Genomic DNA, 72,089 nt, shown 5'->3' with positions numbered 1-72,089 from the left:
AAAGAATACAATGCTTTATCATACATATTTTTGATCCTACCCTGGAGACCTAAATAAGAAAGTTATTTTAAAAGGTGTAAAATTACATTCTTAAAGACTGAATCTGTCTACAGAGGAAATAAAGCATTATCTGTCATAGTCCAGGCTAGATTTAACTTCTACATCCTTTAAGCTTCATCTCTCTGCTGATGCTGAAAATCAAAGGGCCTGTTCAGGCAGATTTTTCTTCAGCAAGGACACTTAAGGATAAGCAATACCTATGAAAAATTTTTAGCGACACAAACCAGATTGTAATCTACTTCCTATTTTAAGACTGACTGACAAATTTCCAATTAGAGAAACTTTCTCACTAGCAAGGATTTGTTCTTATGCCTCCTGCCTTTCAAACTGGTGAACTGTTATTTGTGATGACGATTAAGCACTTGCTTAAACTTGTGAATGGAATAGATATAATTTTGAAGGTCACTGAAAAGAAATAACCTGTAGAACTACATCTGAAAATGTGTACCGTCTATTTGCAATTATACCAAGAAAACAAAAAGAATGTATCTGTAAGAAAATCGGCAAGTAATGTCCCAGTTCTGCTTATTTTACTATAATTACCTGACTGATCATCTTGACATCAATTTACCAATTACATTTACAACTGATCACTCTTGAAATATTTGCTGCTCTCTAGTGGCTTCCATAGAAACAATAAAGCACGTTTCTACACTGAAAAAATCTGAAAACAAAGATTTAATTTAAATGCTTGATGAAAGGGACTGTCTTGATATTCTGTGTTTTCTGTAGCAAACTCTGTTTAAAGAGTTCCCTGCTCCCATTCTGGAGTTTGGTACGATGGTTCATACAACTGCTTGTGGGGCTGCATGGTGAAAAATATCAAGTAACTGATCTGTGATAAAAATAACCCTTTTTCTTAGGATATTAAGTGTTAAGATAACCCTAAGAAAAAGGGTTATTTTTAACACAGATAATTTCCCTGATCTGCTTAACCATGTAGGTTCACAAACAGTTGTACCATCCCCACCAAGGACCACGCATGACCATAGAGGTACAAGCTGAGCAAACTTCGTAAACTGCCTTTGCAACTGAGTGAAAAAAACTGTGCATGCACGGTCCAGATTCCTGATTTCTTAAACAGTTCTGTGGACCGACTATGCACAATCAGCTCTTGCTTTGGCAATAACCAGAACACTAGCAAAACTAATCAGAACGCCTGCAAAACAAATTTATACACTAGGCATACGCTCATTATGTTTTAAATTAAATCTTTCAAAAATGCTGTTAAAATCAGTCAGACATTCTGCTAACATCTTTCTTTTTTTCCCCAACCTCATTCTTACATTTACAGGCCTCAGTCAGGTTGGTCCTCCACAGTTGTTTTCACCTGTCATCTCAATATTTCTAGCTAGATGCCAGTTTTTGCTGCATGTTTATTTATTTATGCCAAAACCTGCCTTTCACACTACCCCTTAAACCCAGAAAACCCAGCTCAAATTAATCAGTATTCAACTTAAAACCCAACCTCAAGACATGTTTTTACTTTGATGGTTACAGTAAACTGCCAGCTAACAGTGGAGAGGAAGATTGCACACAGGGAATTTTGATACCATAAACACTGTTTACTTCCAGCTTCAGGAAGTCTACTAAGTATGCAAATAACTAGGCTTGTTGCTCTGTGTTGTTTCTTATTTCTTCCATTAAATTAGTTTGCTACAGCTACTGCAATATACTAAATGAAATAAATCTCTGTGCATTGTATTATGAAATTTTATTATTACAGAAATTATTATGAAATTTTATTATTACAGAAAGCTGGGTATTGCTCTCTCTTTTCTGTTTGATACTGTGGTTGTATTAAGTAATAGCCATGTGCCAGGAGCAAAGTTGCCTAATTAAATTTATACTCATGGTAGCGCTGTGCACAATTCATGTTGTTTTTTTTTTTTAAATCTATACTGATTTTAACTAAATTTAGAAGCAAAGTTGTTCTTTCCATAAAGCTGTTAGTCAGATATAGTAAATTTTACTTTTATCTGCCTTACTTTTGGAAAGGAATTGAAAGACCAAAGCCAGCTCTCTTACTTCAGTCCTCACTCCATATCCCAAGGGAAAAATTCAGTCATCTGTAAAACAGGAAAGGAAATGTAATAGACCAAACTCTATCAGATCAACTAAGCTTCACCATAATAAACTAATCTGATTCTATATTATACTGTACAAGGAAGAAAATCACCAATCCCTGAATTGTATAAGCAGAAACTTAGTTTAGTCCTGATTTCTAATATATTTTCTGTGCATGTACATACACACACTGGAAAAGGGATGCTCCTCATCCTGTGAATGTATGCCATTTTTGCATACTTTCAGGGAAATCTATAGACATGCAGAGTCTAACATGTTAGCAAGTTAAAACTCTGAATGTTAATAGATCAAACAATTCTTTCAGCACTGCTATGTTAATGATTAACAATGGAAGCATTACCTATGTACACTGGCCCAGAAAACATTGGCCCAGAAGAGAAGGTAACCCTTTATGGCTTGTTACGTGAATAATACCTTGATAAATAGCTTGTTAGGAGATTCTTTGGAATTCCTTAGTATGCCAGGGATGTACAGGGTCAATAGACATGAAAGCTCCTGTAACTTTTCCAAAAGAACTTATGTTATGTTCTACTCAGCAATAGGTTGCAACATAGTTTACAGATAATAAACTTTATTATTGCAGTAGTAGCTCACACAGTGTTAAAGAACAATTCACGGACAGTCACAAAGCAGATTCATTTTGTAGTTAGAAAGACTATTCAATTTGTGCATGATGTCATACATTCATGAGGACAAAAGGCAAGAAAATAGACATACAAAATACTAAGCAGAATTAATTAGCTCTGTGTCATAGTATAGGCTCTGTTGTCAAATACTATGCGAGTCTCCTTTCATTTGCAAGTTCAAGTTATGACAGAAGGAAAAATTATGGGATAGTTTTACAAGACACGGGCTTAGCAGGACTTATATTAATGCCTCACTGATACAACAGCTCAAACCGATCTTTTTTTATCCGTCTTCCAATATTTTATATTGTGAGCTTCCTTCTTTTAGCACCAATATGACAAAGGTGCTGTAAAACCTCTGACGAGGGGACTTGAACAACTGAAAGATGTGGCTAAGGAAACAAGGGAAAGAGGAAACAAGAGTATGGGTGTAGGAGGAAAAAAAGTTTAAAAATCATTATGTATGTTATAACTCTCAGGAGAAAGATATAAAGAGAACACATTGATACAAAGAACAAGTACACCAATAGTATCAGCAGAGTAGCAGGATGTACATGAGAAAGACAATCTAATGGGAAAAGAGCTGCCATAGAATCAGAAAGTCTTGATTCTAGTTCCAAATTACCTACTGTGGTTCTAAAAAATCCCGAAGAGGTTACTTAATTACTACATTTTCTTTCTGTAAAATCAGAAAGAATGCTTATCTGGTAGGCAACACAGGAATATAAAACTCTGTAAGTAATCTTCAGACCTATTAAGTTTCATGCACTGAAAATGAGCTTTACGCAATTGCTTCCAAATACATCTTCTCATACAGCCAGCCCTCCATGCATTTGCTGAGCAGTGCTCCAGCTTCCCTCTTCTTCCCTCATCTCACTGGAAGACAGATACCTCTCAGTCCCAGTCCCAGCATGAAAGCCTCCAGCCGACAGTCCCAGCACTTTCTCACAACATCTGAATTGAGGCACCTGTGCTATGTCAGCTATGGCATGAGGACATGACGTTGTTCATTTGATTCGAAATCCCTAGGTTGATGGAAGCATCTTTGGAACCAAATATTTGGCTAGATCTGTAACACCAGGGAAAAGTCAAATCTCTGACTTGGCCTATTTGACAGGGTTTAAACAAATGAGTGAACAAGTTTGGCTTGCTGAAAAGTGTTGTCTCTTACTTTTCCTGAGGCTTTTTTCCTATTATTTGCTAGTGATGTCTTGCTCTGTTACAACCTCCTGCATTTTTTTACTGGAAAAACAAGACTGAAATAGAAAAAAATATATAATTGGAAAAAATCCCCCAAATTAAATGTTATACAGAAAGTAAGCAACTGTAGAGAGAACTATGTTGTCAAATAGCCAACAGAGTAGAAAATTCAAACAGATGTAGCCAAAGCAACGGCAGAAGAATGCAAACACTAAGTAATTATATAGCTAGAAGAGGAGAACAAAAGATATATTGTTAATACAAATGATGCAGTGGGAAGAATTATAAACAAAGTCACCCACTAAAAGAAACATCAAAATAAGTACTGAGTGAATGAAAAAAAAAATTTAAAAAAGCCCCCACACCTGGAAATGTAAACAAAAGGAGTACTGAGAGGAGAAAATGTCACCAGAAAGATGAGAGAGATGCCAAATAGAAAAGATTAACAATGGAAAAAAGTCATTGAGGGCAATAGAATATTTTCCAGCTTGCTCTGGAGGTTGGATTTAGAATAGGGAAGATGAAGGTGGGGTATTTATACTACATAAAGTTAAACCTTTCGTTTAAGAAGATAAATTGGAAAAGTAATCTCCTTACTTTTTTTATATAGTTGATAGACAAATAAGATCTTCCTCTAAATTGCTTCAGGAGCTACTAACTTCTTTCTACAAGTTAAACAGGGAATCCAGAGGGTTACAAGAGCCAAATTAACAGTCCTTGGATGGAGGGCATCCAGTCCTGTCCTCCCTTTCCAGTTTCTTTTTCTTCCACATCTTTCTTGTGTTGCCTCTGGAGTTTATCTGATTGATCTCAAGGTCAGGCAACTAAACTCACTAACCTGGCAAAAGTGTACACCTTTGGAAGGTGGGCAAGGATAATTTTTTGCTGTTTTATCAGGTTGAACAACCTGCAGTCAGATGAGTTCCAGAGGTGGCTCAAGGTAAGCGGTGGGACCACGTAGCCGAGAGCAGAGAGGGTTACAGGAGAAGGGTGGAGCGAAGAGAGAAGTCCTTTTTGGCAACATCAAGTTTTTAATTTAATTTAAGACATCTCCTGAAGTCATAGGGAGCCAGTTTTGTAATTTAACCACCTTAGTTAAATACCTTAACTTTGATGGTGAGAACTGTGCTGCTGCCATCATTTAAGTATATAGGAGAGGGGCTATTAGCATTCTTCAGCACTTTTCAGACTTCTGTCTTCAGATTCTCATATCTTTTCTATTCATGTTAACCAAATCATGCCCCCAAAAGTTTGAGTAAAGTAAAATTAGTAATATGACCTCGATTCCCAGGCTCTCCTTTCCTATTTTGCTCCACAGCACTGCTTTTTTATTATAGTACTTGAAGTATTATATGCTTTCAAGAGGAAGCTACTATCACATTTGCACACTTGTATCTTTTATTGCAAATCTCATTATTCCTGTTGGTTTTATTTTTAATCTCAAAACCTTACATTATGCAAATAGATCAGAATCTGCATTTTCAAATTTTCGTTTCTCAGTGGTGTTAGCCATTTTCTTGTTTATAGAGGCTTTGGTTATATATTAAAAATTTCCCTGCTTCTTTAATATACCTTATATATACTTTGATATATATAGTCAGAAAGGCTTTGTATGGTATTCAGACTAAATTTAGCCAATTTAATACTAAATGTTTTTCTGTTTCTACTATCCTGTCTGCTTACACCTGTTAAATAAAGTTTGAGCAAAAGGTGAAACAAGGATTCTACTGCCTATAGGTACAGATGTACAAACAAGCTACTACAGGGCATGCTAGGGTGTGAACCTGCAGCACATCACATGCTCTGCAGAAGCTGTCTGCAACCTGTTCTTTCTCTAGTTTATTATGTGCTGTTACTACACAAAAGCAGACTTTATGATACTTTGTTAGCCAAGAGGAGCTTGTGTACAATATATACATATTCAGGGTAGGTGACCATGCCGGGCCCTTCTTTCTTAATATACAAAATTATTTCCTTCTGGGAGTTACAACTTCTAAATATCTTTACAAAGCAGATGCATGTCATATTTCAAACACATATGCACATGGCAATAGACTATACATGTGAAGAAACTGTTGTAGATCTCAGAAATATCATCAGGCAGAGTAAAATACATCTTAGGCAATTCTTCCGAAAGAAAAAAATCCTTGGAACTAGCTTTCTGTTTAGGAAGATTTTTATACTCTGGTATCTCTGAAAATCTAAACATTCACCACATACTTAATTTTAAGCTTGGGAGTGGTCATATTAAAGTCAATGAGAGTAAATAATGCACGCAACAGTTATGCAGGAACAAACTCCTTGCACAACTAGGGATTTTCCTTGCTTTTATAACATATATATTTGATGATTGACTTATAACTTTAGTAAAAGCAATTTATTTATCCTGTGAAAAAGCATGACACTCTCTCTATAGACAGTCTCTCCCTACATACAACAGTGTATGTGCATGCATACAGATGTGTGCACAGAAATACAAACTGTTACTGTACACTGACTTGTGTTGATTGAGCAAAAGGTAAAATGATGATTCATTAGCTCATTAAATCTTTTCCAAATACGTATCATCTTCTCCGTATTCTAGTGAATATATGAATATTGTAGGTTATAAAAGAAATAAATGCCAGAGGTGATGAGATAGATAGGTGTGTTACATAAAACTGACAGCTAAGTGAGAGAGCTGTGTGTCATCTGCAGCATCTGCCCAGTTCAACATACTGAGCAACAGGGTGAAAAATGGAAAGCTGCTAAGGCATGAATAATACATCAGCAAAATTACCTTCCCATTGGATTGTTTTTTTCTAAATGCAATGATTCATAATGGGCAGTCTGACTTGGACACAATGTGTAAACTCTTGAAGAAAGCTGTCAATGATAAATACCTGAAACTAAGGTAATACCTGAGATAAATATGTTGTAGACTGAGAAGGAAATCCATTTTAGATGGATGTATAAGAGATGTAGCCTTCATCTTCTTTGGCTTCTCTGAAGTATAAGTTGCCCCAAATTAAACTCATCTACAAAAAATCTGTCCTGTATTATTGTGCTCATCACATCTAAATGGAAAACATACAACCAATTTGAAACATAATTTTATAGGTCTGATGTTAAAACAACAAATCATGACACAGCATACCAGAAAATATACTTTCAGAAAGTAAAAATCAGGGCTGATACAACAGAGGTTTTTAATATATTAAAAATTTTAAAAAGTAAAGCTTGAATTTTCAATGACAAATGCTAGGCTTCAGAGTGCATTCTAATTTGTTACAAGCCTGAGTCTACAATGTTTTTTTGGTTCTAGTCTGAAACTAGTCTGAAACTGGTTCTAGTCTGAAACTTCTGTTCTGTGGGGTTTTAAGGCATCCTAAGGTAGCCTCTGGGCTCATTTCTAAAAGGAGGGATTATATGTGATGGACATAAACAACTGTTTATGTATGATCTTCTCTGTAAATGTAAGAAGTAATAACCTGGGATTCCCAGCTGACCTCTGAGACGTGTTGAAATCAAATACCTAAAGAGTAGGTGTTAACTCTGAAGACTGTGATTTTTTTAGTTTCTGCAAAATTATTTTTCCAGATAAAAATTGCTGTTTGAGATTGCTTTGTGACTATATACTCCTTGTTTTTGTTTAAAACTTCGTTACAGACTTTTGCAATCAAAAGCTAAACTTCTGCTTTAATTAAGGTGTGGGAAGCTTTGCCTATTAAGGCAATTATTTATATACTTAACATATAATTTATATATATAACTATCTGTTCATTCTAACTATACTCTGCGAAAGTGTTAATTTTTAAATTTTAATGTATTATTTTAATGTAACTTTCTCTGTTGTTATTTCTTCATTATTCTCAATCCAGGAAGCCACTTGCAAAACCCTACTAAGTGTAATTCCATACCAGTTTAAGAAGTTTACCTTCCTGAAATACCAATTCTATAAAAAGCCTTCTAATAATAAAATTTTTGAAGTATTTTGCCTACCTGTGCTGCATGTTGATAATTTTGTTAGACCTATACTGAACTATGGTAATATATTATTACACTTTTCTAACTCTTACCCTGACACTTCTTGTGTAGCCTTGGGTACCTCCCTTCACCTTCCATTTTCCTACCTGTGGACTGGGAGTAATAATAGCACAGACTAGTCTCACAAACAGCACAGTCTCTGTCAGCTGTGCAGAGGGTTTTTGCTTGCATGCAGGTCATCAAGGCAGCATCTGTAATCCATTCTTACCTTTGGCTTGCATTTTGAGGCATGATGGATTTTTCTACAGAAATGTTTTATATTAAATACAAAACTGAACTCTTTGTTCAGAATCGTCAACCGTCTAAAGTTTCTAGGAATGTGAATTCTACTCAGGAAAAACACAAACAAAAATCTTCTTCTGAGATGATACATGTAATGTTGGGGCATTAAAAGGAGTGCCCTCCTGACCCTCAGCTTACATCCTAAGGCAGTAGATAGGGTTACTTCGTATCATTCCCTTACCTTGTATAACTGGTCATAAAATAAAACGTTTTAAAATTCCTGCAACTCTACTTATTTCCATGAACGCTTGCAGCCCTGGTTTCCATAGGCCATATATATACACTATACATATATATACATATATATACACACTATAAATTTAGTAGAGAAATATTTCTTTACATTCACTGCCTTTCTTACTATGGCATCCCCCTATTTTCTTCTTGACTGAATGGAGTCTCCTCAATTCTGTTAACCACTGCAAAGAGGCAATTTTCCATTTCCTGAGCCTCTTTTTATACAGGTTAAAATCCTTCTTCCTTGAAAAAAGATATTTTTATGCTGTATTGGTTTATTTGCTATCATGTAATCATTAATTACACATCCAGAGTTAGTGTTTAAACAACAGATTTTAGAGATAGATAATTAACTGTTCAAAGCAGTTCATGATGTTACAGAAAAAGAGATAAATCCTTAGGTTTTCCTGCTATTGGATTTTTTAGTAACTACTATTCCTTTAATAGAGCTCTTTTTGAAGAATTGAATATAAGATTAATCAAAATATGGGAAGTTGCTAGCTTAAGAGGCTCATCTTTACCTTCTGATTCAGGCAAACCAAATTTGGTTTCCCCCTTTTTTTTGTGGCCCATTTTACAGAAAACTAATGATCTGAGGCATGTTTCCACATCACAGTTACAGCCTATACCAGAGACCAGAGACACCATTGTACTTCTTAAACAGGAATGATGGTGAGCTACATTGCATGTGGAAAAGGGAAGGAGTAGAAAGAAAAGGAAGTGGTTTTGGCTAAAGCAGTTAAGCTGAAAAGTAAGCCTATGTTTACACTTAGCCTGAAAGTATGAATCTTCACTTCCCAAGCTTACCAATGCCACACTCCGTGTGTTTAATTTTGCCTGTAGATGTAGAAAACGAGAAGGGATTTCCTTCGCATACAAAAAAGTAATGGCAAAGTGGGACATTTGGGTATATGTCTATTTGCCACTGTCTCACTATGCTACTTCGACATGCTGAAAAAGAGCTAGAAATGAGTACACCTGAAATCAAACTCACCGCTGCAGAGCTGGGAGGTCTGGTACAGGGTGAAGCCACATGGGCAGCTCCCTGGCCGGGGGTGGCAGGGCCCCAGCTCCTTCAGAAATGGTGTTTCCAAGCTGTTGTAAACGTTTAGGAACTAAGCAACTATAATAGCAGCTGAAACACAGAAAGGGGTGTTATCCCCACTAACGTAAGAAGGAATGTGTGTGTGAGGAAAGTGTAAAACAGATCGTGCTGTCAGGTCAACTCGGGCCAGAAGCCTGCCCACCTCCTGCAGCTCCCTCACCTATTGGCAACAAATGCAGAAAAATACTCTCTGGGTTCTTAAGCAGTTTCATTGCCTTTGATATAGCTTAATACTTGTGGATAACACCAGTAATTTAAAACATTAAAATAACATCACTACCTCTCTGTGAAACTATCAGTGTGCCTAAAACTATTTATGTGTGTAAAATTATATAGCAACACAGAAACGCGTACTTTATGGCTAATGCAGTATAAATTTGATGCTTGGGAAATGCATCATTATGTTTTTAAACACATACCAAACATTTTTTCTTTTTTGCTATTGTGCTCAGGACGCTAAATATTTAACTTTATTGAACCAATGGCATTCATCTAAATGAAATGAAAGATCGTATCACATGCCCAAGCTGACAGTTACATTGGGCTATTTATTTTAATCGTCTAGTTAACTCCAGTCAAATTTCAGTGATCCAAAGCAGGTGAAATTCTAAGTGCAGTTTGTGATAACATCTTTGTGATCAGAACAGTGTATGCTTTTCTAACTCCTTCTCTTACAGAATTTCCATGTATTTCCAATGGTGAAAAGTTAAGACTTGATTTTCTATATCTCAGAGGAAGCAAAATACCTCTCTGTGTTTCAAAGACAGAAAAACTGTGAAGAATTTAGGTAAGAAAAAGGCTTAGATGTAGGAAGAAGACTCTGAAGTTCTTTTATTAAAATTCTTCTTCAGATGTAATACTAAATTTACATAAATTTAGTAGGAACATAAATATCGGTGAAAAAGTGGCAATGTTAAAACGTGAAATAGCAAAAACAACATAATTTTTTCTTTGAGGCTCCCCCTCTTTATACAAAGTTGCCCAACTGAAGCCATTACATAAAATGGCAATTAAGGCTTATGGGCATTATTGAAGGAATCATTTGCATTATCCTGTTCTTGTTCTTTGGTGTCCCCATTGCTGCTCAGAACCTGTCAGGTCCCTGAGTGCATTAATAACCCTTAATGACCCCGATTAGCTCCACCTGAGGTCACCACTCCACAGACCCTGCCTATGGGTCCTGGAGTCCATATAACCTCAGGCCTGGATATGCAGCCCCTACCTGAGCTCTCTTTTTGGAGTGCTGGTTTTGAGTTCTGCCACAGCCATGCTCGTGCTTGGCCGTGTACCTTGTTGATACAGGCCCTGATCTGTGCACTGACTTCCTGGCTTGACCCCAGTCCTGACTGACCACTGAGGTCCTGCTTGGTGATCACTGGGCTGTATCTGATGCTGGGTACTCTCAATGGACCCGATCCTGACCCTGACATACAGATTGACTTCCTGGCTTGACCCTTGGACCAGCCCTGTCTGCATCACAACAAATGGGAGCCCTGAGTGAACCCATAGTGAAAGAAAATCCTCAATTTTCATGTTACTTTACTCATCACAGAGCAAAGTAAGGTGCGTAATGTAAAATGGCTGTTTTTTTAGTGTAATATTCAATGCAAGTCTTGAGGTAGAATGGATATTTAAGGAAACACGTGGGTAGAACCCTTCAACTCATGAGCTCTTCTTCCTAGAAGTGCTTACGAGAAGTTCTTCAGCAAAAATCAGTTTCTTCTGATTCTGATCTTTTTAAAAGTAGGATTAATCAATTAGCGTAATGCTATTTGATGTGACAAATGTAAGAGGATTAAGCCAAGCCTTGTTCATAGACAGACTCTAAAAGCATACAGAGACTAAACGTTGCAATAGAGAAAAAGGGGATTTGGGATCAAATCTCTTTGATTCTATTTTCTGCTTTACTCTTAACACTTCTTTTTTCTTAAGAAAATCGCAAAAGCTTTGCCTTTATCACTGACGTATTTAAGACTGCAAAAACTATTCCCAATTTTATCACAATGAAGTCAGAACCTTTTGAGGGCACCTTAAAACTACCAAGAGCCTAGAAATCAATACTGTCACCTGGGATGAGATGTGAGCTACTCAAGTTCAAGAGTCAGGGTCTAGCTCAACATGCTTATTGGTGGTTTTGTTGGGGGGAAAAAAAAAAAGTCATTTTCAGCATAGGCTTTTCACAAACTGCCATGAGGTAATTCTATTCTGTCAAAAATTCTCAGCCTGCCTAATTTATGCAATGTTTGAGATAATGTGGGCTTGGGTTCCCAAAGAGTAAGAAAAGAACCAGCTAGATCACCCTAAAATGAATAGGACTTGGATGCTTAATATACTGTTGTGGTTTTTTGTCAACCTTTCTGTCTTAATGACCTAAACCTTAAATTACGGTTCACAACTGAAACAAAGAACAAAGTTCCTCACCAGTTATTTCAGTGACTTTAAGAGTATTAAAATTAGGCCTAACTTTTTTAAATGGAAGAGCCACACGGTGGCAGGAGAGAACAAGGCATGTAAAATGCTCTGCTAAATGCTTCCTTAAGTTTTAACTACACAATGCTCCCTTCTACAGTGTAGCTGAAGGTTCACAGCTATATTTTTAAATCTAACGGACACAAACATAATTCATTAGTTACAATGTTTAAAAAAAATGTCCATGACTTCTGAGTTTCTGATACTACTCACCAAGTTCAACAGGGAATTATACAGTGAATGTTAATATTACAATAACTGTTGAAGTTATGTAGTACAGTTAAGATACGGAATCTGCAACATGTTTTTAGATTGTCTACACTGCCACATCTTATCATAGCATGAGGTGTCAATGACTACAATGATCTTCACACAGCTATTTCCCTATTGTCACTTTTATGGTGACACTACCAGGTTAATGACAGGCCATAAATGGTGCTTCAAATTCATAATTCTCTGAAAATTAAATATTTAGCCCTTAATTTTTTATGTAATGCGCTACATCATGAACAGGTCTGCTATACAAAAACGAAAAGTCAGATTTTTCACTTTAATATCTACTAAGAGCAGTCCAAACTACTAATCCTCTGATTTAAGACCATCTGAACATAGACTTCACTTTATGGATATCCATAATTACAATACACTAATGTTTCTAGATGTCTCATTACAGTTAGCACTGTTTTTTTTAGTTAATAGCCAATGGAAATAGTGATGCACTTAGTTGTACACACTGTTAGTACTTACACAATTGCAGTCAAAACTGGAGTGTAACCAGTTACCTTTGCAATCAAGATGCTGTTCAGGTAGCTGATTTCTATTAAAGTAAGAATAAGCGGATTTTGCAGTTGTAGGAGATGTGTAATCTTCCTAACTTAAGAGTTGTGATCGTTTAACCTGTGCTGGAAGACTTTATAGCATCCTTTCCATTAATTCCATCACTTCAATCACTGACTTCAAACTTTCTATAAAAATAATTTTCTTCTAATTTGAACCTTTTTTTCAACTTAAATGAATCTAGTTTAAAATGTTGAATCCTTACGAAGAACCACCAGCATGACTTTTAAAGTAATTGGTTTAAGGGGAAAGAAGACATGAAGGAATCAAATAGCATATGATTCTATTATCTCCATACCTATCAGTGCAAGAATTTTCTTAGTACTGTAAACAGTGTTGTAAAGTTTCTGAAATCCTAGTGGCCATTATCATAGCCCTGGTCACACCCAACTCAATGCTAACAGGAGCAGCATAAGCTACTCACCCTCTCGGAGGACAGGGTTATGTCTCTGTAAACTGTGTTTTATTTGATTTTTTTTTCTTTAACCTATTAAGAACCAGTGGAGATCTAGCTGAGGAGTTTTCTAATAAAGAACCATTTTAGCGGTTAACTGATCTGGCAAGAAAGTATTTACAAAAACCTGAAACTGCCTTGCAACAGAGTAGTTCTCATTTCCCTCTCTGTTCTCTTTGCATACTCAGCTTTCACAGCTGAACTTCTCAATTTCATTCTAAGGCCATGTTTTTCTTAATAATCTTAATTGACTTATTTCTCACTTGCTTTTCCATTCCAATCAACTGTAAGTTTTTCCTTACTCTTCCCTTTTCCCTACACATGCAGAAAAGGGAGTAATACAAGAGTTGTAGGATATAAAACCAGAGAAAAACTTCACAATTGTTAATATTTGCTAATTCTTTATCTTCCAAAATATTTATTATAGATCAGACTTTTGGTTAAATGTGAAAGAATTTGCATGCCTATGTAGTCTCCATGCCATCTGGTAGATTCCAGGTTCTGTTACTCCTTTCACCCAAGTCCTGCATGCAAATCTTTTAGTCCTGTTAATAGTAATCCTAAGGGTTCCATAACTGCAGTCTTAACTGTCTTTAAAATGTCTCTTAACTTTTGCTCTACTTCTGCCTAGACAATGTTCTGCTGATTTTGTTAAAGAAAATAATAAATTGTCTTTAGTATAATGCAGTTGCCCTGTTTCTGCCTGCAAACAAGGGTCTCTCTGATTTTCCTTGTGTTACCTCTTAAATTACAAGTTGCCTCTAAATATCCACAAAGCTCCACTGTTTCAATCCAGACCTCTGTAATAACTATTTTACCATCATGCTTACAGAAAACTTGATGTCAGCAGGCAACAAAAGGTGTGAGATCGATACTTTTTCTTTGTGTTCTTTTTTTTCGTTCTTGTATATTGGCTATGTATGAACTAAAAATACTGCAGGCTCTCCTTCAATCCTGTTACTACAGCATAAATTCACTTTATGCAGCATGATCCTACTGCAGTAAATGCAATAAATTCCTGACGTATACCCATGGAATGTTCACAGCAAGTTTCAGGCTGGGTAAGACTTTAATGTTAGAGATTAATGTTAGAAGATTATTAATTGTTAGAAGATTATTACTTTTTACAAACATGAGAAATTCAAACCACCCGGTCACCTCCTAGTACTCAGTGTTCTAAGCAGTGTTGCATTGATTCCACATAATGTTCCCTGTACTTCAGTGTAATCTGAGGTGATTTGACTCAGGTGACTGAAGCGGCCCTCTCTTAGCTCAGCCTTCTTCCTGGCTGTGTCATGAGAAATAGCTGGATGCTGAAACCACAGAGACAGACTTCATAAACAAGGACAGAAGAGTTAGGAAGTAAGAAAAATAAGAGGAACTCAAATGAGACGAAACCTCATTTTTCTCAGAGGGGTCCGACTGTCTCAAGGGTTCCTAGTAAGACTGCTCACACCTCCAAGTCACTGCTTTGAATTAGCTTGAACAACCAAGGAAAGTCTTTGCTTTCTATCAATCTTCCAAGATAATCTTGATTACATATCCAAGATGGATATGTAGTGTAGTCAACAAGAAGTATGAAGTAACACTATCATAAGATGCAGCATTTTGGACCACATCTATGCTAGGTCTTAGATTTGGCTGGGATTCAGTGCTTTAGGAGACAAGAATATCCACTGCCCATTGGCTGAATGGGCCTACTGGAATCTCTGTAGTTTTGTGATAGAGCACGTTAGCCTAGACAAAGTGGTAAATCTTGCTACATTGATAAGCCTGATGTATACCTGTTAAAAGAAGAAGCAGTCAACCATGTCATCAGCTTATATGTCTACATTGACTCTTATGGACCCAGTTATATCACAGCTGTGTTGCCAAAAATATTAAATCAGTGGGTTTTTTATCTGTACATACTAATGTTTGCAAGAATTAACTCTATTTGCTCTGTAGAAAAGTGGAATTAGTTAAGGTTGCTGTTTTAGCATCTTTTACCACTCCTCAAACAGCCTTCAAAAGAAACATAGTTCTTCAAGACGACAGACTACTGGAGACAGCCATCCAAGGCCATTAATATGAACATAAGAGGATGGTTCTAGCTCCTTGATGGACTGCATGTATTACAAGTACTTCAGTATTGCAGTTGTCAGTAAAAAGCAGTGGAGAAAATGTGAGAACTGAATATTGAGACAGAAAATTAATGCTATCTGCTGTCAAAGCACAGAATTAGAATATAGTTAATGTGCTGCTTTTTGGTCTGTAGACCATAAGAAAAATTCTCATTGTTTAGTTAACTTAGTTTAGGTCTCTATACTAAGTACTGTAATTTCAGTGGAAGAGCAGCACCTGGTAGTAAATGATTCTGAATCCTCAGAGTAACAGCTTTCAATTCAAAACTGCCTTAACTAATAATTTCATTATTCCCTAGAACGTATTTACTGATCTGTGGATGTTACTAGTTTGCTCTTTAAGATTCCTGGATGCTGGGCAGGATGCAGCCTGAGCAGCAAAGTTCACTTGTCTGTGAATGACAGGATAAAAAGAAAAGAAAAAAGGCCTGACTCACTATTCCTTACCCATTGATTTATAAAAAACAACCAAAAACCAAACACCGCTGCAGCAGGCAGTATTGCACAGACTATATCTGGCCACTGATCCCTTTACAGTCTGTCCCAGGTTAGGTATAGCTGAGCATAAGGCAATTAACACGCAGTCAGTGCTCCCAAAAGGCTTGAATAGCAAATGGCACAAAAAAAACCCAAACCTGCTTCATGTGTGAGATAGATGGTGCACACAGAGAGATGGTTAGGGGTTTAATCTAATTCCTAATAAGATGGTGGATTATAGCTAGGTATAAGGCACAGAAAGGAAAATTTCAGTCAGGTAGCTTGTACTAAAGTTTTGTCTGAGTCTTTTCCCAACCTGTAAGCTGTGAAATGCTTGGTTCCTTGTGGCCTAGAACTCTAGCTCAGTTGCAATGCTCATGTGCTTATTTTCTCCTCATCTGTTCTGTGTTGTTGTTGAATAGCGAGTGACTCTTATCTCAAGAACATACTGGGAAATACAGCTTCACTTTCTTATGCAGTAGATTAGATAGATAAAGTTGCTGCTTTTATTGTGAGATAATGCCACATTGCTGTATTGAATATACTAATAGCAATTAAAGAGCCATTAGTGGGGTGAAAAAAGAGTGGTAGGTGGATGGCATAAAGTCTAAGGGGTTTCATCTGCCGCTTCCTCTTTGCTGCAGACAAGGTCTTGATAAAGTTTTATTTACTTTAATTTCAGTGAAGAAGCCCTATTGATGGAAAGCCCCCTGTGGTGTGGACTTTTCTGATATTGAGAAGAAAAAAATGACTTTTTCATAACAAGCAGGAATAACAAATACATACGCAAAGTTTAGAGAAATATTCTTCTATTAACAGGTAAGGATTTTACTTCCCCATGTTTATTTCAGTTTACAAGCTCAATTAATACAACTCAAATATCCTTGGTTGTTACACAATCAGATTTTAAAAATTAAGTTCTAGTTAGTATTTGTAATTTCTTTGTAGATGTGAGTAACATACCTATTTAGCAGCTGTCCAGAACAATGTACAGGAAATTACAGTATGTTTCTCAGTCATCGGTACTTATCCTGATCGTATTACAAATCATTGACTTGAAAATAAGCAAGACTAAGCATAAAAAATGTTAGGCACAATTGAAATAAAAAAAAAAACTTCAAAAGCAAACACTTGACGCCATGCAGTTTTTCCACAGTGAGTTTGCACACATTCACAAAACTAAAATAGGTTCCTTACAAGCGCTAAATTTATTGGTTTCTTATGGCAAAATCCATTCTATTCTATGAGAGAAGAAAAAATAATGCTTTTATTTGCAAGGTTGTTCTTATGACATTAAACACTTTGTACTGCTACCATAATTTTCTTACACATAAAAAATACTATCAAGGATATCTCCTTCCCTCCCACCAGAGCCTGATCCAATTCCTCCATAATTTAATAGACACCTTGGAAGCTTAACTGAATCAAACTTTTTGAGGATACTCATGGTATGTATATTTAATATAGCAATAGTTTAATTGCCAGTGAAGTATGCAATGTATTTGACATCAAATATAGCATGAAGTCTGTAACTACGTTTGCCATACAACACAGAATTCTTGTACCTCCTGTTTTTTTCTGAAGAGGCATGTCACACTTCACATTTTACTTGTTAAAACCTATTAACACGAGATAATTCAGTAAATGAGCTTGACTGTGTAAACAACCCTTATTATTTTCAAACCTAAATAAAGCAATGAATAAAAATATCTTTATATTTTCCATCTACTCAAAAGAGTTTTATGTGTTGTTAATATACTTTAAAACCATTCTTACCCATACCAAGAATTTAAGTATGCTCTCTTAAAACTTTAGATTATATAAGGATTTTTGAGCATCTGACAATTTTTTCTGAAGGAAAACTTGGTTTTAAACTTTCAAACCTTCTGTTTTCCACATATAGTCCTTTTTTGTTTTCTGCACACAGACTTTCTAGAAATCACAAATAATTTTAATGGAAAGTAAAAATGCTGCATTCTTTACACTTTGAGCTTCTAGCCACCTTGCTGAGGTTCTCGGCACCAGTGAAGTAGTGCCAATTTCATGATGTGGATACTAACTTAGGAACTGAACTAGGTTGTCAATGTCAATTCTTTTGTAACACACAAAACAAACCCTAATAACTTTTACCTGTCTCTAGCTTCACCTGTAAGTAAGCGAAACTGAGAGTATGAGGAGAAAGGACACTACTGAAGGAATGGCACAGAATCACATTATTCATTAAGTCTATGTTCCTTGTTAGAGATTTTCTGTGCTCACTAAAGTATCTTCTTGTTTGGTTACAACCAAACTTTTTTTCTTGTCTTCCTCTGTTACAGTCTGACTCATCTGTTCAAACAGCTTTGATATCTTGGCAAATCTCAGGTGATTCCGAAATCTTCGTGCAGCAAAAGCATAAAGTAGAGGGTTAATACAGCTACTGATGAATACAAGTGCTCCAGAGATGTACACTCCTCTGCCTACAATTTCATCCAGTGCCAAAGACATTTCCTCATTAGAGAGTTCTATCTGAATTGAAATAATATCTAGGATGTTAAAGAGATGATGAGGGAACCAGCATAAAATGAATGCCACCACAATGCTGGCAATGAGCCGTTCCGATCGTTGCTTAGATTGGTAAGTCATTCTGCTTATTCTTCTTGCAACACACATGTAACAAGTGCAAATAATTAAAAAAGGAATTACAAAACCTGCGAGAGTCTCCAGCAAAAGATATGACACTTTCTGTCTATTAGAAGAGTAGTTGCGACATGTGCATAGTACTCCACCGTTCATTTCTTCTGTCTCTTGAAATGGAATGACAGAAATGCCGAAAGTAATAGACAAGAACCAAATGAGGAATATGATTAAAGAAATCTTTTCTTTTGTTTTGTATCTTTGAATCGTGAAAGGGTAAAACACAGCCATTAACCGCTCCAAGCTGAGTGCTGTAATTAGAAATATACTAGCGTACATGCTGCAGTAAATAATGAAAACCAGTACTTTGCAGAAGATGACTCCAAAAACCCATGAGTCAGCGAAGGAGTAAATCCAAATTGGTAAAGTAATCAGTACAAGGACATCTGCAATGGCCAGGTTCAAGATCAGCAGTACTGAAGGAGATACTTGCTTCATTTTTGTACAAACAGTCCAGATGATGATGCAATTTCCAGGGGTCCCAATAATAAATGACAAGCTCAGTATTATGCAGACTACTGACCTCACAATATTCCATGTCGAGTGGATACTGCTTTCCTCAGCTTGACTCATTCTGGAAATTCTTCAGTTCTTGGTTGCCAATATCCTTGGTGCTTTGCACTCTGCTTTTATTCTGAAGGTGTCAGTGAAATACTCGAGAGAAAGGAAGTTCTCTAACTGATATTCTGTAGACTAATAGGGCATATGAGCTCACATCCTAATGCTCATTCTTTCAAACATCTGACCACATATGGTAGTTCCTGTTGTTTAGAAAGACAGTGTGCATTTCTGCATACAAAGCAAAAATAAAAATACAGTGCAGCACCTGACTTTGCTTTTAGTTATACATCCACCATATTACAGCAGATTTTAAAGCATGTCGGTGGTCTTTCAAAAGTGTCCCTATTTAAAGAAGCTTGCTACTTCGTTAAAGTTACTGATCTACTCAACAGCAATGAGGAGAAAGAAACCCTCTTTACGCTATTCTACTCTTGTTTGTTCAATAACTCAACATTTTATTTTACAAAAGCCAAAAAAGAGTGGTGGCAGATAAACCACAGATGTGCATTATATGTTTGACATGAAATTCCATTACAAAGCATAAAAAAACTGTGCTTACTGCCTTCATGTCATCTTCTTTAGTTCAGCAGAAAATGGTTCATCATGCTTTAGAAATATGCTGGCATAAAGGAAATCAACATTTGTCCTACAGTGAGACTGTACTGGTACAATAGAGTGGGTGGGAGTTGTATTTCTAATGCTCTGGCAAATTGCAGTCCTTTAGCCAAACAATAACCATCAGAATAGTCTGGATATAGGGTTAGAGGAGGAAATGCTCCGTGTCAGAGAGAAAATATATTATTACGTTGTCCTCTTGCTGTGCCAGCAATGGGCTAGGACTTTATCTGCTAGGAAACTTGGTAGTCAATGCAGTATTCAAATCCTGTGTGAATCCTAAGTTCTTCAGTGTCTGGCCAAAGAATATGAAAATATTTTGTTATTCTGATGTCAAAACATCTTCTTTTAAAGTTCATTTCTAAAAAGTTAGAGGAAGTAAAACAGCAGCACCGACAGAAAGATTCAAGAGTCACAGAAGTGAAACTGGAAGGGTATTTTCCATAAGAAAGATGCACAGAAAAAAGGAGTTATGCATAGCGCTCTCTCTTAAATTTAAGACTGTGATACAGATTATTTCCCTAAGTGTTGAGGTAGAATTTTACAAGCGTGGCAAATGTAGTTCATAATATTAAGTTAAAAAGTATCTTTCACCATGGAAAAAGGATTGCAACACCACCACCCCCAAATCAGCTTAGCTGTTTTTCATCTCGTAAGAGTATAATGAGATCAAAAGCAAATCCAGAATAACCCCACTGAAGTCAAGTATTATATCTTCAAAATACTATTTGTGTAATAAAGATTTTAATTTGGATTTAATCTGATATATGATTCCAGTTCCTTTTATTTTTAACTACATTTAACACAGATTGCGTAGGGGAAAAACCAAAAACAGTTGTTTGTATTCTAAAGGGAATTTCTGAAAACCGCTTGTGAAGATCAGCTAATGAAAGGAAGTACTGGGCACTGTCTCTTCTTCTCATGAAATCACCTTTATACACATCATTATTTTTCCAAAAGTAACTTTGGAAGGGCTCTTTAATACTTTATTGACAGCGGCATATCTAGATTGAACTAAGTTTTTTTTTTTAATGAAAAAAAAATTCAAGGAGAGATGCCCAGCATTTCTTGTCACCTGATGCTACAGGGACAGGCAGGTTCTTTCAGGTAAAGTCTGAATCTAGATTATGATTACTGTATCACATGCTGATTATTAAGAATTTGACCTGATCTGCAGAGGGCTAAAAGCCTAGGTAACTGAAGACTTTAGATAGTAAGAAAGCTATACTGATGACTAGAAATTCTGCTTAACTGAAAGCTATGATGATTGCTAAAAATTCTGTGCAACAATAAGCTATGCTAACTGCCAGAAATTGTAGATAACAATAAGCTATGCTGATAATTAAAATTTTTATGTCATAGTACAGCTCTAATTGTAATTACAACCCTGTGGCCAGTCCTCATTCTACCAAGGATCCCTAAAAGAACCTGTATGTTCCTGTAGCATTGGGTGACACCTCTGTAAGATTTTCCTCTTTAAAACTTTACTTTTGCTGGCAAAGAGCAGTTGTCTGTACAACTATTGGTATCGGTATTAGTATAGTTCTAATCCAGTGGTGTATGGATCTGGTTGAACTTCTGAAGTATCTGTCCTTACATTTTTCAGCAACGTTTCTCCACTTCGGTTGAAGTTTGCTTGCCAGATGGCCTCTGCCTCTGGCTGTATCTTTCATTTAAACAAGAAAACGAATCTCAGAATTGCAGCAACAGCCTGGGATTTCTGTTTCAAAAGCGATCCCAGACAAGTGTTGAAATGCTAAGACTTCCTTAAACAAGACTCTGAAGACAGGCTATTAGACTTACTTAATATCACAGATATTAGAGTTAACATTAGCTAGGGAGCATGTTTCTGAAGAGTTTGATGTAACTGTTGGATCACTACAAAAACTTCAGACTGTTTGTAAGCTGTCTTTAATATTCTCTAAAAGTGTCTGACTGTTATTTGTCAAATTTACACTAGTAGTACACAAACTTTATGGGAAATTTAACAAATATTTCCATTAACAAGGGGAGCAGTGTAGTATGTTCAATAACACAAACACAACAGTGGCTAAACAACTCTGTATCTTAGTCATTCTAGTGACCAAATGTGGGTGGGGCTTTTAATGTATGAACACGCAGCTGGACTTCTGATCACATAAGCTCTGGTCTAATTCTATTAAGAGCAGTGAAATTAGGCTGCATTTCTGTGTTTTTAAAAAAAAAGTCTAAATTTGTGAAGTTTTTTGTGTGCATGCATATTATACGTAGTGCGACAATTCAGTCATTAACATGGGAAACTTTCTGTTAAGTCCGTTACCTTTAGATTGGCAAACAACTTCTGAAAACTTTCCAAGCTCAAGAAGTCTATGCTACTGCTAAGAAACATCTTCAATAGAATTTGGTTTGGCTTCAATATCAGGGGGGTATTTCACTCATTCTTCAAATTATTTCTTTTTCTTTGTGTGCATGCATGAGCTTCCCTCTGGTGGATGGTCTGTAATTTACACTACCACTGAGCACTTTCAGACAGCTGTGTTTGGACCACTAAATGTAAATTATAATTGATATTTCCAGCTTTTGCATATTTATTCTGAGAATCAGAATTTCACTTCAAGATACTGAGAGTCTTTGGGCTAACAGCCTCTGCTCAAAGTGCATCCGCCCCTCCATGCAGTAAGAGCATACCTGTAACAATTTAAAGAGTAGCTGATGCATGGGAAATCCGTACCGTGTAACTTGTATGAATAGCTGTACCAAAAAGACTTTTAAAATCCTCTCTAATTTTTGTCTTCAGAAGGGTCCCCTGGATGTTTGTTTAGTAAGTGACTGTAGAATAATGACCACCAAGTATCATGTATCTATCTGCTGGGACGCTGGAAACTGATGTTAGTAACTTTGTTTGCCTGCTAATGCCGACGGGAGGAAGTTACTGGTCTAAACCCCTTAGTTCTTCAGCCATTGAAACAAGGTAGTATTTGCAGGACTGGTATAGCAGTCTTACAACAAACTCAATTCAGTGGTGCTATTAACGACAGTGTGGAAGTGGCACACTTCGCCTTGATCAGAGAATTATGGGCTAGTTCATAGTTGATCTAAATGTTGCTTTCTTGATTACAGGAGGGTCTCCTATATAAATGGGTTCTCATGGTGGTGCGCAGCAGCTAATAACGTCTCTGCTCTGCAACTACTGCAAAGGAAAAGTGTAGGAAAAGACACGTACCAGACACTTCTAAGCTCTTGCAAACACTGTTTGTGACAGCAGCCCACGAGGTAGCAAGTACAAATGAGAACAGTCTCAGTGCTTCTTTACCACCAGAGAAAATAACTTAGTGAAGAGCTACCCTGGGATCAGTTCCAGAACATAATGAAAGATGTGTACTGTGCACTGTAGATAGAAAGTTTGAAATATTCTGTGCTGTGTGCATTTTTGTTAATAAGTCTTCTAATAATATCATGAACTTATATCCCTCACCCAGCTGAGTAGCAAATAACGACAGTTTTACATGACTGGCCAGAGAAAAGATTTCCTGTTTGTTATGTTCAGGGAAAACTGCTTTAGAACTTGTGATAGGAGGAGTGCTTACAAGGCACTACATTTATAATTCTGACTACAAGCAGGATGAATAACAACTATGCAGAGATTATGGACAAACTTAAAAATATCTTTTCTCAACATTATTATGAATGTATATAGTTTTAATTTCCTGTTCTTCACAGTACAAGCTTTCAAACAGTAAATGTTACAATTTAGGGTGAGACTTTGGCCTGTTCTAAATCAGCTATCACTGAGTTGCTATTTGTATGTACACAAACTGTTGCTAGCCAAAATCCTTATCTACACAAGCATATCTGGCACCACCATTGCTACTGGGTAAATCAAATACATTGTTTACATACTCTTCCTTTAGAGTAATAAATTACTGATGTCAAATGGATGATTTGCTGCCAAAAGTTACTTGATTTTTCTTTATTGTTTAGCTAAACCTACTGTCATTCCTACCTTGTTTGCTGGGATTGCATGTAAACATTATACTACTATAGGATCAACGTCTCTGTTTTTCAGCAGTGTAATAAAAGAAAGGCTTTAGCAGTGCATCTTTTAGTGAAGGACCTGTGATTAAAAAAAAAAACAAACCCATACTTTGCTGTGGATGTGCTCCAGCAACAGATGGTAGCTGTTGTTTTGCACGTAAACCAGGCATACACTATTTCCTATAGCATAGTCTTACGTAAAAGGATTCGTCCATTGTAGTTATGGATTTTGAACACAGGGCGGCACTGGGGAACCATCTATTGGTTTTGTGGCTAGGCCTGCAGGCCATGGAGGTGCGGGCTTTCTCTGCTCCTGGCGCACCGCGTTGGAGGCTGAGGCCCATAGAACTGATTCTTTTGCATAAGCAGGTTAGATGACTGACTTAAATTTCAATATTGTTTCTAATGTATTGATAACTTTATAGATAAAAATCACAATGTCTTTTCTGTCTTGCAGATCATGTTATTTCCTAAATACTCCTATTTCTAGCTCTCTTAGTTATGTTTTGATATATGTCCATTTCCAATGTTACATTCTGCTGTAACTAACACAATAAGGGCAGCTCCCTCCGCAACAAAAATAACTTGGAATCTGATTTAATTTTCTATGCCTCTGAATTAAGAACGTTTGGAAAGTTTGGCAATGATATTAACAATTGTTCCTTCAGTGTAGTTTCCATTAGTGTGTTCTTGTAACCTCTTTGAAAAGCAGATCAAATTGTGATCTCTCATATTGTGAAACAAACAACCCTGCTCAGCAGACTTGAGCAGCTTCTGAGTCTTAGTTAATTCCTTTAACACACAAGCATTGAGACTGAGCCACTAGCTTGGGCTCTAGTGTGACATGAAGACTTGGTTTTGTGGCCTTACATCAGGAGATGGGTTAACTGTGCTGAAGGTAGAAAGACTGTACTAATTTTATGAGGAATACAAGGATTTTCTCCTGCTCTGTAGCAGCCGCCATAGGTGAGTTAACTAAAGAAACTTGTAGAGGAACGCCTACGCCCTCAGTCACTTAGTAATTAGCATACTTGGTATGTTGTTCTGCATAGCTAGAGAGGCTAGCGCACTGTACTGTGTTGCTATTCAGAATTATCTTGTCCAAGCATTCTTAATCTGAAATAAAAAGTAGTCAGCATTGATTCTGAGATGCCACACACAGCTACGGTAACAGCTATTTACTAAATGCACACATGATACATTGTATGGAAAAAGGGTAAGATATGCAATCTTCAGGCACAGGTAATTTTCTATCATTCTGTAATGTGATCTATTGCTTCTGTAGAATTTTTATTTAATATTAGAAATGGCTGTGAATAATGATGACTTCTCCATTAAACGAAGCAAGTGTTTTCACTGGCAGAAAGTGCTAGCACCATTTTCTTAGTTAAAAATCTAATTACTTACGGATTTTAATAGAATGTAAGGCTAACAGACTCTAAAGTCATCTGATTGCATATTATTCTTACATTTGCCTCTTGAGCCTAATAACATGATCTGGGTTTAGACATTCTTATTTCTAATGTTCTAGTGTTGAGTCAGACCAAGAAGTACTTTTAGCCCAGTATCTTGTCTCTGATGGCAGCCAAAAGCAGGTGCCCAGGGAAGAATATAAGAACAAGCCATGTGTGACTATACTTGCCCCACATATTCTCTGGCATTTAGCCAATTACAGCTGAGGAGTTTCCTGAGCCAGGCATGGGTTTGTGTGTTTAATAAAGCTTTGTGGACATTTACTCTGTAGACTTCCTAAGTCTATCCTTGAACTCATGTAAACTTTTAGCACTGCAATTGTGATACATGCTGTGTGAAGAACCACCTCCATTTGTTTGCTGGCCTCCTGTTAGCTTCATCTCGCTCCCCACAGTTTGTATGTTGGAAGAAACAGTGAATAGTTGATCCCTGTTCATCCTTTCCATAGTCCTTATTTGATTAAACACTACATCTGTCAGTCATTTCTTATTTCCAGACTGAAGAGTTCTTGCATGCAGGATCAGTCCCTATATAGAAACTATTCTACACTTGTCATCATCCCTGTTGCCTTTCTCCCTTCATTCAGTTCTTTTATAGTCTCTTTGAGACAGAGGAACAGACTAGTTCTGAAGTTTAAGAGTTCAATTAAACTGCAGTGTGCTGCAGAGGGAGAATGAAAGAAACCAAGTTACATGGAGGTCTAAGATCCCTCTTCTCAAGTCTGTTTCACCCTGCTACAGTGTAAAAAGGAGGAGAGCTTGGCTGTCTATACTTAAACTACTGTCAAAAATGTCCTTATCTTTTGAAAATTGGGGATTAGTTTAGTTTACATTCAAATCACAAAAATAGTAATTAGCGCTTTTTTTTTTTCTTCAATGCCACTCTGTGCTCTAGCATTTAGCAGACTTTGTTCCAAAGGTCACCGTGTCATTCTTCCTTCATTTACTCCAGATTCTCCACAATCATAGAAATCCTCATGTGATGCAATTACCTTGTAATCCTTAAACCATAGGTTGTTCCCTGTCTGGTAGAGCTTTGTATCTCCGTTTGCTGTATGTCCTATTCTGTGCTTAAACCATTAAGAGTCAAGTAGGATTTAAATATGCCATTATTTCTTGGTAGCTTTGTGTCTTGTTATGCCTATCTGTGTGGGAAGCATTTAGTCCTTGATGGTATTGAATGGTATCTCTTTAATATCTGTTCTTCCCCTACACAGCAAATGCGTGACCACTTTTTTCATGATGGCTGTTTTCCTGTCTTCTGAGTTGCTACGTATTAACCATGCTGTGTGGTATCCGACCACAATATTACTGAAACCATTGCTACAGCTCTGCTGCCTTGGTTTCCCTCTGTATTAGCTGGATGTACTTCACGTTGGTATAGCAAAATGTTTACTATATATGCAATATATCCTGATACAGAGTGCTGGTTTTCAACACGTTTTGAGGTCTGTTACTGAGTGAAAAAACGGACTACATAGTAGGGAAGACATGGCTAGGGCTCTTGCTAGACAGTGCTGCCGAGTATCAGTTGATCAAATTACTAAGGGTCCCCCCTAATTTGATGACAAATCACAGATCCAGTCACAAACTTTATCCAAGTTCTACTTCTCTGATTCACGTTTTGAACAATGTTAGGCTGAATCTCTAGTTCAGGAGGTTTGCTAGGTTATTGTTTATCATCACGTAATACTATCTTCTATACAAGTTTATACAGATATCAAGAAGACAACTCTAAAGCATATAAAACCAGACATTTAAATAGAACTTAAATTTTGAAAATTGTTAGCCTTTATGTTATCTGAGAACAGTCGTCTTCTGTAAGCACAACAGAAAAAAATCAGTACTGTCTAGCAGCTTGCCAAAATGAGGAAATATCCAACAAAATAGAGTAAGATAGAAGCTTTGAAAGAATTGTTTTCTCCAGCTAATCAAGGCATCTTTGCAGCCCACAAACACAGCAAAACTGTTTTCACAGATTATGTTAGGGTGAGTGCCAAGTAGAATAGTTGAAATTGCCTCATAATAGTACATCCTTTAACAGGAAATCATGAGACCAATTTAAAAATGAAATGCCACATGAAGGCTCATATATTTCTTGCTTTCAGCAGAAAATTTGTTTTTATGACACATGATAGCAGTACTCATTTTCTACCGCTTCTTCGGCTTGTAATCTGAGCAGCTTCACTTCCAGCTGCCAAACACTGATAGCCAAATGATTTTCACCATACCATGAAGAAACTCTTAGGAGTGTTATTCTAGTAACATATTGGCCATGTAGCATGGTAGCAATATTTAAAGCATCTCAAACTTTTTATAGCATATTAATTAAAAAAAAGTTGTTCCACTAAATCCATTTTCTCAAAGTACTGTGTCCAGGCAGTCTTTGACAAGCTTCCCCTTTCTAACAAGTGCTCGAACGTCTCTAAAGTATCATTTTGCAGTTTAAAACATGACAGGTCAGTTCACTGTCCCCTGTTCAAAATGCCCTTCACTCAGTGTTAATCCCAGAAATGGGTTAAATGAAATGGTGGAATTTTATTAGAATTCTCATTTCATATTCTCCTTGTATTATTTGCCCAATAGAACTATCAGGATAACTGTCCTGATCTAAGTTTGATCCTAGCTATGATTTCAACAAAAGGATTAGAATAATGACCTTCAAAAGTCCCTTCCAACCTTAATTTTCCTATATTTTTGCACTGACATGTTTGAGACTGCCTGACACAATGCTACTCACGATGCTGCTGATGAAACCATTTTCCCATGATTAACCATTCCCAACTGCTTGCGTCCCTCAGCCTAAAAGGGAACTATGTCCTTACAGGAATCATCAAGCAGTACTTTTTAACTTAACATGCCCAAGGGATGGGATAGTAAGTGTCTGTGCACAATTTAGATGCATTTGTAGGCTTTCTACTTCTTTCTTTGGAAAGTGGTATCAGCCAAACAACAGATCAGGCATTTATTTTCACATGCACTGACAGTCAAAACTCAGATCTGAACAATTTGTTTGGTTAATCCTGTTGATTTTGTCTGTTTTTTAATGTTAATGTACCTTAATGGTCTATGTACATTACATCTCCACATCCAAGACCACCATTTGCTTTATAGATGCATCATTTCAGATCCAAAGAACAATAATTATAAAATGAAGAAAAAAAATCTTTATATATCCCTTACACTAAGTTAAACTCTCATCAGTTCACTTTTTAATGCACCCACTAAAGAGGAACTCAGATTGTTTCTTATAGGCTGAAATGAAGTGTCTCGACAAATACGATCAGTCAGATGTTTTTCCATACTTCGGTGTTTGAACAATTTAGCACTGCAAATGAGTGAGTGAAACCTTAATGAGACTAGATAAAGACCAACATTCCCCTCAATAAATTACTAAATGACTGGCATCGGTTTCTGTTCTTCTGGACACACTTCTGTTTCCAGAAATGGATTCACTTTTGTCAGTAATCAGTTGGACCTAGCAATAGCAGTGTTGTGTCTTTTTAGAAGTAACTTTGAGCTAGCTAGCAAATTTCCTAAGCCCTGTATTTCTCAGCAACTTCCCTGACACCCTGCCCAACTGGGATACCAAACAAGGTGTGACACTGGATGAAATTGCTTATTAAACAGAAGAATAGTGCTCTCCTTACCTTTTCATTATATGTGGGCTAGAATCCTGAAATGCTGCAATTTGACTCATGCCACATGACAAGATTTCTTTTGCTTTCTTTGACAAATATGTCACTGTGCGCTAGCCACTCTTACAGTCTTGTAAGACATGTTAGCCTTACAATAACAGCATGCTCAATTCTGCTTTTTCTCTAAATCTTCTCTTCACCTGAAAAGTATCTTGCCTGCAGATCAAAACCACCTTGTTAGCTTTCTACCTTAGAGTGTGCAAACAGTTTCTCTGTACAGCAAAAAACATCAGGTTCTACCACTCGCGCAATGTGCTGGGAAATTGTTGTAATTCATGGGAACTTGTGCAAGACATAAGCTGTCCCTGAGGGTTCAACCTCCTCAGTTTTCATCACAACATAGATTATATTTTCAACTCTTTTCCTCATATATACATTCTACACAAAACTGTATCGCCCCTTTCCCTCTTCCTGTGCTGCCTTTTATTATTTTTTTTAATTCCATATTTTGCCTAGCTTCAATTTCAACATTCTTCAGTGGTCCAACCCAGAAAACAAACTCTGAGTAAATCTTAAGTAAAACTCCCAGTACCTTAAGTCTCAGCATTCCTGCTAAGAATTTCTCACTCCCAGATTCTAACAAAATTCTCTTTAACCAAGCAGGAATTCTGCAATTCAGCCTGTTAGTCACTAGATCCTTACAATTTACTATGAAGCTCTATTATGTGGATGGTTTACAAGCACAAATTGATTTGCTTTAGCAAAATGTGAGCCAAAAGAGTAATATGATCTCTATTATACAGATTAAAGGTTTCAACATAGAAGAGATGACAGTGACAGGATCTGTTAATTGTGGATATCCTACCTTGGCAAATGGCTAAGCTCTGATGTTCTAGGTTGACATTCATGTAAACCTGCATTTCTGTACTCCCACTAGCCAACTTCCCTCTTTCCCTTCTTTCTGGCCCTGTTCTGCACTTGTTGTGGTTTAACCCCAGCCAGCAACTAAGCACAACACAGCCGCTCGCTCACTCCCCCCTCCCCGGTGGGATGGGGAAGAGAATCAGAAGAGTAAAAGTGAGAAAACTCATGGGTTGAGATAAGAACAGTTTAATAATTGAAATAAAGTAAAATAGTAGTAGTAATTATACTAATAATATTATACAAAGCAAGTTATGCACGATGCAATTGCTCACCACCTGCTGACCGATGCCCAGCCCGTCCGATGACCAGTGGTCCTCCATCACAGCCAACTCCCCCCAGTTCATATACGGAGCGTGACGTCATAAGGTATGGAGTAGCCCTTTGGCCAGTCTGGGTCAGCTCTCCTGGCCGTGCCCCCTCCCAGCTTCTTTTGCACCGGGCCGAGCACAGGAAGGTGAAAAGTCCTTGACGTAGTGTAAGCAATGCTTAGCAACCACTAAAACTTGATAACTTGTGTTATCAACATTATTCTCATCCTAAATCCAAAACACAGCACTATACCAGCTGCTAGGAAGAAAATTAACTCTATCCCAGCCAAAACTGGGACAGCACTGTAACCAAATTCAGCCTGAAAGAGACTGAGGAACTAATTTCAAGTCTTGTTTACTGTCCTAATGCTGGTGAGCATGGGGAACAATATGGAAGTGAATGTGAAGTGCTGAGGAAGCAGGGAGTCTATTTGCAGCCCTGGTTCACATGCATGTCAGATTGTGTTCTGGGAACTATGTGATGTGCTTATATGCAAGTACAGCTTGAATTTAACAAGCGTTGTTTAACAAGTGCAGTGACTTTCTAAAAAGTCTGCTAACGTGTCCAACAGTGGATTAAAAAAAAAAAAAAAAAAAAAATCTTTGCTAAAGGTAAGAAATCAATAACCTCTTCAGGCAGTCCAAAAGTGGAACCCCCCTCTGGCTAATTTAACAACACTGGGCTATAAATTGAACTGCATGTCTGGTATATTTATGGAATCTTCTATATTTAAAGTTTTACTCTGAAGAAATATTATTACATAACCCAGTGTTGCTATTTAAAAAAAAAAAAAAAGCCTTCTTCCAATGCACACTCAGCTCTTAAGAAAAATACATGTTTATGATTGTCCCCCTTTCAGGTCAGCTGCAACATATAAGTATTATTACAGGTCAGTCACAAGTGTACTAAAACCAAAATAGATTGTACAGGTATGACTGACTTCAACTGGCCTCAAACCATTCTTCAGAAGGAAGGGATTAAACTTGCTTTTTGCTTCCTGAGTTGAGTTTTAAGGGGTAATACTTGTTTAAAAAAAAAAAACAAAACAAAACAATTATCTTGATCTATAGATAGTGAAGAAAGATCATAGTGGTGTTGTATGATTTTATTTTAGTGATGCTTTTTCAAAATAAGTCATGCTTAAACAATGGCCAGGATTCCTACTGATGTAGGAAAACTTATAAGGGTAAATTTGTTGTGTCAAGGAGCACTGGAAATCTTTGTGGTACAGATAGAAGAATTATTAGGGGGAAAAGAATTCCCAGCTTCTTTAAAAAAATCTGTATTTTCTAATGAATTTAAACTGAACAAGTGTGCTGTTCTCAGCGTGAACTTTATGGAATCTGACTACTTGTGGCAAACTAAACCAAAATGTATCGCTCTAGTCTTCCTGAGTTCCTTATACCTGTGTGTATGTTAGCTTTTAGCAATGCATAGGCTTATGTAGGTTTCTGGGTAGGCCTGATTTATTCTCACTAGTTGATTCCTTCCTGGCCTTGGGCACCAGTTCAAAATTGTGCATATGAACATAACTTATTTAAAGCTGAATACTTGGGCTGGTCTGTGATGTTTGGGGGTTGGAAGGAAAGAAATGTCACAGATCTGTATTGCAATATTTTCCAAAGACAAAGAGAATTTTTGGGAATTCAAGAAGAGATGTCATACTGATGTCTGCAGGAAAAAATGAAACGGGTAGCAGATGCTGTCTATATGCTCAGTAACAAGGAAGATGATTAAAGCAAATCACTGCAAATTGATCCAAATGCTACTTTTTGTATACATAGCAATAAGCATCTTTCTTACAAAATCTTTTACCTTCTTTCTTGTCTAAGAGGCTTCTGCGAGTGTCTGTATTTCACTATTCCCATTTTCATTAAGGTTGGTTTCTGGGTCTCAGGGATAACTTGTATTGGTGCAAATTCAAATGCAAAAATTAGGATGGCTGGTAAAATCTTGTGAGGTGGTTAAGTTTCTGAAAGATACGACGGATGATGACTGTGTTAACATATCCTGAACTTGGTAAATTCCTGAATGAAACACATTAACAATGGGATAGTGCTGACATGGGCTTCTGCCTACAGTGTAGATCTGTGCCAACACTTTGGTTGCCTTCACATCTTTCTTTGAAACTTGCTGCTCTTCTACTAGTGTGTCTAGCTCAGCACAGTTGTGCTTGGGGGTATGTGAGCCAATACAAACACTACTTAAATGGCAAGGATCAGAAGCAAACAGAGAATTCTGTTCGATCAAATAAAAAATGTTTAAGCAAATATTAGATTTCTGGAAAGGATTGTGTCTTTCAAATAACCAGTGTGCAAACTCATGTCCAATTCATGGTTTTTGTCAAGTTGCCAGTGCAAGCCCTCAAGGAGTCTTAAACAAAGATAGCGCTACTGATATTGTAGTTTCTAGTGTTTCATATAGTTTATTTCTGGTGGGGTTTTTTGAAAGAAGTAAAGAATATTTTCTTAGAAGACTGATTATGCACATTAAAAAAAATTCTTTACAGTGGTAACAAACTGGCCTCTGGAGTATGGATAATGATTTTTTTCACCTCATATATAAGTGAAAAAGGTGCAGTACTGCTTTTATCAGTAGTTTCAACTGTAACATCTTCCTTTTTCATTTCTGGCCAGCTTCGGATACAAAACATGTGAAGGAAGCAGTATATAGCATATACTTTGTATAATAATAAGCTTGCTGGCATTTTACTGGCAGTTCAGACTTGTAGTTGGTTCTGTTATTTCTTGAATTTGCCTTGGATGATGACTAGTAGCATTCTGTCCTGTGGCTACACATGGTCAGGCTCCTGAATTGCTGTTAATCTACAAATGCCTCTGTATCAAGTCAGTCTTTGTGGAGAAAGAGCTGGATTGCCCTTCTAACAAAACAGCACTTAGAAATACTTACACTGACTGATTAATAGCAGGGTATCATCAACTGTAAAGCAATGCTAAGGGACTCTTCAGAGTGTCATGGTTCCTCGAGTTTGCTGGTGCAAGTGACAATAGGACCAGGCACTCAGTATGAAAACAGAAATTTGCTGTGCATATTTAAACAACCTTACAAAGGCAAAGAGCTTAATTTACTTTGTTTTTGAATGTGAATGGTCCTGATCTCCCAAAAGGAAACAACAAAAGAAATAACTAACATACACTACTTGATTCATCAGCTGAAAGACCATTATCTAAAGGGCCTGGGCTTGCAGAGCAGGAGGAATAGCCATTATGTGCTTAGCAGGCTTTCCCCGGAGAAGAATAAGATGGAAAGGTTTTTAGTGAAGTGTGAAGATACTCCCAGCTGCCAGAACAGCACAGAGACTTGTAAAAGAAATATTAAAATTGGTTTGAACTGAGTATGGAAATGTCTGTGTGTGATATCATGAGTAGAATCAATAAGGCAAGGGTTACAAAAATGACACTTACGTGATAGTCAAGGACAGAAATAAGAGCAATCAAACTGGTAAACGCTAACAAATGCAGTGTTTACATCAAGACCAAAAGGCCTGTGCTCCGAGAGGCCTACAGCAGAAATGCCTTATCAGCAGAAGACCTGCCTTCTGCTAACAGGAAGATAGAGACAAGTTTACAGTAAGTCATACAGGCCATTCCTCTTTCTGCTAGCTCAGCAGGAAGACAGACAGATACTTCAAAAGGAGGGAACAAAGACAACAGGCAGTGACCTTGCCCAAAATTTACAGAGGGTGAAATAAGAGACTGAGACAAAAAATCACATCATAATAACCCACTCCTAAAAGGCATAGAAAATCTGCACAAAAACTGCTTTGCTGCTGCTCAAGGCAACCCAAGAGATATAGTGAGGACTTGACAGCTGGCATTCCTTGAACCTTGTGTCATAGCAGAAGTGATCCTGGCCTGACTATTTGGACATGTGCATTTTGGGACTTTTCAATACAGGGGTATGAGAGAATGACTGTGAGTGACTGAAATTAGTTTTCTTTAAATATTGTTTTACCCTTCCATAAGGTCTTTTGCTGCATTTTGTAACATTTCATTCCTACAGTAGGATCAACGTTGCAATCAGTTTTACAGTCATACTTGCACACCCTGTAGTTTGTTTCAGCAGGTCATTTCAAGTCAACACTTGCATGGTGACTAAGCACCTGGCTTTGGGACAGGCATTTGGGTTTGCTGGATGTTGACACCTTCCCACTGCATTGTAAATATACAAGGTGTGGCAGCTGCCTAGAAAAAGACAAGTCTAGATTTAGACTTAGCCTTAGCTTCCTTGAGTGATTTGTTGCATTTTCTTCCTCTGTCTTATTCAGACAGAGGAAGATGTGTCCTCCTCCTCCTATGTCAATGCCAATCCAGCCCCATCACGTTTCTGAACTCCTGTCAATAGGCTGTGTATCTGTTATACCAGATTCTGCCTTCACACACAGACCTTTTTGACATCTTTCTGCAGGAAGTACAAATGTTGTTCAATACTGAATTTGGTGAGGTGAGAACAGCTTCAGTTTTATACCTTACAGTGCGTATAGCTGGTAGGAGTTACCAAGTCAGTGAGAAGTAGTTTTCTACTTCTACTTGTCTCTCACTCCCGTGTCTCCATTTGTGATATTGTTCATGCTAATGTACTAACCATTCAAGGTAGGAATATTTCTGAAAAATAGTAGACACACTGAGGGAGATAGGAAGCTGTGAAGCAGACACTGTAGTGCCCTTGTTGCAAAGCAACCCTGTCAGAAACAGCTTTACCTTGAGCATGAATTGATAACACCTGGCTCAGAAAGTGTGTGCCCACACCAGTACATATATGAGTGAACCAAGGAAACCTTGTCTTGCCCATCAGCACAGTCATGACTGATCAGGAGATGTGATTACATTGGTTCCAAGTACCATTTTTTTTTCTCTGGTTAGTTTCTGCTTCTGTATACCCTTCTTTCTCCCCCCCGACAACCAGACACCCACCAAACAACACATGCTTCAAACTGAGCATATAACTCCTACTAACTGGTACTGCTGAAGCACAAAGGCTTATATCCCTTCTGGTTTTAAATTACTGTAATTACAAGCCTGTTCTTGTTATGTGTATAAAGATCTAATGATTTTTTTTTTTTTTAGTATTGCCAAATGCCTGACCTCAGTGATACTCTGTACCAATTAGCTGTCACATTAGACAGGCGTTGCCTTAAGTACAGCTATGCCCACAAGCTTTTATATCGGATGCCCAGTCCCTTGACAGTGTAATACTAAAATTCCCAGCTCTGCTAAGTATTTTTGTTTTTCCTTAAACCATTCTGACCACACTCCTTATGCACTACCTGTTTTTATGCATAAGTTTTCTAGCAAACGCCCCTTACTTCACTTTTAGAAATCTTCACGATCACACAACTGTAGATGGAGTAACGTGGGACAAACGCACTCCCTCCCGACGTGCGTACTGCCAGCCGGGACCAGAGGCCTCCGCCCGCACCTGCGGGGTGCCCTACCTGTCGGCTCTGCCTCTCACCGGCCGGGCCAGGCCCGCGGCAGCCGGGGGCCTCCGAAAGGCAGGGGGAGCGGCCGCATTTACAGAGGTTTCTGCGGCGCTGGGCCGCTGCGGCTGGGGGGCGGCGGGCGGGCTGCTGCTGGCGGGCGGGCTCCCGCTGGCGCAGGCTGAGGCGAGGCCGCCCGGCCCGCCACCGGAGCCCTGCGGGGGCCGCCGCGCGAAGCCAGGCCCCGCGGCGGCTCGGGCTCTCCGCAGTCGGCTGGTGACGCCTGCGGGGGCGGGGCCGGCTGCCGGCGGGGCGGGGCGGGGCGGGGCGGGCCTTTTTCTGGCCGGGCCGGGCGGCGGGGCCGCACAACGGCGGTAGCCCCGGTGGAGCGGAGCGTCCGGCGGTGGCTCCCGGCTGCGGGGTTATGCGCTGGGGTGATGGTGCCGCCGGCCGGCGCTAGGCTCCTCCCGCGCTCGGGAGGCAGCCCCTTCCTCAGCCTCCTTCTCCTGCTGCTGCTCTGTCCCGGCGGCGGGTGCCTGCCGCGCCGCCGGCCGGCGGGGCCGCCCGTGGTGCTCGGTAAGAGGCGGGGGGCGGCGGTGCGTGCGTCTGGCGCCGCGGAGCCTGGTCGAGCCCCGCTGCCTCTGCCGTTGCGCCCCTGGCAGGGAGGCGGCGGGAGGCCTGGGGCGCCGCGGAGCGCGGCGGGCACACTGCGGGGGTGCGCGCCGCGCCCCGCCCGGCCGCCGCCGCCGCCGCTCTCCCGGGTGTTTCGCCGAGCGACCCCGCTTTGCGAGCGCTCCGGTTGCTGTGGGCACCGGGGGGCGCCGGCCCTGGGCGCGGAGCGTCTTCTCCGTAGCTCTGGCCCGGCCGCGAAAGCGAAAAATACAGGCCCGGGGAGGGGGGGCCGGGCCCCTCGCATCGCACGGCGGGCAGGAGCGTGCTGAAGTGTCGGGCTGCCTTCGCTCCTCGGCGGGCACGGGGAAAGCAGCGCTCGGTCAAGCATGTTCTTAGCTCATTGACCACACCAGACCCTCGCTTCTCAAGTTTTTACTCTATACGAACTTTCCATAAAAGAGGCTGGACTCGGATGTGGAAAGAGGAGTGAGTGGATGTTACAGCAGACAAATGAGAAGCACTTTAAAAAGAATAGGCTTATTTTATCACAACACAGGAGATGAACACTGATTACTGGCCTGTGGCTTCACCTGTTAACACAAAACAGTTTGTAACAAATATGTAGAAAGTATTCATATAATGGTTACTAAGTAATATTTGTTAGATGCTTTTTATGTCCATCGATAAGAAGAATCATGAATAAATTTTAAATGTTTTAGTAACTTGTCCACTGAAATTGTAATTCTTAAGCATTCTGACACATTAATTAAGTGCACTTGGTGATACTAAAGTCAGTAGTCTGTCCTGTGAATGTATTCAGTATGCTGGGTGTTCTTATTATGTAATTAACCTTGATGATAAAGGGGGAAGAAAAAGTAAGAAAATGGGAAAAATACCGGGAAAAGGATAATCGCTGGCATGTCATTCAGTTTAAGCTCCATTTCTTTATAATAATTTAGGCTCTGCTGTTGACTTTATTACTACTGTTACAAACTTCTGACATAGAAGGGTAAATGCTGGACAAGAACTCGATGCTGTGTATCTCAGGACCACCAGGTACAAATTCACAGTTCTTTATAGATGGCTGAACTAACTGAGAGGATGTAGAGTTGGAAGAAGAAACTGCAAAAGGATGTCCTCAGGGCTGGAGTTAAAATGTGAACAAAAGTTCTTTCTGTCTGAAGGTTAGAAGCAATCTTTAACCAATCTCTCTGCTCTAATGCTGGGTTTTAGCGATAAGCTTTGGCTTATTTTTGCAAATAAGTTTGCACTTATTAGAGTGCAAACTTTTTGATGAAAAAGGTGATAGTGTTTTAGTTGCTGATCCAATGTTCAACTCTAGCTATGAAGGAATCAAAGAAAATTGAAAAGCAATTGGGATAAAGGGATAGTGATTATAGAAGCATGGAGTTACTACTGATGGAACTACTGTAAGTATGTGTGTTCCTTAAGGATGCTTTTAAAAACCATGGCTGACCTATGTTTTGTTTTCCTAAGAGATTCTGGTAAATACTGCGTGGCTGAGGACACATTCATCAGTGAGTGGTTTAAAATACAGACTTTCTTGCTGCTAAAGTGAATTTTCATCGAACACTACAGAACTTGCCTCTCTTACTATTCTAGTCAGTGTCTGCATTTTAAAACTTGCTGTTTGCTGCTGCCCAGTCCTGGCCTGTCCAGAAAGTGAAGAGTAAATGGGTTTTAACAGAAATCATTTTTCTGGGTTGTCTGTATGGTTGAGAAAGTAGGCGCTCTTAGGGAGTGATTTGCTGTAACTCACTATTGGTATTTAAAATACCATGGGGTTTTGGTGTACAGAAATGACTGTCGCTGTAAAAACACCTGCACTAAGCGCTTAGCTTCAATTAGATGTGACATGGGCAGTGAAGGTCAAACAAATAAAGGAGAGGAAGGAGTGACTGTCGGTCACTCACTGGTGCTGTATGACATGTTCTCACCTCGATTCTAGTTAACTTTTCATGACCTTTTCTTCACCCTTCTTGCATATGTGACATGTTTAAGATAAGCTTTTTAGGAATTACTGCAATGAGGATGGTAGAAGGGTTTAGGAGAATTATTTAGAGAGGAATTCTAAGTGCTGGCTTAGCAGAGGTGTTTGGGAGAGGGGAGGAAAAACACATGTTGCACTGGAATCACAAATGCAAAAGGAGATTGAGAGGTGCATGCAAGGCTGCATTATACAGGCCTGTACAAGCATGAGATGGTTTTGGAGCCCATACAAGAGGGGAAAATACAGAGTTGATCCTCCTGATTTATCAGGCTGGCATCTAGACCCTTAATTCCTCATATGTGTTCAGATTTTAAATATGTTTTTATCTTGTAGTAAATGTGGTCTCATGATCTAAGCATTCACTCTTGGTCTGTTTGGAAGTTAAAACCCATAAATAGAAAGGGGAGTTAACAAGTTTGGTCTTATTCTGAGCATGGCAAGTTGGCCATCTGATCTTAAGGAATAAAGAAGGAAGGAATGCTGTTTAAAGCAATGTTATCAACATAACGATCACTTCATAAATGTGTTAGACCAGTGATAGCTGCAAGACCCAGTGTAACTTGCTCTCAAATTTTTTGTGTAATGACCACACTTGCAGTTGCAACCTGTGCTTACCCAAGTAACGGAGGAGGAAGTAGAGCAGTATTTTGCAAATATGGGACGTTGCTTATATATAGGTAACTTTGTTCTGCTCCCTAGGTACTAACAAAAATACTGCTTCTAGGAATATCAAACTCAAAACCAGATGAGCTGCTTCAATACAACCTTGTAACTATCTGCTGTAGTTGTGGTGGCAACAGATCGCAGGTTTGTAGAGCCCCCTAACTGGCTTACGTGAAGTGTGGTTCTGTGAAACAGCCAAGCCAATCTAATAGCTCATTAGTGCTCCCCCAGCTTTCCTTGTGCCTGCTTATTGGCCACTTTGTGGAGTCATTTGTCTGGCTAAAGCATGAGAAAATTAACCCGTTGAGGAAGAAGTGATTAATTTTGTGGGTGAATTACCTTAATGGAGGAGCTGGCACAAGGAATGTGCCATTTGGATTAGGTTATTTTTTAAGCTGGTTTGTGCATCATCAAATGGTGCGTTAGTAGCAGGAGCTACTTACCTGAAGATCATGTTTGTGCATACCAAGGGAGCAAGACCAGGGACCAGACTTGACATGGGTAGTAATTGACAGCAAAATACTGCAATGCAATTGCTCAGTTTTCCCTGAGATTTAAATAACAAAGCATCAAAGGGTATTCATATAATAGTGGCCCTAGAGAAGAAATATGAGGTAAAAGTCAAAACTTTACTTCCAGAGTCCTGTCCAAAGGCTTGATATCAAAGACACAATGCTCATTAAAATGTAGGGTGATTGTCTTGGAGTTCCTCTGTCAAGTGTTTTTGGGGAAAAGGGGACTACTTAAGATACTGAATTGCTTTCAGGCCTATTTTTAAGTTTCCTATTCAGCCAGGACAATATATTCATAGAGGAAAATCTCCTTTAAGAACCAGGACAACCTACTGAATACCTCTGCTCTAGTGACAGTATCTACTAAAAATATACGTATAATATTCTGTATAAGTACTTCTGGATATGTGCTTCATGTTTACATGCAATTATGGTATTTTTGCACTTCTCTTATCAGTTTGGTTATATATTCAACACGCTTGTCTTCTAATGCTCGCAATAAGAAGTTCCTTTATTTTGTGACTGTTCTTCCTTCATTTTCTCATAGTCCATCGATAATCACTGCATACTATCTCATGTCTTATCAATTTTGGGAGTTGATAACCTGTCCTTATAAGATCAGCGGTGGATTCACTGAACTCTTTACCTTTTAGAGCTGACTCAACACAATTACTATATCAATGTTCTGATACCTTCTGCAAACAATTTGTTAGAAACTTGGCTAAAGTTTTCTAGAAAGACACCTAAATGAAGTTTGTTAATAATTGATTTTCATGCAAAAGAGGTTTGTCTGTGAATTCCTGCTGACTGCTAATTGAGGTGTGTGTGTGTTTGTATGGTCAGCTGGCTAGATGTCAGGAGTGATTTAAATGTTTATGCCTCATGTGATCTGAGGTATCTAGGAGTATCATGTGAGAAGTTGTTTGCTTTCTTGTTTCTAATTTTAAACACAACCCTTTTCTGTGGCAGTCTGTCACTGAGTCTGCCTACTTCGAGACATTCTCCTTAGAGAACTGTGGTCAGAGTTTAAAATTAATTTTCCAGAAAACTTGGTTCATTTTGAAGGAAGGCTAATTTATAGAACCAAAAAGATGTCAGTTATTTGAGGAGATTATACCACTAAAAAAGTTAAGATAGTTGCTATATATTCAAAGGCATCTGCATTTCAGATAAAAGTAGTAAAAAAAGTACTAATTGATGGCCTCGTTGCCACACAAACAATAGCATTCCTTCCCCCCCCCCCCCCGTTATTATATAGTACCTATATTTTATTTTTTCCAAATGAAATTTTAAATCCCCCTATTTATGGCTTTTGTTGAATGTTCTTTTCTCTTTGTTTCCTGAGCAGTATTAAGGCAAGTCACTTTCCAGGGTGCAATTTGCTTATTGTCTTCTGCTGGGAACTGTGAATCAGTCATTAAGGCTTAAGGCTAGTGATAGGCAGGAGTACCAGTGTATCCTAAAGCTTGTTATTGTAGTTCCTACACTTGGAAAGGTCTGTAACCTCTTTTAAACTCTCAAATGAAACTTGTAAATGTGCTTTCCATACGTTTTAATCAAACAAGAACACATCCCAGAAGGACATCTACCAGTTTTGTCGTGGCAGTTGAGGAAAAAAAAAAAAGGCAAAGGATACTATAATATTGGAAGTGAATTGGGCTTATCGATGTGTTAGAATGAGTTCTGTTGGGATTACCATCTTTGTGAAAAATGAGAATATGCTAGAACTGATACATCATCAAATCTGATGGAAACAATTTTTTCTGCTGGATATGAAATCTCATCATATTTCCAAATGACACAGTTCAGAAGTCAATACACATGTTACACAACTGCAAATTAGGGAAGCAAGGGTACTGCTTGAGGTCTTTTCTTGGACATCCAGTTTTAACCAGTACTGATGTATTTTGCAGAACTTCACTTGTCAGTTATTTTGTGCATTTACGGGGTCAGTCTGCAGGCTTTAAAAAGTAACAACTTTCTATAATGTTCCCAGCAAAAAGGCTTAGAAACTACAGATACTGGTAGACGAGAGGATGAGGAGAAGAATTACTTATTGATTACCCTGCCCACAGATGCTTTCTGTGTATGGTCTTTTGTATGGCAAAAGGAAATATGTTTTTCTACTGCTTTCAAATTCCATCACAGAAAATTCAGAAAGGTATGTCCTTATTCTACAGAATTAATCTTCAATGGGATCTTTTTTTTAACCTGTAACTTATCAAAAAGCCACTAAGTAGTTCTTCAGCCAAAATGTAAATCATTAACACTTAAATTGGGTGGGGTGAGGATTGAAGATCTTGCATGTTTCTTTCCATAATCTGAAAAATCCAAATTTACATTTTGTTCCTTATAGCTTCATCATGAACCCTCTTCAGCTTGCAGAATATACTTCGGAAAATAAAACATGAGTTGTGAATTGGTGATTAGCAGTTTCACTGTTAATATGGAAATGTAAACCTGAAAAACTTTTTTATTAATCCCTGCTTTATAAACAAACAGACATCACATCTGTACATGTGACTTTATTTTTTAACTGCAATACTGTATCTTGGCACAGGTGGAACTTGCCCCTTATCTTTTGTTTAGAATTAAATTAATTACCACTTTTCAACTTGTTCTTTGTCATCCCTTGGGTAAAAATTAATGTGTAATGTTTCTCACCTGCTCTGAATTGGACACAGGAGCACAGCCTCTGTCCTCAAGAAGCTTGAGGATAAAATGTCTTAACTAAATTAAACTTGCAGTTAATTTAAGATCACTCCATTAAGTCTAAGTGAGACTTTGTACAGTTTCCTGCTTTCAGTACTCTTGCTGATAAATGCATCTTGATTATAATCTTAAACTTCTTCAGTTGTGAGTCTTCCTACTCTGAGCGGGAGCGCTTATGATTCAGTGCTGTTTGGAAGCCTCAGCAAGTTCTTAAAACTCTGATACTTCAGGTGTTTGTCTAAGTTTTTGAAAGGTATCTTTGCTGGAAGAACTTTATTTTTACCCAAGGAAATGAGATTCCAGGGTAGAACAGAATGTCACTCTTCTACTTTGTTTTGCATTGACACTGAAGACAAAATCAACCTGTTCTGTCCTTGGCAGGTCTGCTACTGAAACTGGCCAGCCATGAATGATTGATATAAATAGAATTACATTCTGTTCCTTTTCTAATTAAGAGCTCTGATTCAGCACAGGCACGAGACTGTGGAGCTAGCTGTTGCCTTATAGTTCAATAAGCAATAACTAAACGGTATTTCATGAGGTTACAAGAGTGAACTTCAGTAAACTCTTTCTAGGGTGTGATGCAATACTATAATCTCGCTTACTATGCTTTCCAGTATATCAGAGTCCTTGAAATATGACCTAAAATAAACTGTGGTCAGCTACTGGGTCTTTTAACGTTTCACTTAAGACTACAGCAATAAGAACACTAAAAACCTAACGAGAAAGTAGGGGTAGTTAATAAAGAAATCCTGATATGTATCTTTTGTGGTGGGACATAACCTGCAGTGGTTGAAGGCTTTAAGACTGTGGTTGTCCAGGTCTGTATTTAGTCTGAAGTTCTCTCCTTTTTTCAGTTCTGCAATAAGTGTTTCTCTGAAAGCATATCTAGGGGTCCAGGTAAATTAGGTGTTCCAGTAAAGGTTATTATCTCTTTCTTTAAACCATTGCTAAGAATCAGTGTTCTATAGAGCTTAAAACTGTTTTGATTAAATAATTTACTGAAGGAGGGGAAGGAACCATATGGGTAGGCCTGCATTAAAAGAACTTCAAAATTAAACATTGACAAGTAAATAGGATACAGTTATGCACACCCAAAAAAGGTGGGGGTGTGTGGAGCTGAAAGGGGCAGGAGGAACCCTTAAGAAGTGCCTAACTCCTACATTTTTCTAATACAGAGAAACTTTTCAGTTACTGAAGTATCTTTGCCTTTCTGGTTCTTGAGGAAAAAATGATTAACAGAATACAGAATGTAGGAAGTTTCTCTGGAAACTTGCTGCTGAAAATTGGAAGAGTGTTTTTTAAGCTTGGTTCTAATTTAGAAATAATATTCCTGTCTCCATCTAGTGTTTAAAATAAATAAAGGAAAACAAAGCTTCATCAAAGGACTACTGGCACTTAGTATATGCCTTAAGAACAGTGCACTTCAGAGAGGGTGCAAATACAAGACCCTTCCCTCCAAGTATTACTGATATAATGTATCAAAAAAAAAAGTGAACATCAAAACTGTTATTGCATCCAAACCTGAATGGAAAAGATACGAAACTATGTATTTGGATTATTATGCTAGCCAACTAAATCTTGTGTAGCAAAAGTGCGGTTGGAGGTGAAGAAGTGAAAATAAAAAACATAAATGGAGCTGCTTTCACTTTTCACATTTATGTCAAACTGATAGTTTGCAGGCAGCTGTTTAAGGAGAACGGAAAGACTTGCATGTGCAGTTGTAATACTCTGCAGAAAAAATTCTTTCAGAAAGATTCAGTTTGCACTTTAAAACACAGTTAATTTTGATAATGTCTGAGACCGTCTGTTTTTCATACCCATGGCCTAATGTGACCTGTTCCTATATAGTCTGCTCTTTGAAGTTATGAACTGTTGATCCAGAATTATTCTACATGGTGGCTCCTCAGCTATTGATTTTTGAAAATCTAAATATTTTCAGTGGAAAATGTGCATGTGGTACTTGGTTCTTATGTAATATTTTTTTATCCAGTTACAAAACCTAATGGTATCTCTGGATGCAGTGATGCTGCATATGAGGGCTACAGTATTAAGATGTGTATATTGGAATGCAAAATGTTACACACTTCAATTTTAAGTGTCTCCTTTTTATATCTTACAGTTCCAGGGGACTTAGGTAACCAGTTGGAAGCAAAGTTAGATAAGCCATCAGTAGTGCACTATCTCTGCTCTAAGAAGACAGACAGTTATTTTACACTCTGGCTGAATTTAGAATTGCTTCTGCCTGTCATCATTGACTGCTGGATTGATAATATCAGGTAAGACCAGAAATGTTGCTCTTCACAGTTATCTCCTTTCCTTAGACTGACATGCTTTGTACAGAATGGCCACCTTAAACTTTCTTTTCTGATTCAAGACCAGTGAGAGAAATGACTTGGAATTCTGCTAGGTAGAGCAACAGGATGAATCAGAAGATGTGGCTGTGTTCCATCTGAGGTAGCTGTTCATCACTGATGAAAAGCAGAGGTTCTTAGTTTATTCCACTTTCTCTCCTACCAGTGTTGGTTTGGGCACTTACCAGACAACTCTAGGCTTATCTAAAGCAGAACATTTTCTGCTTTTTTGATGAGTTAAGCTTTAATGAGGCAAGGGGGAAGGAGGTACATCGGGCAGCACAGAGGGGACAGGCAGGAGGAACATCAGCTTGCACTTTTGCTGGCGGTGTGTCATTAGAGAGCAGTGTCATGGGCAGCTGAGACACATGGGGTCCTTCAAGGGCAGTCTGGAAGTCTCTCTCCAGAATTATTTTGGTTTAAAACATTGCCTAACTTAAAGCTTCCAGAATATTTCATTGTTCAATCTGCTTCAGTAATGTTCCTGTAAAAAATCATGTAAGTATCTCTATGAAAACAAGAAATATTTAGCTCGTGCAATTTAAAAATATTGTATTGGCATGTTGCTCTTTACGTGAATATATCAAGCTGTTGTGTAGTTGTACCTCTGCTTTAAGTCTTGCTACATGCCTTACAGGTTAGAGATATTTTTGGTGTGTGAAGATTTGAGTATCAATTCAGATTCTAAGACTCCATCTAGGGGTAAAAACTTGCATTCAGAAATAGCAATTGTATTGATATGGTATTAAAAACAAACAAAACCCCAACAACAATAATAATTAAAAAAACCCCAACCCTGACTCAATGCTCCAAATTCTTCATATCTCAAACTGATTTGAAAAGTATCACTCAGTATCTCTGTGTGTTTCCTGAGGTACCAACTGTTATTAGTCAAGAAATATCAAGTATTTCCTTATGCTGGTATTGGTGTTCTAGTTAAACAGAAATTAATTATTTTTTCTTGAATTTTTCTGATACCTGATTTTACAAGTATTTTATCTTCTACTGCTGCATTCTTATGTTCTTGACAAGTTTTCTCCATTATGTGACTTGATGCAAAGTGAAATGGTATAGAACTGTATGAAGTACCTTATATTCTAAAGGTGAAGTTCAGCCACAATTCTGTACACTCAGTTTTATAGAGAAGATGTCTCAGATTCCGCATGTAAAGCATTAAACTAATTAAAATAATTGTTTTCATTGTGTAACCTTTTAGCCATTAGACTACTGTTATCGTGTCTGCCTTTTTTTTTTTTTTTTTCTTTCTGGGTAATAGCACTTAAAGTTCTTGTTACTGCACTCAGAATGTAAGACCCAGTGTAGCTCAGAGTTGTGGTAATACAACATGTTTCATGTTTTTCTCTCTTTTTTTCTTCCCCGCCCCCCAGGCTGGTATATAATCGAACAAGTAAGACTACAGAACCACCAGATGGAGTGGATATCAGAGTCCCAGGTTTTGGGCAGACATTTTCCTTGGAATTCCTTGACCCAAGTAAAAGGAGTGTTGGTATGTACAAGTTGTCTGAAGTGCTTTGTCACTTGTAAGATTTTTCTAGTGTGTCTTTATACAACAAGCTACTGAAATGTGATTTCAAATTGCAGTTCTGTTTAGAAGTAGAAAAACAGGTTGGTGGTTTTTTTTTTGTAGTAGTAGTAGGGTAGCACATGGGTCACTTTGCTTTTAAGTGTTTCCATTGCATTGTATTGTTTTGTCTGTTGTTCGGCCTGATAAATTGAGACAAGATGATTCCATGTTATTTAGTCTTGTGCCAAATTTAAGTTCTCTGGATGAAACTTGAGTAGGTACTTTGAAGATGGGCACTTCTGGAAAATGAGATGAGTTGAGTAGAAAATTCTATGACTGAAGCTTGACAAGCAAAAACAAAATAAACCCACTTCATTTCAGCTTAGTTGAGTAAGATGTTCTTTGTCCTTAAGAATGAGTTAATGGGCTTGGGAGATATGGTACCACATTCTGTAGTTCCCTGTCTTTTGTCAGTGTGGGAATAATCATGTAATTACATTTGTGCTGCAAAAGATTTCTTCATTAAGTGTTTTCAGGTTTTTTGTTCTAGTGTTTTTGTAGAAGTCATCTTTCAGAAAACACTGAATCTGATAAGCTTTTGTGAGTTGTTGTTAGCTGTGGCTGAAGACTTAAGTAATTTAATAGTTAGTAATGCACTGAGCTTCACACCATGGATTTCTTTTTCTTTTCTGTAGGGAGCAATCCCCAAAAGGGCAGTAATGTGCTTAACAATCATCACTAGATGACTTATAACTAGAACACGGCCATGTTTAAAATTGCCTATGGTCACTTCAGGGACTATATGATAAGCATCCAAGACGAACGAGTGAGGTTCTGCTCAAAACTTAAATATGACTGTGATGTTCAATAGGATGTTTTGACACTTAATTTTTCAAGCTGTCACTAGATGCATTTAATTGTGGTAATACTTACATCCTATGTGTGAAAGCTTGTAATGTGTAACATCTTTCAATATACGGCCAGTCTGCAAATGTTTCCGTTCTTTGCTATTAAAGCATTATGTTCAGTTACTTAAGTCTTAGTCCACTACCTGATAGACAGAAAAATAGTTTTGAGGTAGTTCCCAGAATTTTGCCCTGGGGTACGCTGTAAGCATTTGTTTCCAAGAATAAATGTTGGTGAAGTCCAGGCCAACCCTTATGAATGCATTATATACCCTACCTGAAGTTAATTGGCAATCAGCAAAAGCTAGGACTCTGATGTAGTAATTCCGAGCTGTATTCTTTACAGTTCAAGGGTGAGACGCACTTCTGCTGAGGAAAATTTACCCGTTTTGTGTATGCGATGTTTTGCTGCCACACTTGTTTGATAGATCAGCCAACTAGTAAGAAGTTTTAATAATGGTGTTCTCTCACTGTTAGGGGACAGCAGCATAACTCATTTTAATATGCAGCTTTCTAGATTGTCAAAGACTAAGACTACAGTTTTCATGTCTATATGTAGTATCAGAGATAATGCCTCCAGAACTAGTTTGTTTCATGACAGTGTCTGATGGCTGCTTCTAATGCTAATCTTCTCACTGTTCTGTTTCTCTTATCTGATGTCTACAGGCAGTTACTTTTATATGCTGGTGCAAAGTTTAGTGGACTGGGGCTACAAACGTGATGAAGATGTAAGAGGAGCACCTTATGACTGGCGAAAGGCACCAAGTAAATAACATTGTTACTTGAACAAAATTTTGACTCTCCCAGCCAGCAAATAATGTTTTGGGTCCCTTCTCCCATCCCACCTGTACAATTATACTTAATTTTGACTAGTTCTTGGGGCCTGGGTACCCCTGGACCCAGATGAAAGCTCTGTGGTGTGGTTTCTTTTTTTTTTTTTTTGCTTTGAACAACTTGCTACTTAAGGCTTGCTTAAAACCAAAACAACAACAAAAAACCCACACCACCAAAACACATTTCCACAAAAACACCCACCTTTCCCACTTAATACTGGAATTTCTGTGCTCTGCATTATTAATTCCACAGACAGTTTCAAAAAATAACCTTTTAAAGAATTGTGTTGAAGTTCAGCATTCACAATTAATAATTATAACTCTGTAACCTGTGTATGTTTACTTTAGATGAGAACAGAGACTATTTTGTGGCCCTTCGCAAGATGATAGAGTTAATGTATGAGCAGTATGGAAGTCCTGTTGTCTTAATTGCCCACAGTATGGGTAATATGTACACCCTCTACTTCCTCAACCATCAGAGTCAGGATTGGAAAGACAAGTACATAAAGGATTATGTGTCATTAGGCGCTCCATGGGGAGGAGTGGCTAAAACTCTCCGTGTGCTGGCTTCAGGTAGGTAATTTGAAGGTTTGTAATGTATTTTGTTAGTAGTGCAAGATACTAACTAGACTTTTAACTGTAAGACTGGAGGATGACTGTTTAAGGTACTGTGAAGTTAAACATAATTTTTTCATAAGTGATGGCAACTTGATGTTTCAAGCCTTGTGACCAGACTGCCATTCTTTATGTTCATGGCAGTGGACTCAGGTTTTTATATGCCTTAACCAGGAGCTGTGTCCCCTCTTGACCTCTACTAACCTCTTTTCAGCAGATTGTTGTTATCTGCTGTTTGGCCTGGTGTCTGCTATTTCTATCACTTATGCCTCCAGCCTGATTGCTCTCTGTTCAGCATTGCAAAGCTAACAGGGACTCCAGAGCATTCAGTAGTTTCCTTTGATCATACGGCTGCTTGAGGTTAACATTAAGGGAAACTTGCAGACGTGGTTGGTGAAGTGTTGCCCATAGCACAAATGCCTGTCTAAAGTTGTAACTCTACAGATAAGGAAAGTGAATCTTTGAGATCTTGGGTTTAGCATATTGGATATGCCTGAGACTAAAAAAAATTGAATAAAGCATAACATATTTCACTAAGTAATGGCAAATGACTGATGGAAAAAGGTTCACTTACCCCATCATGTGATACCATAATTATTTCATGTGCTTTGGCATTTAGTTTGTGATGTTTCTGGCTTGCTATTTTAGCTTGTTTCTGACTTGCTAGCTTTGGATATCACTATCTTCTTCCTAAACAAAGCTGACATCAGAAGCTGGACTTGATCAAAATGCAGAACACACAGCAAGTGCCAGCCATGCATGGACAGATGAAAGAATACTTTGCTTAGCAAAGGCATTTGATTCTGAATAGTAGTGCACAGCTCAGTTACTAATTAAAGACTTAAATTGGATGTTTGTATTGAGTTATACATTGTTAAATCTATTGCAATGGCACTGTAAAAATTGATTTGCCTTTTCCCACAGGCTTTGTCTGACAAGTTGGCATGCTACACAAATGTCAGGAAGTGATCAATGTTAATATCACCTTCATAAAATTCCGCATGATTAAACAAAATTCCACACTCCCAGAGTTCTGTTGGATTAAACTTCTGTGCTTCATACTTGTTTATCCTTTATAATGCATCTCATCCAAAGTGGCTAGCTATACAAATGCATAACAAATAGTTAAATTTCTACTAAAATGTAGTCATCTTTTAATCTGTATGTCTGTTGTACTAAACTCTGTGTGTTAGAGCAAAAATTTAAGAATCATGTAGGAAAGTTAAATGGGCAGAACATAATATCAGAATGCACATTTTTAGGCTAGTTCAGACTCAAATATTTGTAGTAAATCACCATCATCAGGCCTTAACACTTGGATTACATTAGTCAATTAAAGAGTTTCTAAAATTGACATTATCAGTGTGTTAGTATGCAGAAGAATTGTTGCTTTAAAGAAAAATACTACGTTGCTGCAGGAAAGACAAGGGAAGCTACAAATGCATTCTTTGTGCTCTCATTCCTGTTCATAATATGGTAATGGCTAGGAACTTCATGTCAAATCCACAGCTGTGTTATCAAAGTGGTAAACAGTACACAGGTGTAATTATTTTCTCTAGCTCTTCTGTGATACTTTCTGCTACTTATTAATGTGCTTTGCAGGATTAATACTTTATCATTACAATTCTAGGCAAATAAAGTGAGGGTGTTCTTCCCACTACAGTGAGCAAAGATAAAGTTTACTGTGGTGGTTGGCTTTTGGTTTGTGTTTGGCTTTTTTTTTTTGTCAGCTTGAGATGCTAGCAGTGTCTTCTTGAGACCTAATATTTTGTTCACTATAACGTCAAATGAGTTTTGTGCCTGCTGACTTAAGTGTGGTCTTGGCCGTAAGGTACTTCTGCACTTCAGAGAAAAGTAAAGGATTTGATAAGCATTTTGTAACAGTTCTGTAAGAGAAGACTGGAATAGGCAGGTTCTGTGTTTGATTATTCTACTGGAAATAAATTTTGTACATATTCATCTCATTGTTCAATTCAGAATTTGGGCTTGCTTTGCTGAAAACTGCCAAGTAGTATTCAGTAGCTTAGTGGTGAGCGTGCACAGTTAAGTATTTATACCACACAGTAATATGAAACCCATTTTTTAATATGAAACTCATTTTTCATTTTGTGATTCTTGCTGTGTTCCTTTCAATTTCCTTGTTATCTGTTTCAGACTTATACTAGCAATGTCTCCATATAGTCCTCCTAAAGACAGCATTAAAGACTGCTTTAGGTGTCCTTGCTGAAGCAATAGTGCCACCTTATGGAATCGAAAAATATACTTTGGAGATATTTCAGGAATAGCAGTTTTGGTTTCAGTATTTCAATGTTTATGGTGTGGTTGACCTGTATCACTATATGCTGTAACCACCTGCACCTAATAATGGAAAACTTGATTCAAGGTTCAGCTGACAAAAGAATTGAGGTGTGCCAGCCATTGTGATAATGGAAAATAGGTCTGATCAGACAGTCACCATGAATATAAACTCATCTGTCATTTTTTTAAAATTGTTTCTAGTAATCACTATAACTGCCATTTATTAAGCAGCTTTTACTTTTGTGAAGATGCAAGAACAATGGTTAAAATATGAAGGAAGATGCATATAAATTATAACTTAGTCATGTGTTAGTTTGAGCTATCTTTGGAACAAACTGCTAAGAAAACAATGGACTTGATGTCTAAAAAAAAAATTCTTGAAATATTTTGGTCAAACACTAGTTCTGTAATAAGAGTAAGTCTAAATTTGGTAAAGTTTAGCAATTTTGTGGGTTATTCAATATTGGATAATTTAAAACCTTTATTGATAATAAGCTCTAGCTCTCTAGATTTATATTATATTAAGAAAATATAATGCTTTGGAAAAGCTTGGCCAGCTTAAAACATTTCCCAAGTATAGTAGTTATCAACTGGTCTTTCAAGAATTGTTGGTTTTGTCTATGCGCACCCTGCCCCGCTCCCCCCACAAAGATGCACTTTAGGTTACCAGAGCTGCTAGAAAATGTTAGTGCTACATTAGAGAAAACCCGTGTTCTGAGCAACACAAGTATTTTAGCAGTCTTGAAATGCTGACTGGAAGGGAAGATGCTGATATTGGCAATTTTCCATGGTTCCCACCAGAAGCTAGCAAGCTCTACCTCTTCTTTTGCCAAAGTACTACCTGTAGAGACTGAATTGGTCATTGAGTGCAGCATTCTTACTTGATAGCATAAGCAGAGACAGTAATACTTGCTTTGCTTCTGTCACCTTTTATGACAAGTTATCTTTTTAGGTAACCATTAAGAGTCTGCCGTTTTCTTTCAATTGTAGGCATGTTCTGGTAGGTTTCATTACAAAGGGAGTGCATGAACTGGTAAAACGCTATGTCAAATGGTAAATAAACCATATAGTAATTTTTATAGCTATCCTGAATGAACTACTGCTACTCTGCTTGTTTTGAAGGTGCAAAACTCTAAAGTCTCTTCATGAATTCTTACGTGTGTGGTTAGTAGTATTTACCTGTTCTTTAAGCAAAAACATGATGTAGGTACCAGAATCGCTGTAAAACACATTTCCAGAAGAACATTTAAGACAAAACTTGCACATGGTATAAATAGTGCCTAATAAAAGCTGATTTCTTACTTGGCTAATATAGGAAATATTTTCTCCTTTAAAAAGAGAAGTGTTCTTGGTTTGTCAGTCATTCATTCATGAACTTGTATTTAAATTTGTAAGTTATCAGAAGTTAGTTTGCAGATGTTAATTACCAAGACAATCACAGATGAGGGAAAAACTTCTCAAATTGTCACTGTTAGCAAAGGGAGTAATCTTTTTATTCATGTTATCACTGTGCGTGGTAATAATTGCTGCTGCTTGAGATTCATGCATTGCTTTCTGTATAATGGAATTCCACTTTATTTTTTTTTTAGGTGACAACAATAGAATACCTGTTATCAGTTCACTCAAGATTAGAGACCAGCAGAGATCAGCGGTTTCCACAAATTGGATGCTTCCCTACAACTACACATGGCCTCCAGATAAGGTCTTTGTAAGCACACCTACAGCTAACTACACTCTTCGGGATTACCAAAAATTCTACAGGGACATCAATTTTGAAGATGGCTGGCTCATGAGACAAGACACTGAACCCCTGGTCTACCAGATGACACCACCTGGTGTGCGCATACACTGCCTTTATGGTACTGGCGTGGAAACACCTGATTCCTTCTATTATGAAAGTTTTCCTGACAAAGAACCCAAGATTCTTTACAGCGATGGGGACGGTACAGTGAACTTACAGAGTGCCTTGCAGTGTCAAAAGTGGGTGGACATGCAAAAACAGGAAGTGGTGATCTTTGAGCTTTCAGGAAATGAGCATATTCAAATGCTATCCAATGATACTACTATCTCCTATGTGAAAAAGCTGCTTTTTGATTTGTGATACCTTGTGTTGACAGTTATTTTCCTCACCTGTGATGCCTTCCCTTAAATATGGGAAAATGCTTTTTAATCCCTTGATATTTAGATATTTGAATTATTTATTTCATTGTTATTTTTTAAGGCTGTGTTCAAGAAGTTGTTTGGTGTCCTAAATGATCGTGTGTCTCTGGTTTGTGTTTATGATACTTCATGGTATTTTCACATTCTGCAAATTTGGTGAAATATGCATTTTGGTGCCTTTGGTGTTGTGTCCAATATTCATACAGACTTTTGTTTGGAGATTGTGCGGCCCCTTGGCACATACTACATAGAATCATAGATACCAGAGTTCCTTTGTGTGGCCTTTGCAGGGTTTGGAGTGGGAGGGCTAGGAAGGATTGCAATTTCAGATGCCCATAAAACAAGGGCATGGTATCAATTTGGGAAGCACAGTAAACTTTTTAAAGGGTCTTGCATATTCCGATTCACAGTTCCCAGTACCTTAGTTTGTAAATGTGCATATCTACTAGGTAAGATAGGGAAGAGGTCTGCCTGGTACTGTACTACCTTTGTCATAATCCAGCCTTTCTTTTATTGCAGCTTTTGGGGAAAAAAGATAGATGTGTGAATTACTTGAAGCTGCTTATTAGGTATCATCTTGGGTTTTTTTTTAAAGAAGAAGAAATTGTTTGCTCATCAACTTGTAGAACCTGATTACATACAGTCTGGAGTCTGAGGGATTCTAACCTTGTGCTTTATTTATCAATGAGGGAAAGAAGCTAAACAGTGGCTGGTGCTTGCCATAACCGTAGCTGTGTGGAGTAGCACATAAATTAAAGCTAATTGAATTGAATACTGGCAAACAATCCATACAGTGCAGAATTGCATTTCTGGGTGAAAAATGATCTCCTGTAGTGGAAATGATAATGGCTGGTGGGCATTAATTCAAAAAGAAAAGTGAACTTCCTGAGATGGGGTGGGGAATGGAAGCCAGCATAATACAGTACGAGGTATAGACCTTGTTCTCAGCCAAATACTTAGGCTCTGATCCAGTTACTGACCAAGTAGTGATCGGATCAACATTGCATTCAGCTGAAAAGAAACTTTCTGTTTTAAGACTAAAATTCACTTCCCATAGATTAAAAGTTTCATTATTGCTGTTCAAGAAGTTGGGATACACTGTTCCTTAAATGTTTCTATAAATTGCTGAACATGCAATTCTGTTAATTTCCTACAGTATTGCTTTACTCAATGTTTAAAAAAAGTCAACTCTGAACTCCACAGACATGATAGCCTAAAGGCCATTATATGTAATGACCTTGATTACAGAAGTCCTGTTGGAGAAATAGTTTCACCTGAAGATTCTCTTTTGCTTGCTTTAAAACCAGTCACCCAGTTAGACTGCACTTAGTTTTCTGAAAACACAATTTTCAATGCTTTAAAAATGCTAGGTCCTCCAAGAAAAATGTTTTAAGAGTTTCAGAAACTTGTCAGAACTATTGAGGATTCATTACTTAAACTGAAGTTGTCTAAAGGGTAAAGTTTCTAACTATTTTGGTAGCATGCACAAAATGTTTGCTGCTATTAAATGTATCAATAAGATGTGTTGAAATGACAGGCTTGAACTCTTGTTACTGTAGAATGCAAACATTTTGGCACAGGAGGTAGGTTTAAGGCTTTAAGTTTTAATTCAGAAATGACTTGTAAATCCAGAAGAACTTGAACTAGGGTCATGGATAAGCTAAATATCTTCCTAGGTTTTAACTTCCTTATGTTGCTTCACTTTCCCCCTGAGTTTTCCCTATTACTTTTTGTTGAGGGAGAGTACACATTTTCCTGATTTTTAAAATGGAACATTTATCTTGTCCTCAGTTGTCCAGGAACCTACAGTTCAGCAGCAATATTGCCTCGACTTTTCCAGAGTAAGTACTGAGTTGCCCCAAGCCATTTGCAATCTGTAACTGTTGAAATGGGGAAGGGGGGGAACAACCCACCCCAACACCACACAAACAAAAAACCACTACCAAAACCCCCACAAAAAAGTCCTTTAGCCAAGTGTTCTATTTTATGCAGGGCTGTCAGCTGGATAAGCTTCAGGCTGGTGTTCCAAGACTGCTCAAAGATGATAAAGCTCTTCCTGTGGTCTGACTCAATTTTTGAATAAATTGCTATGTTACTGGTTTACAACAGAAAGAAATTACAGAAAACAGCTTATCACAATCTGTATTTCTTGCTGAAGTAGAATGCCTGTTAATAAGCACTGGAATGAGTGGAGCTGGAGGCTATATTGCAGGATACCAACATGGGCATCAAGGGCTGAAAAAATGAGAAAAGAACATAGGTAAACAGTTCTTAACCTGAACTGGAGAATGTTTCTAAGCTTCATTTAGATCCTTACCCATTAATTGGTGGCCTTTTCAGTGTCATACCCAGAGTTTAGCTTCAGGGTTTTTTGTGATTTGAAGTTCTAAAAGACATGATTCCAAAAGATGATCTTCCTTTTTTTAATTCCTTTTTTCCTTTACTACTTTCTTAATACTACTTTTTGTGCACCAAAAAAAAAAAAGAAATATCTTGTTCTTTTCTAATTTTGGCAATCTAGTACTGTTTCTGAGATCAGCTGACTGTATCTCTTACCCTAAAGACTGGTAAATCGGCTCTCCATTAGTAGACAAGCCCTAGAGTGTGTCTGTTTAAATAAACTTGTGTTAGTTAACTTGGTAAAATGAAGCTGAAAGTTTTTTCAGGGCTTTTTTTTTTGTTTTGTTTGTTTTTGTTGTTTGTCACTATAAAGCCTTGTTGTGCAAGAATGTGTGTACCTGAGTTCAAGTACTGTGTTAGAGCAAGCACAGTGCTTCTGGTGAGATTTTGATTGGTGTGATCGTTCTGCAGGCTATAGTTCTGTTTTACACCCAAAAGTTGTGATTTTTCTACCAAATCATCTTCAGCCCTTTCATTTTCAGTTTCTTGCATATTAGGATGGACTTCTCATTGAAAAGTGAATGCAGCAAGTAAACTATATTATTCTAGTTTTTGAAACTGAACCACTTCACTCAGCATGTTGAAAGTGCTTACTCGCTACGGCATGTTCCTCTACATGGCAAGAGTATTTAGCATTACTGTTACAGGCCTGCTAGAGCCATGTGCACTTGAGCATTCGAGATTCTTGTGGGGGGAGTGGTCTGAAGAAATAAATCTTTAAGGAGAGGAGAATGTGGCACTTCCTTAAGAGAAAAACTCAGGTGCTTTGCCACACTGCACAGTTTAAATGTTTGAATTTACTGACATATCTTTGTTATACTTAAGACATATTGATCATGTCTCTCTCTTTCCATAGTTTTTACTTGGTTTTATTCTTCCAGGATATCTTCAGAAACCAAAAATAGTCTTGAGGACCAAATGCATTTCTTATTTTTGACAAAGTGTATAGAAAATGCTGAAGAAGCTTTCAGCTGTCATTGTAATACTTCTGAAGAGGTTCAGAGTCACTATGTGATTCTGTTTAAAAACAGAAGGCTTCAATAACTAGCAATAATTGCAAAGGACTTGCAGACCAAAGGAAGGAATGTTTGGTATTAAGGTAGTTCTTGGAGCACAGTGTGTTCAAGGCCCCGTGAAATTCAGGGAATGTTTGGCAATGACTTTGCTGCTCTACACTTAACAGTATTTTGTATGGAACATATTTGAGACCTAGCATTTTATATGCTCTTTTTGTGTATGAATGTATTCAATAGATTTTGAATATTTTATTGTCAAACTTTGATAACATAATAAAGTTGATCTAATACAGCTTGTCTCCTGTTGTGAATACTGTGTTGTCTCACTGCTGAGATGGAATGTCAACTTGTTGCTGTTTTTCTTCCCCATGGATTCTTGGTGTCTCACTTTCTCAGAGTAATTGCTTCTTGGTTCATCTTCCAAATGCGCCTACTGTCTTGTGGTACATTTGGAGTTCTCTGTTAATTGTTCTTGAATTTATGGAGATGTGGGACTGAGAACTCAATTTCTTTTGTTTGCTTCTTTCTTGCTCATCTCGCATTAAAAAAAAAGTTCTTGGGATGCCTGATGCTTCTGTTCAGGTAATAATTTTGAAATTAGTTCTTCAGTCCTGAAGTATCCTAAGTGCTTGCAGTTGCCTTTATGCTGTTGGTTTCCAAACTGATCCACAAACCCATGCATGTTGACCATACAGTTTCATGGCTGTATGAAACAATCTTTTTGCAGTTAAAAACAGTGCATTGTGGCTCTGAAGAAACTTTAATGGTAGATGATGATTCTGTAGGGCAAAGAACCCTGGAAATTATCTCCCTTATCAAAGTAATCTAAAAGCCTGTTGGACAAGCATAAGTCCTGTGGTGGTTGGCCTGGATTTGTACTAACCTATAGTACAAATGATTGCTTATAACTCTTGAGAAAGAAGAAAAAATGATGAGGCTGAAACTTGCCTTGTGAGGGCTTTTTTTTTTTTCAAATGATAAAGGCTGTAATAAAAGATGAGCTCTAGTGACTGCTGCTCCTGTCTGTGCCCTAGATCTCTATTAATGGGACATCTTGTCCCATACAGTTCTTGTTTATGCCTTCCTGAAGGTTCATTGACCCCGTATGATTGCAGGAGAACAGGGGGAATGTGGCCTTCCTCCAGCTCCCTATTAAAATGGGGAAAGTCCTGCACTAAAGCACTGTGCCAGTTCTTGGAAGAAGCTGGGAAGGCTGAGAGCACAGGGAAGGGAGGACAGAATGACAATGGAGCCTGGCTAGAGTGGTGCTAAACCATGTGAAAGACTGGTGTCCAGTGTAATGCTAGAATATTGATGTAACACTGGTGCTAGTTCGGATTGTACATCTTTCAAATAATAAAGTTATAGTTTCATATTGCCTGATGCTATTTTGCTGTGCTATCTTAAATGCTTACTTTAACAATGGGATTACAGTTTTGAGAAATTATGTTGACTTTCTCTTTTGCTTGAATTATGGTTTTCCTCCAAAGTTCTAGCTTAATAGTTTCCTTTGTTTTAAGACTAATTTACTTTGTGGTCATTCAGATCAACAAATGAGAATTAAGTGGAATGTTTAGTTCCCAAATCAGCATTCAACAGGCAAAAGCAGAATGTAATATGAGCTCAGGAAATCCAAGAAATTCATCAAGTGTTTTACTCAATGTTTTAATCAAAATATTGATGTTAAGTTTGTCTTAATGGTTTGTCTATATTGATGTTCCTTGCCAACTTCTTGTTCTACACCATGCAGGATCTGAGCAGAATATCCCAATCCTGAACTCTTCCTTCTCGTGTAACAGGTGATCGCTAACTTAGTGTGAAATAGTTTAAGCAAGGTACCTTCATTTCAGGTTTTAGGGATTAGTTCTCAAATAGTTGAAGTTTAAGGTATTCCCCCCATGCCAGCAGATTTGGAAGCAATAGTGATGTCATACCAGTACTTCTAGCACTTTTGCAGGTTCTGTTCAGTTTGTTACCAGTTAAAACAGTACTGCTGGCACTTTCTCAGCATTTAAAGGTGCTTGATGTGGGTCAGTGTCACTCTCGGCTAACAATCATAGAAAATAATGTTATTTCTAGAACGATCTGTGTACTGGAGCAAATTCTTAAATTTAGGTTTTAACCAAAGACTGCATAGCACATTACTGGGGTTGTTAAAGAGCTACTGCTGAAAATCTGGAAAGGAGCAGGTAACTTTAAATGTTAGGGTACTGGAAAGCCAAATTATAAATAAAATACTTGTGTAGCCTTGTAAGTTGTTAACAGAGTGGCTAGTGAACTAATGAACCTTTGTACTTGTGTTACCTGCATAGATAAACACTTGGCCCAGTTACAAAATTACTTCTTTTTATGTGAAGGGAAGCACATTTTGTGATGCAAAAAAAAAGTGAGCTGTCTCCTTTTGTAGAAAGAATGTTTAGCATGAAATACAGGGGGGAAAAGGCTCAGAAGCTGGGAAAAGTAGAAAAGTACAGTAAGCTAAAATAATATGAACAGTAGCATAAAGTCCCTAATGAAATTTGAAAACTGAATCACTTTAGATTAAAAATGTAAATAGAAAATACATTTTGATGCCTTTGACAAAGCAATCCAACTAGAAACTTTCTCTTACTGATTAACGATTCTTCAACAGCCCAATTTATGCAATGACTATTAGTTTCGATGGACTTAATGGATTTGAGAAAGCTGTATGTTATGCACTTTATATATGAGCCTGCATTTGACTACTGTGACTTGAACAACTTAGAAATCTAGGCTTTTGCAAAACAGGGCCATCTGACAGAGCTTGCATTTGTGTGTACAGCATTGAGCCTTACTAGTGAAAAACACTTGATGATTTTGCTCGTCTTTAACAACTGAATTAAAAACCCAAACCAAACAAAAAACCAAAACCATAAAACATGCCCTCCCCAATCCCTCAACGATATCTGACCACATCTTAAATGTCTTTTGAGATGTGTTAACAGAACCAAAAGTGTGTTATAATTTTCCTGTCTGTTATACTTCAACAGCATTCCTATCATATGCACCAAAGAGTACCTAGCTGCCTCAGTGGAAAAAGTGTTAAGGCCAGTCACTGTTTCTCACCCAGGCTTCACAACCACTGTTGAACTGCCCACTCCTGCAATGCAACTAAGATGGTTGAGCCTGTGTGATTGTGCCCAAGAGATCTTTTCTTTATGCTCAGCTACTTCTGTTTCTCATTCTGCCTTGACTAATACCTTGACAGTAAGCTACTCTTTGTCAAACATGAATATGGAGGTAACTAATGCAGTGGATGTCCAAAGACACCAACTGTCAAGACAAACAGGTTTTATCCACCCTCTCAAAAGTGATAAATATGAAAGGTCAGCTGTACCCTCTGAGGGTATGGAGCTGATAGCTATCCAAGACAAAATAAAAAAGAACTATTTTGAACAGGGAAGCCAAATCAAAGTAATCCTTGATTTTGTCTGTAATCAAAGCTTGGGGAGAGTGAGTGTAAGATGTTGCTTCTAGCAATTTTCATAATAGTTGTAATCCTATCTTTCTGGTAACTTGCTGCATTGCCTTGAGCAGAACCTGACCATGAGTTTTACTTTTTCCTGCTTTCTGTTAATTCCAGGGCTACATTAAATTTAGTCAATGTTTCTACAATGCTTTAGAATATGCTAGTGTACTCACTCTTAAACACTGAAAAATCAAACTACTCTGCCTTTCTTCCCCCAACTTCATGTAATTGTAAAGCTTGCTTACAAATTCTGAATTTGTAACAAAAGAAAATGGGATGTTCTCAGTGGTCAATGACTTTTGAGCTTTTTGTGTGTGTTCATTTAAATCTTCTGTTTTAAACATGAGGGCTTAGAAAGGCAATGGATTTTTAATGGGGAGAAATCACGGAAGACTCGGTGACATCATGATCTTGAGGCTCTAACTGCTTCATCAATTTCTCATGGAAATTTTTAGAAAGCATACATCTACTTTGTCTGGAAAAACCTGGAAATTTTGGAATTCAAACATCGGCAACGGTATCTAAAATCATAGTTTCCCTCCTGGGATATGCTGCTGCTTGTGTTAAAATTCTGTGTGCCAGGGACTCTTTTGGCCGTCAAAATCGGTATTTATTTCACTTCTCGGAAATAGCCATAGGATTGTAAGCATGTTTTTGTAAAGACAAACGTTAACTAACTAACTGTTTCATGCAAATTTTGGCTCTGGCTTTGCCATACAGCTAAGAAAGTATCCACTAGAGGGAGGAGTATCTCAACAAATGCTCAGGTGTCGTGTCCCGGCAATGAATGGCAGAGCTTGGTCATGGCAGTGAAAGTGAAGGGGGAAGAAAAACATTCCGTAGCATGATGGCATCAAGGAAAGTTATTTACCTGACCTTAATCCAATATATTTTAATGGCAAATATGCAGCACTGTCTTTCTACTTCAATCTGCCTATTCTCCATTAGAAAGGAGTGATGTAGGAGTACGCAGAACGCTTTGTAAATATTGGAGGAACTAAGCTAAGTCTGAAGTGCCTCATGTCCTGGAGAAATCTCTTTCCTATACTGAAACAAAACATCAGTTCCTGGGGAACTGAATTAAGAGGAGTAACACCTAGTTTTTCTGACGCCATTTATTCCCAGATGTATACTAGATGTGAGCCACATTCAATAATATGAAAACCTCAGTTCTTGGGAAATAAATATGTTTGTGTAAACTTATGTCTTTTGTACTGGTAGACATCTTCAGCAGTCAGTAGCGTTAGGGACTTGTGAACCTCAGATAATCCGAAGGCATTAATATTAGTTATGTGTTTCACATCTCCTATAAGTTTTGTTTCTGTGGTTGTTGTTTTTTTTTTTTTTTTAATTGTATTTGAGCAGCTAGAACTGACTGGAGGGTGCATTTAATTCTACAATGACTGTGATGCTGTATTTTTCTTCTGTAGTTGGGAGATGAAAGATGGGAGACTTAATGAATGCAACTATACAAATACTTGGGTTTTTTTGGTTCTCCTGGTTCAGACACATTGCAATTTTCTTCCCCAAAACTTTCAATACTTTTTGTTTTATAGCTTTGCTGTACAGGTGGGCTGGCTCAATGGTGACATGAATGATCCTCATAAGTCTGACAAGAACTGTGACTTGTATGGTTTGAATTGACATAATGCATACTTTTATGTTTTATATCAAAAATGCAGTAGAGGGCAGTAGTATGTAAGCTACAGAGGTTTTTTTGGTAATGTTGAATGGCATCTGTGTTAATTTCACCTGAGAAATCCAAGATTACAGGGAAATGAAGACCTAAGTTTGATATCCACAATGTTTCCTGTTCTGAAGCAATTGTCCATATGCAGATTCTGCTTTTGGAGGAACTTTAAATAGTAAGGCAAAGATTGTTCTATCTGACATAAAAAGCAAGAAACTTCAGCTTGATTCAAGCTCTGAGTAAAAGAACCTGCGGCATGAATTATATATCCACCCCCCTCTACATGCTCAGATTAAAGCACAAATTGGTCGTTGCTGTCAGAAGTCTGAGCATTAAGTGTTGTGGCTGCACACCAACAATGATGCATGCATCTACATTGTTGAGTTTTACAGGTCTGTAACCTGTCATTCTGATACATTCTTCTCTAACAACTACACGGAGTGGATGTACAAATACTCGGTGTACAGTACTACGATGTACAAAACAGATCATGTATTTTAAAAAAAGTGCTGCAAATGCTGCTGGATCTGTTTTCTTACTGCACTGCTGAACAATGGACAAATTTTGTACCTCAAAGTTTTCACTTTGCCTGTAACCACTGACTCACACCTAGTAACCTTTCTGGGAAGGCAGAATTATTGACCAAGCTGCAATTGCATGTGTAACTAAAAATGTCACCTTATGTGAGTAAAGTGTAAGTATCCACAGAGTCATCAAGCCAGATGGCAAATTCAGCTGCATGAAAATACTGTGCCTACAGGCTAAGTATTTTCATCACTATTATTATTTTTGAAATTGTGCTGTCTGAGGTCGTCAAAGAAGGATTCTAATACAGGTCTAAACAGTTTGATTAAGATGAGCCAGAAACACTACTGTTATCTTAGCTGTGCTAGCAGATTCATTGTACCTGTATAAAAAAAGGCAAGATAGAACATAGGAAATATCACTAAATACTTAGGCTATCATGACTGGAGCAGATTAAAGATGACAGTGGAATCTGAAAACAGGTTTGGGAGACAAGGCTGGCAAGGGGCAGTAATAAGGGGTCCCTGCCTATCCACATGGCAAGGGCATACTTTCATGGACCAAACCAAAACATGCATTGGTCACCCCTGCTTTACACAGTTCAGGTGTTTGAAAGGCTCTTTGGAAGGTGAAATTGTGTAGTGAAGTGTTAAAGAGGTTTTAGTGAGGGTAAAATGCTAAAGCAAAGAATGTAATAATCTCTGGTACGTGTGTGAAATTCTCATTTCTGTTGTACCTTCTTCAGTCTTGAGCTCTTGCAATATTTCTAGATGAAGGGTTTGACACAGACACAGGTAACTTGTTCAAACTCCATTAGGCAGAATCTAATCATGTACCTTTAATTCCAAAGTTAGTGCTCTTTTCGTTAAACCATCTTCAGTCTACAGAACAAATCATTTGCTAGAGAGTAAGGGCAAAGCTGGCATGCTACTCTTTGATAGAGGAAAGAATACTTGAGAAAAATGTAGTGTGTGAATGAATGCATTTTCTGTATAACACATTTCTTGTTAGTAATTTCATCTTGCTGAACTAACTCTAAGTTCCAAAGCAGTTAATCCCATGTGAAGATAACACATCCTTGATTTTTCATCTACTGGTAAGTATTGCAGTACATGTCACTTCACATTTTCTATGTTTCTATTATGTCTGTTTGTACTTCTATGCCAGACTATGATACAATGAATAAAACCAGAATAAAATATGATAAATATAGAACATAAAAGATAAAACAAAAACATTCCATTAAGAATCTCTCAGTCTAGTTTTGGCTCCTAATCCAGTGACTCAAACACTCTCTTCTCTGCCTTTGATTCAAGCCGACCTGGTTCTTGTCACTGATCCCAAGCTTTTTTTCCCCTGCTTAAATGGTTAGCAAAATTTCAGCACCTTAAGCAAAAATAAACCTTCCAAAGCCAAACACTGCATGAAAATCTTCCACATAGACAGAAGCAAATTGATAACAATCAAATGTTATGCACAGTTTCTTTTTGGAGAGAGACTAAATGCTTCAATAATGGCAAACGAAGTTTAAGAAACCCATGTTTTCTTAGCAGGGATGCCTATGCAAAGACAGAATTTAGCTCAGAGCTTAAGGGTGTGAGGAAATCGGAAAAGAATGAACTGAAATGTCAGAAAGGCAGAAGGAGGAAGCAGGAGGCTGGGCTGGTAGAATGATGTCTGTCAGGCTATGATGTATTTGTATTTGCTTTTAAAATCTACTTCATCAAAGCAGAAGGAAAATTCTGACTCTGGTGAAGATGAGGAAAAAACAAGTAGCCAGCTGGACTGCAGTTACTGATATTTGACTATCCTACATCAAAATCTGCTTAGCAAGTGCTAATTTAAAGCTCCCTGGGCTCTCAACTAGAGAGCACTGGCCAGCAGAGACTGATATGGGATTGCTGAACAGTAATGACTGCAGCTGTCTGGGAATCCTGAAGTTATCAAATATTTGCACAAGATACTTGTCTATATCATGTGTCTTAAGAGCATGTTTCCTGGGAGAAGCAGCAAAGTATCTGGATTTATATGTGGAGAAAGAAAAACTTAATGAGATGTAATGTTTGCTATCTCCACCTAGCTAAAAGTAATTCTAATAGAAGGCCCTTAACTGTGTGACTTCTACAGTTTAGAGACCTCTAGTATTCATGGTGGCCAACTTGCCTAGCCCTAGTCTCTAGTCTTCAGCTCTGAAGCTGTCTCAGATTCCTAGCTAAGGAGTTGAGACTCATCTAAGGGCCACGTGCCTCAGTGTACTTTGCCAATTTTTTCATGTTTTCCATTTTAAGAGCACAGACCACAGTTTATTTCATCTCCCAGTTCAGACCAGCCTGTGCGATAAATTCAAGGTTGTGCCGTTATTCCTTGTTCAGGTGTCTTCAATATTAACTTCCTGACAATGATCACTGATTTATTACCACTGAGTACATCTGAGACAAGGACATTAACATACATGACAGTAGCATACATCTCTAAAAAAGAAGTATCTCCTAATTTAAATAAGATGTTTTCTCTGCTGCAGCTTAACAGTAGAATAAAAGACAAGTTCTATCACCTGTACTTCATACATTTATTATCAATCTAGAAGGATTCAATTTGTAAAGTAAAGTTTATATCTTTCTTGATTAAATCCCATAGAGTTTAGGTGAGGAAACAGTTTGATCCGTAGCAAAAGTTAGAGACAGTTTTACGTAATCTATTTCTAAAAAAAAAAAAAAAAAATCCCGAATTTTGTTAATCCATAAAATGATTCTCTCTTTTCAAGGTAATAATGACACCTGTCAGATACACATCCAAGTATGACAAAGTAGTAGCAATATGTTTGGTTTTTTCAAAAGCACAGAACAGTGAGGCACACAAGAAGAAATACTGCTGCTATGATTTTCCACCCCCAGTCCTTGTTAAGTAGATTACAAATGTATTTAGTTTTTCAGCTACATACAGTTTTTGTAATACTTCTTAAGGTTCAATATAACTATATTCCTGTACAATGAAGCAGCCAGAATTTGGGATAAAAGCCTTGATCTACTTGAAAAAGTCTTTTTAGACTTATGCAGGGCTGTTCTTGGGAATAAGTATTTAGCATCAGGCCCTTAAGACGCAAGATACACTAATGGAATAGAGAAAGATACTATGTGCTTACACTTTTCAGAAAGGTTTTTGTAAATGCTAAGTGTATGTTCAGTCGGTATTTTTTTTCTGAATGTTACAGATCAATAAACGATTTAATTTGTTACCGTTTGTTGTTTGTTTCCATTTCTTGTACTCCAATTAGTAAAATAAGAAATTAAACTGATTTTTCTGGTTTCACTAATCAGTAGAAGGTATGGGCTGGCTCAGATAGTGCAAACACATGATCCATAAAATTTTTTTTTTTTTTTTTTGCAGAGAAGTGGCAGGCTGAAAACGGGAAGTGCCATATTTTATCTGCTGAAATTAGTCAAGTTGTGATAAATAATAAGAGCTGTAGGGTTTAGACCTGACTTTGCATTCCATCTGTTGTACTATAACAGGTCTGAGCTCCAGTTGTGAACCAGGAACCTATTACACCAAAACAGACCGGAAAGCTCTGGCTGCCTTCAGCAAATAGGAGTAGAGTATGTTAGCTTCCTATGAGACAAAAAACTGACTGAAGCAGCCTAAAGCATGCATGTCATTGAAAGCTGATGAGACTTGTCACGAACTTTTACTGATGAGCTGTTAATTACTTCTTTGGTGTTGACTTATGTCATCTTTACTATATTACTGTTATGAAGTACTTGCAGAGAAATCACCGTTTTCTCCTAAACTCTGTGTGTGTCATCAATGCAAGCAGTGAATCAATATCGGAGCACATTTAACTTCACTGGACAGCATCCATTGCAAGGTACTTGTCTCAAGATGCAGAACCTAGCTTTCCAGTCCTCATCACAATACCACCTTTCTTTACTGACTGCTCATAGTTGGTGCACAAACTTGTCTCAGTTACAAAGTTAAAAATTATGAACTACCAAGTAATTCAAAATGGACGTAACAGGTAATTTTCAACCCACTGCATTTGTAGTTTGGGACACAGCTATAATACTCATTAACTTTTCTAAATAAGGGACCCTATTTCAAAAGGTGTGTGGGAAGCTATGCACAAATGCAGTCAGTAGGAATTTGTATGCTAACCTCCCACATTGCATTAAAATGTCCTGCACCACAGGAGGTGGTATGTAGGAGTGGGTGGGCAAACTTCAGAACAGAGGAAGGTACTGAATCACTTGAAAAATTCTCCTTGCTCTTTATTTATGTATTCAATTACTTGTTCCAGTTTTTACCTCCTAAGCACTCTTACTTCACAAGGTTATTTCAAGGCTGAATAGAAGTGCTATATTCTTGATGCAAACCTGTCTTTACTCCCACTTTCTCTTCTCTTTAAATTTAACAAGCAAAATTTTACTGAAAGATGATGAACCAACTCCCAAAGCAAGTTCCAAACCTAGCTTGCAGTTGGCAGTTACTATCCAGGATTCACAAAGATGTACATTTCTGCTGCAGTTGAATTTAAAGACATTCGTATTTTATGGTAGACCAACAAGTACTCTTGTGCTACAGGTCACATAAAACAGGAGAGATAATAAAGAGCATGCAGGGCTTATGTATTTGAAAGACAAGCAAAAACGAGAAGGTAAGGGCCAATGCAGAAAATGTAATTAAAGGTGGAAAAAATGGACATGGCTTTTTTGTGTAAAAACTAGCCGTAACAACTGGAATTGGAAAATCTCTAGTTCTGATGAAGAGAGTTGAAACAAGAGCACTATAGCAAGGGTGAGTCTTGAGGTGGTAACAATGACTTAGATTTTATCAGAGAGTTTTTCCGATGTATTAAGGGCAGGAATGCAGTGCAGAGCTTTAAAAATCACACCTTTCTCTTAGAAAGGCAGTAACAAATTATCATCTTTGCTAATGTATGAAAAAGATTGCTTCATACAAGCAGCATTATCAAAGCCACTTTTGCCTTCTTGTTTCAACTAACTGCTATTCATATTAATTTATAACGTAATTTATATATCACATATATAGTACATATCGTAATACAAGCTTTCAGTGGATGAGGCAAGAAATGCAACATTGTTTCTTAGTTCATACAGGTGTTAGAACTGCCCAAGAGTTGGCAAGTGAATTGTTTATTGGTTAAAAAGCTATCCTAACAAAATAGCAGTGTGTGTTTGAATCCTAACGCTGCACAGCTATAAAAGGGGAAGATAGCTGTGTATCTACATGATTCTAGAGCAACAAAAGCATCAAGCCTAGCTGTTTGGACAGACTGTATTTATCCCCTTGACTGCTTAAAAATGCAGTCACAATTGATTCCAAATTTGTGTGTTTATGTATTTCTCCTTTTACACAAAATTCAAACCTGAGCTTATTACATTTAAAAGTTTCATTACCTTTACTGTCAGTTCTGCTCACTGAGTTGGACTTGCACTGGAATAATGTGCCAAGTATAGAAGACAGCATGTCTTATAATTTGTTACCGAATTATCTACTTCTGGTAATCTTCAAAACTTTTGCCTGAAAGAACTACATTTATTCCAGAGACTTATTAGATGATGCTTTAAAATTAGCTTGTGGCTTTTAACTGCAGTTCTAGAATGGCAGGGTTTCATTATAGATGTTTCCAAAACTAGTAATTACCCTCTTAATGAGCCCTTGATGATATTGTTTATATTTATAATTAGATTTACAGGGGAGACTCAATTAGTTCAAATACAGTTGGGTGCATGTATGCTGGCTGAAGCAGTCAATTGATTTGAAATGTCCAGTCAGATACAATTGCCTTTTGACAAAGATCATTGACCACCGAGAACTGGCATCATGAAATCTGCAAAGCTAATGAGAATACTGCTACTTTTTGTATTCCACTATAAAAATGGTGGTTCTCTGCTAGAGGAAAGATTTTATTTTATTTTATTTTATTTTATTTTATTTTATTTTATTTTATTTTATTTTATTTTATTTTTCTTCCTTCCAAATCAAGCTGTCCCTCAATTGTGTTGCTGCTAAGCTCAACACTATTTTTGGTTAGTTGGGATTTTGGGGGGAAGGTGGTGTCTTTACTAGGAAACCCACTCACTGAGATACTTAGCCCAAGGAGGAGACTAGATGAAGTTATTCTACTCCTGTTCTTTAATTCAGAATTGTTAGGATCAGGTATATAAGCCCATGAGCTGACGGAAACTTCCCTACCCTACACCTGATGGCTAGCTCAGAAATAATGGGGCACAATATAGCACCAACTAAACAAAAACTACAAAATAGAAAAGAACGACTCAGGAATTCCTGATGTTTTATTTCTATGTTGCTAATAATACGGAATGTCTTTGACTCTTCACAAATGAAATCCAGAGAGGTTAAGAAGAGAGAAATATTTATCTACCTGACAAGGTGATCTGACGATAACTTGATTCTTGTAGAAGTATTTACCTGTGAAGTGCCTAATGCTAAATATACCTTTTTCTTTAATGTCTTTCTTCTTCAAAATCTTTACACAGCCTCTCTGCTCCCCAATTATTTCAGTGTTGCTTTTTCTACCTACAGTACAGTTTTAACATACAAACATGTCCATAAAGACTAGAGTAGCTCCATGGAAACTAAAGTATTCCTTTTCAGACTGACTATTTTTTCCTTGTGTAACTGCCAGCTAGAAGATGATCTGGCATAGCTAATGCATTGATTAAGACAGGTTGAATATACAGGCAAGAATGTATTTACAAAGATTGATGTTTGCTACTTTGCTTTACAAATTATTTTTCATATTTACGTGCTACTATTATCTTCTGCAATTGGAAACTAAACCAGGAAAGCTATATATTTTATTTTTTTTCTGTTACAGCAAACATGCTCATGAAGCATACAAGCTTACTGCTTTTGCTGCAGAATAGAAAGCAATGTTATAAAATTCTTAATAATGTTCTGATTTACTTTAGAAGTTAGCATAGGACTCCTAAGGCTGACTGATGACCAAATTCTTCCCTTCATTTTAAGACAGAAAATAATTTGTTCTGAAAAAATTTTAAAACTGCTCCCCCTGCCCCCTCAGCAAAGCTCCAAAAGATAAAAATCACTAGTAAAGCATTTGAGACTGACCTGAGCGAAAACACCTGGCTCTCTCTGAATTCAGACCCAAATTCAAAACATCACATAAAACAGACTTCAATCAGATACAGGTTAGGCTCACCTTTGGAAAATTTGTATTCCTAAGTAACTATACAAATACTAGGTAAGTGAAGAAATTAAGTTTTGATTAATTAAAGTAGGTTCCTGCAAAAAGTTCTGCATCTGGAAGATGTCAGTTCTCCATACCATGCAGTTAACTGTCTATTAAGCAAATATACTTTTTGGAATGCCTGCTTAAAACACTACAAAATTCTGAGACAAAAAATATTTAAGAAAATTTTAAATAAGAAGGAGGGAAATTTTCTTTCATTTACAAAGCCACAGAAATTTCCAAATCAGTAGTGGTTTACACATTGGAAACAGCAAATGTAAGTTTTAAAAAAATTCTTCAATTAAATTATAATTTTTTAGTATGAAGGTAAATTTCTATCTGTCACTGAGAGACATCACAACATTTTTAGCCATTATTAGTGCACTGCAGTGCAGCCCTTTGAGATATAGGAATATGTTATTTTTGCAGTAAAAATTGTTAAAAGTATGCTCTAAAGGAAGTCTAGAAAATCATTAGTTTCTATAGTAATCGTGCAGTATAGTTAACTGGGGGGGGAAGTAATGCTGTCTGTAGTCACTGCGTGTATTAGGTATAAGCCCAGATCAAAAGCTCTTTTCTTTTGTTACATAATGAATTACTGTATACCATATGGTTTACACCACAGCAATATAAAACCTGGGGCAATTTCCACAAAGTTCCACATTTAAGCAGTCTTTTTTCATTAATGTCCTCTTTGAACAAAAAAACCCTGTTCACAAACTTCAGTTGTCCTAGATTAGCTCTGACAACAAGCTCATGGTAACTAATATCATTGTGGCCTTTGCACTTGATGGTTTACAAAGCAATCCCTAAAAACACATGCAGAAAATCGATCTTTAACCCACCTGTCAAAGATTTACGACATGAAGTAAGGTTAATACAAATACAGCTCTGGTGAGAACTGAAAAATCTGCCTAGACCCTCTTGGGCCTTTTGAGGTACATCCTCTTACTGGGGCATGCATAGTAGTGGTAGAAGCAGACATTTTATTCGTGGGTGCTCATTGTACAATGATTCCATGCGGGAAGCGGGTGTGTGGTGGGATTCATGTGTATACAATGAAACAATTCTATACCATTTGGGAAATGAGTAGTCAGAAAATCAAAAAAGAATATAGCAAGGAAAGGGAAAAAAATAACAAGCATTTAATCTCATTATCTGAGCAAACAATGGAGCATGTATTTCTGAGACTGCAAAGAGTCAAGCTTCTTTGCACAGAATCAAGCAAATCTATCTCACAGAAATGCCTATGAAGCAAAATTGTCCACTGAAATCCAATTTATTTGCAGTAGACTATTGGCTATAAAAGGGATTGTGATATTCAGACATCAAAAGCCATCCATTTTTTCCCTTAACATAGACCTTCAAGGACAGTGTTTAAGTAAGAATACACTCAAATGCTCAAAGAGCATTTACATCAATTTTCAGGGAACAGATATTGTTTAGGGCTAGTGTCCAAAACTTCCTGCCTTTCTAGATATGTCCAGCAACACTGGCAGGGTGAAAAAAACTAAGGTATATGTCTCATTTACATGATGGTAATTTTAATTTTTTCTCTATAAACACTCAAGTCATATTTTGTCATTTAGCAGGGAATTATTTATCAAGAGATGCAAAGGATGAAAGAGAAATAAGCTAACTTAAAAGAGACAGTTCATTGCATATAGACTTGCACATAGACAGTTAACACAGCTTACATACATGATTTTTTTTTTACTTTAACACCAAACATCTTTACTGTAAAGCCAACTTTGCTGCCTTTTAACACCAGTTATCCAAAGAATTGTATTAAAACTGTTCATTAAATAATATGCAACCCTGCTTTTCTTTTTTTTATTCAGTAGTTTTATTTATAAACACACTGTAGGCAAGTTTGAAGCTTGCCAAAGTGAACTTGCAACCAATGAAAATATTAGAAGAAAAAAAATCATTCATTGCTATCAAATTTTTAACGGAAAAGTATAGCAGACACATGCTTTAAAAAATGAAACTACGTATCACAGATCTTAGACTTCCTACTTGTCACATAGCTGAAGCAGCGTGTTAACATTCAATAGCCTCCATTGCCATAGCAACAGATGCTTGTCAGATAAGGGCTGATTTGATGCAGGCACCTCCCTGCAGAAACAATCTGCTAACCCTTAAATATGCATCTCTAGAATTCAGCAGGATTTTCATGTAATTTCTTTTAGAAAGGTAATATTGCTATACAATACAAGGTATACATCCCAAGATACCCTATCTGATCTGAATGTGTGCAACTTGCCCTTTACTAAACCAAAGTTCTGAGGTACTTAATGCAGCTTGGCACGGAAGCAGATGATGCAGGCTACAAGTTTTTCATGTAGGAAACTGTAAATGAAAATAATCAGATTTGGCTGTCTATTCAGCATTTATATAATAGCACACAAACACTGGATATCGTCCTGTTCCCCTTGGAGTCAACAGAGACCCTTCCCTCCTTTTTTTCATCAGACAAAAAAGTTTGTTCAGTTTTGACCTACAGTCAGTCATAAGACACTCAAGTAACATCATCATCATACACAGCTGGATTAAGTGAGGGAGGAGTGCAGAGTTAATTGATTTGTGCAAGTTTACATAAAAAGTTAGCATGAGAAATACTGTTTTGCAGCTTTGGATCAGTTATTACTACATTATTATTATTATTATTATATATGCTACCATTTATATTTTCATCATTACCTGATTAAAAGAAAAAAAAGTGATACAAAAAATCTCTCAGCTAATGCGGCACACTTTAGCTGGTTCCAGGAATTCATCACACAGACTACTAAGCCTGGTTTCCACTGTGATATGCTGTGGTTTAGAACCTTGGTATATTTTTAACCAATCAAGTGTTGCTACATTCAAAAATGTGTGCAGATTGAAATGTTAATGTCC

The 72,089-nt window shown here is 37.6% G+C and overlaps 2 protein-coding genes and 1 long non-coding RNA gene across 4 annotated transcripts; 1 reads left to right on the top strand and 2 right to left on the bottom strand.

Annotated features, from left to right (window-relative positions):
* Positions 1-16,972: 16,972 nt before the first annotated feature.
* On the bottom strand, positions 16,973-19,539 carry LOC309594109 (leukotriene B4 receptor 1-like). Its single transcript, XM_082319406.1, has one exon. The coding sequence runs from the start codon at positions 19,231-19,233 to the stop codon at positions 18,223-18,225; it is 1,011 nt and encodes a 336-aa protein (XP_082175532.1). The 5' UTR covers positions 19,234-19,539; the 3' UTR covers positions 16,973-18,222.
* A 7-nt stretch (positions 19,540-19,546) lies between these two features.
* Positions 19,547-35,733, bottom strand: LOC309594110. Its single transcript, XR_014228954.1, has 4 exons — positions 35,649-35,733; positions 32,009-32,165; positions 30,160-30,348; positions 19,547-20,131 (listed from the first exon to the last, which is right to left on the bottom strand). It is a non-coding gene; the product is annotated as an uncharacterized lncRNA (long non-coding RNA).
* Positions 35,734-36,004: 271 nt separating this feature from the next.
* PLA2G15 (phospholipase A2 group XV) lies at positions 36,005-56,541 on the top strand. 2 transcript variants are annotated; one of them, XM_082320493.1, is made up of 6 exons: positions 36,005-36,209; positions 44,266-44,422; positions 45,886-46,004; positions 47,594-47,692; positions 48,109-48,333; positions 52,263-56,541. In XM_082320493.1, exons 1-6 carry the CDS (start codon positions 36,071-36,073, stop codon positions 52,772-52,774), a joined length of 1,251 nt encoding a protein of 416 aa, XP_082176619.1. In that variant the 5' UTR covers positions 36,005-36,070; the 3' UTR covers positions 52,775-56,541. The 2 variants fall into 2 exon arrangements, with proteins under 2 accessions (XP_082176619.1, XP_082176620.1); XM_082320494.1 differs by lacking the exon at positions 36,005-36,209 and adding an exon at positions 37,070-37,301.
* The last annotated feature ends 15,548 nt before the right edge of the window (positions 56,542-72,089 follow it).

Source organism: Platalea leucorodia (genome assembly GCF_965183815.1).
Source record: "Platalea leucorodia genome assembly, chromosome: 8".
Classification (NCBI taxonomy): domain Eukaryota; kingdom Metazoa; phylum Chordata; class Aves; order Pelecaniformes; family Threskiornithidae; genus Platalea; species Platalea leucorodia.
This window is presented reverse-complemented; position numbering and strand designations above follow the sequence as displayed.

Coding starts and splice junctions, on each gene's coding strand:
- LOC309594109 (XM_082319406.1), bottom strand. CDS start 19,233: ATGAGTCAAGCTGAGGAAAGCAGTATCCACTCGACATGGAATATTGTG.
- PLA2G15 (XM_082320493.1), top strand. CDS start 36,071: ATGGTGCCGCCGGCCGGCGCTAGGCTCCTCCCGCGCTCGGGAGGCAGC. Junction 44,423..45,885: donor TGCTGGATTGATAATATCAG/GTAAGACCAGAA, acceptor CCCGCCCCCCAG/GCTGGTATATAATCGAACAA. Junction 47,693..48,108: donor TGACTGGCGAAAGGCACCAA/GTAAATAACATT, acceptor TGTTTACTTTAG/ATGAGAACAGAGACTATTTT.